General features: G+C 49.7%; 1 protein-coding gene across 1 annotated transcript; it reads right to left on the bottom strand.

Moving 5' to 3' along the window:
* Positions 1-35,185: 35,185 nt before the first annotated feature.
* On the bottom strand, positions 35,186-51,535 carry LOC149912374 (uncharacterized). Its single transcript, XM_090131047.1, has 7 exons — positions 51,471-51,535; positions 50,399-50,533; positions 44,916-45,231; positions 44,259-44,325; positions 43,182-43,346; positions 42,033-42,220; positions 35,186-40,130 (listed from the first exon to the last, which is right to left on the bottom strand). The coding sequence occupies exons 1-6, from the start codon at positions 51,533-51,535 to the stop codon at positions 42,207-42,209; spliced, it is 762 nt and encodes a 253-aa protein (XP_089987173.1). The 3' UTR covers positions 35,186-40,130; positions 42,033-42,206.
* Positions 51,536-70,823: the final 19,288 nt, after the last annotated feature.

Raw genomic sequence — 70,823 nt, 5'->3', positions numbered from 1 at the left:
ATGCTGTGCTTTAAGTACCCCTTATCATATCTTTTTTTTCACTGTTGTGCAGGGGTTGGACTCAGTGATCTCTGGAGGCTGGAGATGCTGTTTACTAATGGAAGATGGAGAGAGGAAAAGCAAGTTCAAGGCATGCTGTGCATAGCGACCACATGGCATCTGCACCATTTCCCCCTGCACCAAGGAGGAGCAGCTCACAAGCTTGGCCTGGGCCAGGGAAGGGAGCAGACAAACATCTGGACCGACCCCAAACGAGCTGGTTCTGCAGGTTGGGTGTCTTCTGCTGCTTGTCTCACATCCTGCTGCTCAGCGGTAGATTTGTTCCTGCTCAGTGCTAACAGGAAACTCACACAGCATTTCTGTTTCAGCTGTGCCAACGCTTTGATCCCTTGCTGCTTGGATGGGGCGTTTGAAGAACGATGCCTGTGCTGATGTCCAGCCAGGCTTTGGGGATGAGTCTCCACACCAGGGTCCGTCTGGCAGGACTGAGGGTTGGGGATCCGGCCAGGTCGAGTCCAGTGTGCTTTGCTCTTGTTCTTAGTGCTTGTTTTTGCTCAGGAGGGCAGGAGGTGAACCTCGTGAACCAATGCCTGCAGACGGGGTTTGCAGAGAAAGAGGTCCTGCAGGCCTTGTGTGACAGCCACGGAGCTGCAGCGAGGCTGCATCCGTGTAAAACACCAGAGATCCACGGAGGTGTGAAGGGGAGCTGTGGGCTGCAGTCACGCAGGAAGGGATGTGCATGCTCGGGGTTTGGTTGTTGTGTGTGTGTTAAGTGACTGTGATACCACTGCTGGGTCAGTGTGAGTGTACGGAACAAGTGTGACAGCCTTTTTGATGGAGCCCTGTGAAAGGAGTCCTATGGACTTGAGATCCAACTATCAGCCCGTGGGCATCATCCAGGAGTTGGGGTAGGGGATGAGGCAAGGGAAGTTGGGCTAAGAAAGGGATAAAGCAGTCTGGCAGTAGTTCTGTGTTTCTCCCATCTCCTGCTTTATTTCCTTCCAGGTGAAATAGATGGGTGCTGCAACATGCCCTTGAATGTAACAAAACCCACTCTAGTGTGGATTTGACATGGGCCCAGCACTGCAAGGTACGCTGCTGGGAGGAAGCGTCCATCTGGCTGAGGGCAGGAAGGCCCTCCAGAGGGATGCACTGAGGCCAGTTGTGCGAGGCTCAACAAGAGCAAGCGCCAGGTCCTGCGCTTTGGTCATGACGACCCCGTGCCAGCTTCTCCAGGATTTGGCTGGGCTAGAATTCCAAGCAGCCCCTGATTCCAGAACGTTGGGCTGGGCTGTTGGAATCTTCTGCCCTTGTGCCTGGTCTTGCCTCCCCACCCTGTCCGTCGTGGTGGAGCAGCCTGGTGGCCCTCAGTGATGTCATAAGGGCTAGAATGAGGGGAGGAGCAGTGCGTGCTGCGTCCCTTCATTGGAGCGCTGGAGCTCTGACTGAGCAGCTCGCTTGTTGCACTTGTGCACCGACTGCGTCCCTTTGTCTTCACACCGTCCTGTGCAGCACCTTGTAGGTAAGCTGAGACAGTGTGGGAGAGACGGGGGGACAGTGAGTGCTGAGAACTGCTGGCTGGCGGAGCTCATAGGATCACATTATCTCCATCAGCAGAGGGGTGGCCATGAGGGACAGGGAGGTGATCGTCCCCCCCTGCTCTGCTCTTGTGAGGCCCCAGCTGCAGTACAGTGTCCAGAAAGACAGGGAGCTGTTGGAGAGGGTCCAGAGGCGAGCCACAGAGATGATCAGGGGACTGGAGCACCTCCCCTGCAAAGACAGGCTGAGGGAGCTGGGCTTGTTCAGCCTGGAGAAAAGAAGGCAGTGGGGTGACCTCATTGCAGCCTTCAGTACCTAAAGGGAGCCTAAAAAGAGGAGGGGAATCACCTCTTTGAAAGGGTAGATAACAGCAGAACAAGGGGAAATGGTTTTAAGTTGAAAACTTAAGTTTTTAAGTTGAGGGACGGCAGATTTTGGTTTTTCCCTTGTAGTCTTTGCTAAACCGTGGAAGCAAACTGACCTGCTCTTTCTCTCTCCTCTCTCCACCCTCTGCCTGCTTCCCTGCTGCAGCTTTTGCTCGTGGAAGATCAGAGCAAAGTGACAAGGAACGGCTGCGGATTCGTGAGATTTCTCTCCCTCGTTCTGATCTCTTGCCAGGTACCTGCCATGCTTTGTCCCCCCACATGCTTTAGCAGCCCGTGACGCCCCGTGTTTAGTAACACAGCCTCATCCAGCTTTGATGGGACGCTGGTCACGTGTGGGTTTTCTCCACGTGCTCTGCAGCTCAGCCCTCAGAAGGATGCTGTCTGTGGTGCTGTGACCAGCTGGTTTTATGGAAAGCAATCCCTTAGGCAAAGAGTCCCAGCCCCAGCTTGTGCAGAGCTGCACAGCATCACCAGGGACACCAGCAGGCGTGCTTGGGCTGTGTGAGTGTGCCCGACAGCTGTAGGGAGCACAGCAGAGATGTGAACAGAGAAAATAAAAGTGTGTTTCTTTTCAGTTCCAGCTTGTCACACCTACGCTGATGGCTGTGGCGTGCAGCGAGATCAGCTGTGGGCCTGACCTGGCATGGACAGAGGTAGAGTATGAAGCTCTGATTGGTCTTTGTTCCCTGACTGCAGCCAGCAGAGTGAGCCGCAGATGTGCTCTCCTGCTTTCCAAGAGAGCTCCACTGTGGCAAGACAGTAGTGCAAGAGTTGAAGGTTGTGGTGTATATCTTCTACTGACTTTTCCCTTGAAATGGCTGCAGAAACAACAATCATTCTCTGCTCTGTTTGGCCTCGCTGTTGGTTGGACTGCTCAAGAGAGCTGCTTGGTGCTTGCAATGGCACTGTTTGCACCTTGTAACTGCAGCCGTAGCTTTGGTTTCCCTCTTCACGGTCTCCTAGCATCTGAAACAGTCAGCCTTCCTGCACAAAGAGCGCAGGAAAGGAGGGGGCAAAATGGACAAGGCCACCTGTCTGCGTCAGTGCCATTGCTGATTAGTCTGGATGGGGAGAGATGCATCTTTGCTGGCGTGTGCCTGCTGCACACCAGGGAGAGAAACAGCCGTTATTAGACTTGCAGTTCCTTCTCAAGTGCCCATGATAAGGACCGAGTGCATTTCCTGCAGCTTTCTCTGCAGATGTGCTCCTCACCTTGAAATCCTCCTTGTTGGTTCCCAGCTCCTCACCGTGGCCTGTGCTCTCTGTTTCAGGCTGAGAACAAGGGGAAGCCCCTGCTAGACCATGAGGTGGCACCTGTGAATGTTCCAGCTATTGCTGCTGCCCATGCTATTAAGAGATACGTTGCCCAGGCAGCGGATGAACTCTCCTTTGAGGTAAGCAGTTCAAGGCGTTCCTTGTTGCTCAATTTTACAATGGCAAATGCCTTCAGAGCTGCACTGGTGCAAGTGCTTTAATGCTCGGCGATGTTTGGCAGTGCAGAAGAATGCAGACATTTGAGCTGTGCTTTCCTCCCAGCTGTGCTGAAGCTGGGATTGACGTTGCAATCTCTTGCAGGTCGGAGACATCGTGTGTGTCATCGACATGCCACCAAAGGAGCTGACCCCCTGGTGGAGAGGCAAGCTCGGCTTCCAGGTAGGCACAAGCTTCAGACTGGAGAGTGCAACTGCAGTAAAGGCAGGAATCTTAGCTTAGAGCTGCTCTGCCTGCTCAGGATGCCTAATGGACGTAAACAGTTTCCCTGTGTCGGTGTCAGGGGACCTTGCCGTTGGCTGCAAATGTTGAAAAATTATTACCTTTATGCTTTGAACTATGGCCATTTTCTGCTGGATAGTCTTATGGAACGTCAGGCAAGCACGTTCCGAGGGAAATGTTATGTGGCTTTTGGTTTAACAGTTCAGACCTGAGAAGTGCTGCATGCAATAGTTGGCTTCTCTTCTTGTTACAGGTTGGATTTTTCCCAGGGGAGTGTGTGGAACTGATTAATAAGAACATTCCTGAGGCACTCATCAACTCAGTGCCAAAGCCAGGTAGGGATGTTACATTTGATGGTGTGGGGAAGCAAAATGAAGTCTTTTTGGGGGTGCGTTCCATGTTTAGTACCTCCTTTATCCATCCCACATTGTCCTCTGGGTTGATGATTCTTCATGCACACCATGGGGCAGAGATTTGGCCCAATCCTCCTGATTTTATGACTGGACTTGGGGAAACTATAGAATACTCATGGAATGGCTTGGGATGGAAAGGAACCTCAGGGATCATCATGCTCCAACCCTCCTGCCTCAGGATGGTCTCCCAGCCCCCGCATTTAATGTGAGACTAGATCAGGCTGCCCAGGGCCCCATCCCACCTGGCCTTGGGCTCCTCCAGAGATGGGGAAAATCCCTTTTTGTATGTACTGGTTGGTAATGTTCTTCCCGTTCTGACGTGCCCTGTAGAATGTGCTGTGCTCGGCCTCGTCCAACGGAGCCAGACCTGAAATGACCTGGTTTCTTCCTTTTGTTGTGCAGTGCCCAAGAAACGCAGCAAGATCCTCACCTTCCTTCGTTCCTTGGTGAAGGCCCGCCCAAAGAAACCGACCGAGCGGGAGGTGGAGAAGGAAAGGGTGTTTGGCGGTGACCTGGGAGAGCATCTTCTCCACTCCGGTCGTGATGGTAAGGAGCAGCCCATTCCTGAGATCTTCCTCTGCGGGGCATCTAAAGAGGATGAAAGGGAGCTCATATCTAGCAGGGGGCAGGCTGATAGCAGTGGAGACACGTGTAATGGGAGTTGATGGCTGAAGGATAAAGTGAGGCGGATGCTCCTAAGAGACAAGCACATCTGTATTTGCTTCAGCCAAGCCTGGCTGGGCTTAGTGGATGGGATGTGACTCCCGGGAGCACAGCCTGCAGCACGATTGAATCAGGAGCTCCACTGACGGCTGGCACGTGTTCTTCAGTCCCACAGGTCCTCCAGAGCTGCGCTGAGTTCATTGAGCAGCACGGCGTGGTGCAGGGGATATACCGCCTGTCCGGCGTCGCGTCCAACATCCAGAGACTGCGGTAAGAGTGCTGCGACTGACACAGCCTGAGTGCATCTGGTGTGGCTTTGGGCTTGCCTTCCTCTCGCTCAACCGGGTTTGCGTCCCTCTCTCCAGGCAGGAATTTGAGTCGGAGCAGATTCCTGAGCTCACCGTCCGTGACATTCACAGCGTGAGCTCCCTCTGCAAGATGTACTTCAGGGAGCTCCCGAACCCTCTGCTCACTCACCAGCTGTACGGCAAGTTCTCGGTAAGCACAAGGCCACGTCTTTCATTTCCCTCTTCCTGGGCCTCTTGGCAGATGGCTGCAGCAGTGCCCCAGCTCGGAGGCCCTTTTGCTGTCAGCCCCACGAGGTTTACTCGCAGTGGTGTACTAGCCTGATTGGTGTCTCGCTCCCTTTCTGCACTACTCCAGGATGCTGTTGGTGCCGCTACAGAGGAGGAGCGGCTGCTCAGAATGCAGGACGTCATCCAGCAGCTGCCCGCTCCTCACTACAGGTCAGTGCTGCCCTCAGCCTGCTGAGCTCAGCCCTGCTGCATTGCAGAGGGCAACGATGCGGTTCCAGGCTCTGTCTTTCTGAATTGCAGCACGGCATGCTCGTTGGTGCTGAACGTTTGCCTCTCTTGTTTTCCAGGACTCTGGAGTATCTGATGAGACACTTGGCGTGTCTGGCTGGGAGCTCCACGATAACAAACATGCATGCCAAGAACCTAGCCATCGTGTGGGCTCCAAACCTCTTAAGGTAAACTTCTGGTTCTGTTTCAACACAACGCTTACATCTGTTCTCCATTAAAAAAAAAAACAGTGCTCCCTTTTTCTCCATCAAATGGGCTCTTCTCCTGTAAAATCTGTGGCTGACAGAAGAGCAGAAGCCTGAGCTGTTCTCCATCCCCACAGGCACAATGTCTAGGTGACAATTTCTGCAGTCTTGTTGAGATGGGACTGACGTGTCCTTGATCATCCAGGGGAATTTCTGCAGTGGCATCACTGATTGCCCACTGCAGATGTCTCCAGAGCCTCAGCTGACAGCTTTTGGCTGCAACAATTCAGACTCGGGGAAACGGTCTTGGAGAAATGACTTCTAAAATCTGCCTTTTCTACAGATCACAGCAGAACGAGTCTGCCTGCGCCAGCGGAAGAGCTGCCTGCATGGAGCTGCAGACGCAGTCGGATGTGGTGGAATTCATCATCAACCACACCGACGTCCTCTTCGGCTCCAAATCCGGAACAGACATTGCAGATGCAGCAGGTGAGTGTCTTCCTACATTAGCTTGATCTTGACCTCACACCTTGACCAAATGCAGGCCTTCTCCAGGATGTTTGAGATACTCTTTTACCATCAAGGGGACAGCAGACCTCTGGACTTCCATTAGGGTATGGCATCCTGTTGCTGGATGCTGAGAATGTCCAAGCCCAAACTTCACAAGGAGGAAACCATCATTATTATGGTTTGCACGCAGGAAAAGCTTGATGCAAGTGTGGCAGCGAAGCTTTCTCAGTTCCCTGCCCCTTTTATCTAGGGGTGAGCTCTCTTAATGATGACCGTGTCCTTTGCCATAAACAGACCTCTGCCCACATGGTTATTTTGAGCTCCTCTTCTTCCAGTGGCTCGGATAAGCAAGCCTGAGAAAAATACAGCACCTCCCCCAGAACTGTGGTGGCTGTGCTGCTGCTTTCTGATCCTCGCTCTTACCTGTGGTTTTCCCTGACAGGGCACAATTCTCTCCCAGGGCCCAAGTCTGTGGGAGTCTCTTCTGCTTCCACAAAGCTGCTCAGCCTGGAGGAGGCACAGGCACAGAGGCGAGGCCACAGCAGCTCTCCCCCTGTGACAGAGAGCAGCAGGGACATTGAAGTGGAAGAAAGCCCTGCAGCTGGGCAGGGCAAATTCCACACCGTCGTTGACTTTCCATCTGACAGGTAAAGAGGACTTTCTTTTCCAGCACCTAGCATCATTGTTTGGGTGGGTTTTTGTGTTTTCCTGCAGAAACCAGGCAGTGCTAGGAACAAGCAACTGCTGCCAAGAGCTCAGTGCTGCTCTTCCCTCACCCTGCACCACGCACGACTCACAGCATTGGCTGTTTTCTCTCTCCAGACAAAATCCACCCAGCAAGACTGAGGAATCACCAGCTAGCAGTTGGTGTTGCTGCTTCAGCCTCAGGAAGCCATCCTCTGGCAGCAAACGCCAACTGCAGCGCAATGCCAGGCAGCCCTCAGAAACAGCAGTGGTAGTCCTGGCAGGTAAGGGTGCAAATGCAGCTTCCAAATCCCTGCTTTTCAGGAACATAGAATTCAAGCTTGCTCTGCACTTGTATCTCTTTCTAGCATTCAATCCCATGCCTAAATCTTCACCCCTGATCAAGTACCACTGTCGTAATTCAGCTTGTGAAAGTTTGACACTAACCCCTGTGTATCCTTTCTAGGTGAATCGAGCCCTTGCCAAGCCATAAGATCCAGGGCAAGTAGCAATGATGCTCTGTGTGCTTCCATCAGCGGAGAGCTCATAGGAAGCACAAATTGCTGCAGTTCTAATAGCAGCCTTCCATCTAACAACATTAATGGAGAGAAGGAGCTCATCGAAGTCCATGCTCTCATTACACCTGGCTCTGCTGAAGTTGCTGACCTGAGCCTCCCAGACACCACAGTCACAAGTGTGGATTTTAACCCAGAGTCTCTGCAGTGCAGCCCATCTGAAGCACAGTGTGAGTGCCCCGACAGCAGCACCTCCATGCAGGAGCAGGTCAGCATCAGTGAAGAGGAGCAGAGCCTCTTGCAGGGGGACTTTCAATCAGGCCTCCAGTCCCAGGCACCGGACAGCAGCACTGAGAGCTCTGAGCCACTCTCTCCATGACAAGACAGGATGAGTCCCTAAGTCACCGTGGACCTCTCACACCCTCCTGTCTTTTATACAATAATAAAAGCACACTCGTGCTCAATCAACGCCTTGACTGCCTCCAGAGTCTTCATTCACACGGACTGGGATGAATGCAGCACACAGCAAGGCACCCCAGCTTGCAATGCTGTGGCTGTGGGGTGCGTGCAGCACAGCTCCGGGTTTGTTCCTGTTTTGTCTGGCTTTGGGATGTCTGCAGGGGGAGCTCTGCTACCATTTGGCATGGTAGCAAATAATCTCTCGCATCCTGGATGCTGCTCATGATACTCCCAAGCTTCCTGGCTGTGGCTTTGTGATGCTTTTCAGGGCCTTCTGATGCATTTTGATGCCTTGGATGTTGCTTAACACCTCCCTCCTCCCATCATGTCCTTTCCTGGCTCCCATCTACGAACTGGCCCTGCAGATCATCTCCAGACCTGTCATCAGCACACTGCGGCAGGAGAAGCTCCCCCTGGCCAACGTCAGGCAGTACTGCTTGGTCTGCAGCTCAGTGGCCATTTCCCTTTTAGGCGGCTCCTGCAGAAGAATCAAGCAGCAGAACCTTTTGCTCACCCTGCACCACACAAATGCTGCAAAAGCAGAAACAACCTGGGAATCTCTGGTTTGCAAGACTTCACAGACACTTATTGACTGTGTCTGATGGTTCCCTCCCATCCTTGATTTCCTTCTCCCCTTCTCCTCGTCTGATCCCACTGCTGAGCCATGATCAAGCTGCTCAGTGTGGCAGAGCATCGTGCAGAGCCGTGCTGGCACCTCCTCCCCTTCCTCTCCTTCAGCTCAGCCTGCAACCTGAGCAAATCTTTTTCTGAGAAAGTGACCAGCTCTTTTCCATCCCTTTGCCCCTACAAACAGTTGTCCAGAGGATCTCGTCCAAGAATTCCTGGAACAGCCTGCAGCTGGCTCTCCTGAAGTTCAGGCTCCTGCCTTTGCTTCCTGCCAGGCCCGCATTCCTTGAGATCACCAACTCAAGGAGGGCATGGTCACTGCAGCCCTGACCGCCTCCTGTCGTAACCCCTGGTGTGCACCATGTCCAGCAATGCTTCCCTTCTGCTTGCTGTGCCCAATGCCTGCACCACAGAGTGATTCTCACTGCACTCCAGGAGTCTGTCAGATTGCTTGCAGCCAGCCATGCTGATTTCCCAGACTGACTGGAATCCCCCATCAGGATGAGAGTCAGTGAGTGCGATGCTTCTGCTGGCTGCAGTAAGCAGCTCCCACCAACAGGCTCTCTTTCCAGGCGGCTGTAGCAGACCCTCACCTCCAGAAGCCCTGCACTGCTGCACTTCCTAATTTTACCCACAAGTTCACAACCTGCTCATGGCTCTTCTTAGTTCTTTGCACTCAACTTCTCATCATAGAGGGCAAATCCCTTGCCTTCCAGAATTCCGTAGTATCAATTGTGTCTGCTAATGTCAGGATTTTTTTTCTTTCCTTTCTTTTCCCATTTTCTAGGTAGGAAAATGAATTTCTGAGCCAGGAGAAGCAGAAGTGAAACAGTCTTCCTGGCACTGCTCAGGTTGCATGAGTTGCCAAGTGCTCCTCAGGTAATGTGTGCTGAAGAGCTGACCTTGGTGGCAGGGGCTGTGGCTGCATTTTGTGCCTGTCATGCGGGAATCCAAGAAAGCCTATTCAGAGCAGGAGCTGCAGAGCGAGATAAACATCACGAGAAGGTAAGGCTGAGAAGCAAGGACACCTCCAGAAAGAAGAGAAAAACTGAGTCAAGTGAGCTGCGTGACGGCCGTGTGATGCTGACCATGATTGGAGGAAGAGCGCATGGCTGGGAATGACTGATGGCTCTGGTTGGATGGGTGCCTGTGTGCACAGAGTTAAGGAGTGTTTGTGGGATGTTTTGCTGGCATCTAACGGCTGTAAGGGGAAGTCAAGAGAGAAAACTTGTGAATGCATAGAAGGGATGTTAAAATCTGGAACAGACTGTTTGGATCAGTCACAGCTGAGTCCAGATTGCCACACTGTCAGAACCTGGGGCCTAGGATTTTCCTTTAAGAGTGCCAACTGCTCATTTTTAATGATAAAAAGTAACATTGATAGAAGCTTCCCTCCTTGCATTAGAATAAGGCATTGATATTTGATGTTTCTGTCTTTCCATTCCTTTAGCAGCCTGGGTGTTGATGCAGCTGCATGCATCTGCTGCCCTCCCCTTCTGTTTTGTGTAAAAGAACAGTAAAATATGCAATCAGTGTGAGATCTTTTCAAAGTATTTTACTTTATTTGCCCCTAGGCTGCAATGGCTGGGAAATGGCAGTGTCACCCAGGAGCCCACACGGCGACCTGATGTCTCATTGTTGGGGTCTATTGGAAACCACCACGATGACAAAAGAATGCCTGGGATTCCTCCGGCCCAAATGCCAAACCTTGCACTTGGCTGTGCTGAACCTCATGAGGTTCACCCAGGCCCACCTCTCAAGTCTGCTGAGCTCAAACAGATGTCATTTTTCTCGTGTCCTTCCATTCCGAGTCCATCTGTTCCCCAAAGCAAAAGAATTTGGAGGGAACCACCGACAGTTATGTGAGCGATTTCAGCGTCTATTTCTGATCATGGCAACAACTTCAGAGGTCACACTTAATTTACGGTGCCCGTTGTAATTCTGACCAAGGCTGCAGTTGCAGCTGACTTCCCAAGGCTGCAAGACGTGGTGGTGACACAGCCTTGTGCTTCTGCATTGGTGCTCATCCCACGTTTCCTTTCTCTGTCTCGCAGGTCAGCTCCTGCTGGAAGCAGATGGTATCCCAGTGTGAATGAAGGTCAGTGCAGGAGCAGCTGCTGATGGGAGGAAGGAAGTCCATGCTGAAGAGCTCTGAAGCATCTGCAGGTATGGTTCTGGAGGAGGCAGCAGTGATGTCGGAGGGCTCCCAGCAGGAAGCTGTCTCATCCAAATGCTTGCTGAGTGGTTGGAAGGGAGCTTTCTGCATGACAGCAGCACCAGCTGCTTGCTTCACATGTTGCAAAGACAAGGATTAGCACGAGTTCCAGTATCTACAGTATCATCACGAATCACGATAGGATTACAATGTGTCCTCATACAAACGCAGCCATTTCTCTCTGAGTCCAGAGGCTGTCCGGAAAGCATCTTTGAGGTCTCTCACACCAAACCACTGCTGTCCGTGTGGGATCTGACTCATTAGGGTATAGGGGTTAGGAACCACAGGCTGTCTTTTGAGAACGGGTTCAGTCATTTCCTTACATCTTGCACCAGCCGATACGTGCCGTCTGCCTTCCGTGCCGACAGGATTGGGGTGTTATAAGGCCACAGACAAGGTTCCAGAAGACATCCTTAACCACTGTCTGTGTTACAGCTTTTAGACCCACTCTCCCTTCTAAGGCTATGGGATATTGTTGCTGTTTCACAGCTCCACTCCCTCCTTGGGCAGTTCTTTGTAAGGGAAAATTGTGAGTCCACCCCGATTTCCTTCCCCTGCCACAGCTTTGGATTCATTTCTTCTTCATCACAGCTGATAACACATTCATTGACACCTGATATCTGATATCCTCATTTAACTGTTAAATCTCTCCCCCATAAATCGGTCCCTGCTTCAGGCACAGAGAACAATTGCCCTGCAACTATTTTATCTTTCCATTTTAGTTCTGTGGTCTCCAAGAGTGGAGCTGTCATTTCTGATCCCTCAGCCCCAGTTATGCACAACAGCCACATCCAGATACACGTCTGGTACCTCTGAACTAGCTAATGCTGCAGGATGGAATGTTGTTTCTGCACTGGCTATCAAATGTGGGATTGCTCTGAAGCAGTACAGCACAATGTGTTTTGTAATTTGCCCTTAGAAACAGTTTGAAAAAGTAGAAAGACTTTATTAATATTAGTAAAAAGAAGTTATTTCATAACATATTTTAGAAATACAGTTGTTCAATCATGTGATCAATTCTCACTTACAGAACTGTAATAGTTACAAATTGCATGGGTTTAGTATTAAGGACCAGAAAGCATGTTGTAAGGCCATTCTGTTTGGATAGGAGAAGCTCAGCAAAAGAAAAACAGACTCCAAAGAAGCCAGGGCCTCCACACAAGGCCGAACTGACTCACTCTGTGGGCAGGTTGGGATGCAACAGGCAGGCATCAAGAGACTCCCCTCTGTCCTCCTTCCAAACTTCTCTCTCTTCAGGGATGAGCAGGTGTCCAGAAATAGTGGCCAAGTGTTGATAAGCAGCTGTCAGACGTTCAATAATTAGCAGTATACCTGCTGAGCTAGCAACAATTGGTGTTTAGCCAGTCACACACACACACATAGAATGGCCCGGGTTGGAAGGGACCTCAAGGATCAGGAATCTCCAACCCCCTGCCACAGGCAGGGCCACCAAAATCTGTAGCACTGCACATATGTACATTGCTGGATAGAAACAGCAGTGTGGGAAAAAACTGTATGCTGTGGATGCAAAGGGTGAATCAGAATGGCATAACAGCTGTCCCACAAGGAAAAGCAATCTTTTACCTGCTGTGCCATGCTCATGGCAGCAGCAATGCAGATGCCAGCAGCTGATGCCCACAAGGACAGCCAGCCTGGACTTATTTTCAATACGTATCTTTTCCTGATGTCGTTCTAGAAGCTTGGACATTTCACCCTCTGAACAGCAGAGGGCAGGACAGTTCCAAGGTGAGGGCACACTCTCCCCTGTTTATCTGGCACACAAAGACAAAGAGAGCATCAAAACCAGATGTGTTTCCCTGCCCATGCCAAAAACCAGCCTTTCCATCCTTACAGTCCCTCCTGACATCAGCACTAATTGAAACAACATCCCACTCACCTTTTCCATGTCTGGCAGAGGTTGCAGCTCTTTCTATTGCATCCCTCTAGCTTTCAAGTCAAGAGCTCCTGTGTCACACAAGGAAAAGCAATCTTTTACCTGCTTTGCCATGCTCATGGCAGCAGCAATGCAGATGCCAGCAGCTGATGCCCACAAGGACAGCCAGCCTGGACTTATTTTCATTACATATCTTTCTCCTGATGTCCTTCTAGAAGCTGGAACATTTCTCCATCTCAGCAGAACAGGGCAGGAGAGTTCCAAGTTCAGGGCACACTCTCCCCTGTTTATCTGGCACAAAAAGAGAAAGAGAAGATGAAAACCAGATGTGTTTCCCTGCCCATGGCAAACACCAGCCTTTCCATCCTTACAGTCCTTCCTGACAGCAGCAGCAACTGAAACAACATCCCACTCACCTTTGCCATGTCTGGCAGAGGTTGCAGCTCTTTCTATTGCATCCCTCTAGCTTTCAAGTCAACAGAACCTGTGTCACTCAAGGAAAAGCAATCTTTTACCTGCTTTGCCATGCTCATGGTAGCAGCAATGCAGATGCCAGCAGCTGATGCCCACAAGGACAGCCAGCCTGGACTTATTTTCATTACATATCTTTGTCCTGATGTCCTTCTAGAAGCTGGAACATTTCTCCATTTCAGCAGAAAAGGGCAGGAGGAGTCCAAGGTGAGGGCACACTGTCCTCTTTTTCTGGCACACAAAGAGAAGATGAAAACCAGATGTGTTTCCCTGCCCATGGCAAACACCAGACTTTCCATTCTTACAGTCCTTCCTGACATCAGCAACAACAGAAACAAAATCCCACTCAACCTTGCCATGTCTGGCAGAGGTTGCAGCTCTTTCTATAGCATCCTTCTTGCTTACAAGTCAACAGAGTCTGTGTCACTCAAGGAAAAGCAATCTTTTACCTGCTGTGCCATGCTCATGGCAACACCAATGCAGATGCCAGCAGCTGATGCCCACAAGGACAGCCAGCCTGCACTTATTTTCATTACATATCTTTGTCGTGATGTCCTTCTAGAAGCTGGAACATTTCTCCATCTCAGCAGAAGAGGGCAGGAGGAGTCCAAGGTGAGGGCACACTCTCCTCTATTTATCTAGCACTGAAAGATTGAGACAAAATGAAAACCAGATGCGTTTCACTGCCCATGGCAAACACCAGCCTTTCCATCCTTACAGTCCTTGCTGACATCAGCACTAATTGAAACAACATCCCACTCACCTTTGCCATGTCTGGCAGAGGTTGCAGCTCTTTCTATTGCATCCTTCTTGCTTACAAATCAACAGAGTCTGTGTCACACAAGGAAAAGCCATCTTTTACCTGCTTTGCCATGCTCATGGCAGCAGCAATGCAGATGCCAGCAGCTGATGCCCACAAGGACAGCCAGCCTGGACTTATTTTCATTACATATCTTTGTCCTGATGACCTTCTAGAAGCTGGAACATTTCTCCATCTCAGCAGAACAGGGCAGGAGGAGTCCAAGTTGCAGGCACACTCTCCTCTTTTTCTGGCACACAAAGAGAAGATCAAAACCAGATGTGTTTCCCTGCCCATGGCAAACACCAGACTTTCCATCCTTACAGTCCTTCCACACATCAGCAGCAGCTGAAACAACATCCCACTCACCTTTGCCATGTCTGGCAGAGGTTGCAGCTCTTTCTATTGCATCCCTCTTGCTTTCAACTCAAGAGCTCCTGTGTCACTCAAGGAAAAGCAATCTTTTACCTGCTTTGCCATGCTCATGGTAGCAGCAATGCAGATGCCAGCAGCTAATGCCCACAAGGACAGCCAGCCTGGACTTATTTTCATTACATATCTTTGTCCTGATGTCCTTCTAGAAGCTGGAACATTTCTCCATCTCAGCAGAACAGGGCAGGAGGAGTCCAAGGTGAGGGCACACTGTCCTCTTTTACTGGAACACAAAGAGAACAGGAAAACCAGATGTGTTTCCCTGCCCATGGCAAACCAGACTTTCCATCCTTACAGTCCTTCCTGACATCAGCACTAATTGAAACAACATCCCACTCACCTTTGCCATGTCTGGCAGAGGTTGCAGCTCTTTCTATTGCATCCTTCTTGCTTACAAGTCAACAGAGTCTGTGTCACTCAAGGAAAAGCCATCTTTTACCTGCTGTGCCAAGCTCATGGCAGCAGCAATGCAGATGCCAGCAGCTGATGCCCACAAGGACAGCCAGCCTGGACTTATTTTCATTACATATCTTTGTCCTGATGTCCTTCCAGAAGCTGGGACATTTCTCCATCTCAGCAGAAGAGGGCAGGGGAGTTACAAGGTGAGGGCACACTCTCCCCTGTTTATCTGGCACTCAAAGAGAAAGAGAGAATGAAAACCAGATGTGTTTCCCTGCCCATGGCAAACACCAGCCTTTCCATCCTTACAGTCCTTCCTGACATCAGCACTAATTGAAACAACATCCCACTCACCTTTGCCATGTCTGGCAGAGGTTGCAACTCTGTCTATTGCATCCCTCTAGCTTTCAAGTCAAGAGCTCCTGTGTCACACAAGGAAAAGCAACCTTTTACCTGCTTTGCCATGCTCATGGCAGCAGCAATGCAGATGCCAGCAGCAGATGCCCACAAGTACTGCCAGCCTGGACTTATTTTCATTACTTATATTTGTCCTGATGTCCTTCCAGAAGCTGGGACATTTCTCCCTCTCAGCAGCAGAGGGCAGGAGAGTTGCAAGGTGAGGGCACACTCTCCCCTGTTTATCTGGCACTCAAAGAGAAAGAGAAAATGAAAACCAGATGTGTTTCCCTGCACATGGCAAACACCAGCCTTTCCATCCTTACAGTCCTTCCTGACATCAGCAGCAACTGAAACAACATCCCACTCACCTTTGCCATGTCTGGCAGAGGTTGCAGCTCTGTCTATTGCATCCCTCTAGCTGTCAACTCAAGAGCTCCTGTGTCACACAAGGAAAAGCAACCTTTTACCTGCTTTGCCATGCTCATGGCAGCAGCAATGCAGATGCCAGCAGCTGATGCCCACAAGGACTGCCAGCCTGGACTTACTTTCATTACATATCTTTGTCCTGATGTCCTTCTAGAAGCTGGGACATTTCTCCATCTCAGCAGAAGAGGGCAGGAGAGTTGCAAGGTGAGGGCACACTCTCCCCTGTTTATCTGGCACTCAAAGAGAAAGAGCAAATGAAAACCAGATGTGTTTCCCTGCCCATGGCAAACACCAGCCTTTCCATCCTTACAGTCCTTCCTGACATCAGCACTAATTGAAACAACATCCCACTCACCTTTGCCATGTCTGGCAGAGGTTGCAGCTCTGTCTATTGCATCCCTCTAGCTTCAAACTCAAGAGCTCCTGTGTCACACAAGGAAAAGCAATCTTTTACCTGCTTTGCCATGCTCATGGCAACACCAATGCAGATGCCAGCAGCTGATGCCCACAAGGACTGCCAGCCTGGACTTATTTTCATTACATATCTTTGTCCTGATGTCCTTCCAGAAGCTGGGACATTTCTCCATCTCAGCAGAAGAGGGCAGGAGAGTTACAAGGTGAGGGCACACTCTCCCCTGTTTATCTGGCACTCAAAGAGAAAGAGAAAATGAAAACCAGATGTGTTTCCCTGCCCATGGCAAACACCAGCCTTTCCATCCTTACAGTCCTTCCTGACATCAGCACTAATTGAAACAACATCCCACTCACCTTTGCCATGTCTGGCAGAGGTTGCAGCTCTGTCTATTGCATCCCTCTAGCTTTCAACTCAAGAGCTCCTGTGTCACACAAGGAAAAGCAATCTGATAACTTCTGTGCCATGCTCATGTCAGCAGTAATGCAGATGCCAGCAGCTGATGCCCACAACGACTGCCAGCCTGCACTTATTTTCATTACATGTCTTTGTCCTGATGTCCTTCCAGAAGCTGGGACATTTCTCCCTCTCAGCAGCAGAGGGCAGGAGAGTTGCAAGGTGAGGGCACACTCTCCCCTGTTTATCTGGCACTCAAAGAGAAAGAGAAAATGAAAACCAGATGTGTTTCCCTGCCCATGGCAAACACCAGCCTTTCCATCCTGACAGTCCTTCCTGACATCAGCACTAATTGAAACAACATCCCACTCACCTTTGCCATGTCTGGCAGAGGTTGCAGCTCTGTCTATTGCATCCCTCTAGCTTTCAAGTCAAGAGCTCCTGTGTCACACAAAGAAAAGCAATTTGTTACCTGCTGTGCCATGCTCATGTCAGCAGCAATGCAGATGCCAGCAGGTGATGCCCACAAGGACTGCCAGCCTGGACTGATTTTCATTACATATCTTTGTCCTGAAGTCCGTCTAGAAGGTTGAACACTTCTCCATCTCTGCTGCAATGTTCAAAAAAGGTCCAAGTTTAGGGCACACTCTCCTCATGGCCTCTTGCACTCAAAGGCAAAGAGAAGATGAAAACCAGAAGTGTTTCTTTGCCCATGGCAGACACTAGCCTTTCCATCCTGACAGTCCTTCCTACAATCAGCTGGAATTGAAACAACATCCCCCACATCTCTTTTTTGAACTTATTCAGGCATGAATAATAATAATGAGAATTTTTCTGTAAATCTTTTTTCTGCATCGAAATGATCTGATAACCGGAGCTTTTTTCTCTAAAACAATCCTGCAAATTTGCATTGCTTATCTATGTACGCAAAATGTTTTTGCCATTCATCTCAAATATCAATACATATGGCAAAATAAGATAGAAAAATTATTTACAGACATTTTTGGACATAGATTACTTCTGGTCAAGTTGGAAAGAATCCCTAAGCTGCAATCATGAAATTCTTTTATCAGTTTCTCTGATTTAGCCAGTGTTACTAAAAGGGAAATAAGACACAGGCTTTTGATAGCAGCTGCCAATTTAAGAATGATAATAAGTTTTATTATTCTTGGCTACGATCAAAGTCCTGCATTTCAGGATTATCTCCAGCTCATCAAGTATAATTAACAGTTTTGGATAGCCACATTATTATACAGCAATATTGTCTTCCTGCAAGGAATTTCATTGTTTTGACACGTGCCACAGGTTGTTAATAGATTGCCTGATTACCATTTATTTTTTATATTGGCTTATGATGACTACAGAAAATTATACAGCAGCACCATAAAAACTTTAAATCCTATCCCACGTATCTGCATTCATACGAAAATAATATTGGAAAGCATTGGTGAAACTAAGATTACAAAATAAAGCAGAGGACAATTTCAGTGAAAGCGTGCAGGTTTTACTGCTCTGCCCATTTCAAACCCCTGAAGACATCCACGGGTTTCCTGCTGTGGGACACAGGCACTCACCTGCAGCTCAGCACTGCCTGCTCATGCCTGCGCACACCTTCAGGCTGGAACCAAGGAAATCCTCAGCAAGGACATCAGTACACTTTTGTTATGATGACTTTCCTAAAGAAGCATCAAATATTTCTTCACGAGAAATACTGCAAGTCCCGTTGACACTAGCCCTTATTTTAAATGTTTAGATTTGTGCTTCATTCAGGCGTGCTGTCACTCACAAAAAGATTTTTATTCTTTTGTTTTTCATTCTGAGGAACACAGTGATTTCTGCCTTGTTTACTGACTGTAGGCACAGCAATACTCCTGCACCTTCAGGGAAACAGCAAATCCATCTCTTTCACACCCTACTTCTATCAAGCTCATTCACCTTACAAGGTATTTATTGCAAGCAGCTCTTCCAAAAATGGAGATTAACAGAACCTGCAACCCAGGACACCTCAGTAAGCCAGTACTTTTCATCTCCTGAAGGTGTAGGTAGACACAGAGCTGGAACATCTTTTCCAGAGCTGTGTGATGCTATCTCATCTGTGTTCCCTTACTGTTGACTCAGTGTCACTTCTTATCTAACCTGGTTGCATCCCAGGATTTCTGGTGCCAAAAATAAACTGACAGCTTTCATCACTAGTTAAAAGGAAACTGCAATAGGAAAAGCAATTTTTCTGATTTCTCAGTTGATCAGAGATGCTTCATGCAAGCCTGATGCGGCAGAAACAATATCAGCTTTAGAATGACAGTCATTAGAGCAGAATCCTTTCACTGATGAAATCCCACAGTCCTGATTCATACAACACTGACACTGGAGGACACAGTAGTTTAGATGAGAGCGCATTAAAAATGACTAAGTTAAGGTCTCAGCAAAGAGTGACAAGTATGAAAAAAAGAAGTTGCAGAAACTGCTTCAGTTTGGCACTCTGGCATAAAGTATGACAACACACAACCTGCCTGTGCAGTTCCAGAAGCAGAAGAAAGCCGTCAACCAAGACTTGTTCTCATCTGCTCTGAAAGTCCACTGGGACAAGGCCACTTTTCTCTGACATGCTTCCAGAAGTATCACTTCTGAGCACTGTGCCAGGGAGTTACAAGATACTGTTTGTGTGTACAGAGGAGAAAAAGACGTCTGTCTGGAAACAGACTTGGTGAAGGAGAAGCAGCATTTTCCAGAGTACTTCAGAAAGAACTGAGCACTGCCCCAAGAGCTTCAGAGCGGCAGGCTGTCACAGTGTGCCAACCAGCTCAGCTGTGAGTTGGCACTGAAGCTGCACCACAGGGAGAACAAAGCCCCCTGTGCACCCTTGGAGAGCCAAGGGTTGGAGATTCATGAACCTTGAGCTCCTTTCCAACCCGGGCCATGCTGTGATTCTGGGATTCTCACCTTTGCCTCATCTGGCAGAGGGAGGCAGCTCTTTCTGTTGTCTCCCTATGGCTGTCAGGTCACCAGGGCCAGTGTCACACAGGGAACTGCAAACACTGTGTGTGCTGTGCCCTGCCCATGGCAGCACAGAGGCAGCTGCCAGCAGCTGATGCCCACAAGGACAGCCAGCCTGGACTTCCTTTGATTCCTTCCCTTTGGATCAGCGTCCTTCAGGAAGGCGGAACATCTCTCCAGCTGAGCAGCAGAGGACAGCAGGGCTTCGTTGTCTGGGCATGTTCTCTTCTGGCCCTCTGGCCCTCACAGACACAGGAGGAGGACACAGAGGCTGCTGTAACACAGCCAGCCCTGCCTCTCAGGTCAGCTCTCAGGCCATCCTCTCTCCCCTCAGCAGCAGCTCACTGTTCTGCACTCCTCTGGCCTGGGCTGGCAGAGGTGTGCAGCAGTTCTGCTGATCTCCCAGTGCTGGCCATGTCTGCAGTGCCTGTGTGAAAGACACAGGAAGCTGCCAGCATTGCACTGCTCTGCTGTGCCCCTGCCATCACCGAGTTTGCTGTCAGCAGCTGCTGCTACACGTCCATTCAGGCACAGGCCTTTCCTTCCTGGCCCTCTTTCCCCCCCTCTCTCCTCTGCTCTCTCTCGTGCTCCCCTTTGGCCTGGGCTGGCTGAGCAGTGCAGGCCTTGTTGTTGCTCCCTGGGCCAACTACGTCACGGTTCCCCGTGACTCTGCCAGCTGCTCTGACACAGCGACTGCGTCCTCAGTGTGGATTCCAGAATGCGACAGACGTCCAGAGAAGACTTCCAGGGCTGATTGGAACATGCTGCCATCAAGAACTGCCATGGCTCAGGCCCCCTGGGAATCTGCTCACAGCGAAAGCTGCTGTCACTCTGTGTGGGCACAGCCTTGTCTGTGTAGGCCTGCTCACACTGCAGCCCCTGTCTGCACCAGAACCGTGCCGATCCACCTTCTCTTGGCCTCCTTGCCTGCATGGAAAAGGGCAGCTTGGGCTGAAGTCCCTCAACTTGCAGATGGCCGAGTGAAGTCTCTGAGCCCTGGTGACCCACTCAGCTCTTCAGCCTGCTGACCTGCTCTGCTGGGGCTGTCTTAAAAGGCAGAGGGCACGTTATCCTAATGTCCCCACATCCATCCCTCTTAGCATACTGTAGGCCAGTTCCTAAAAGGACACCTGCACAATCTCTCTGAATGTTAATCAACACGTAGTTGGTCTGTGCACTGCAGAAATTGCACCTAGGTTTTCAGTGGTGATTAGCTATGTGTTTAGCCAGAGGTGCAATGCTTCTAATGGTGAGAGAAAGACATTCCCAGTTGTCATCAGGTGGAACACACTTCAGACTGGAATCCTCAAGCAGACTGCAGTCAAGCTTTCTTAATTATTCGTTGTTGTTATCAATTCAGACGCATCTCTCAATTCCTGCTTGAATGAACATTCTGTAATAATCTGCTGAGACAGTGCAAGGCTTGACAATGAGACTATAGTTTATGAAAGCTGCACTTTTTACTTCCTTTACAAGTTCTTATCTGAATGCTAAATACAACATCAATTCACTTCTCACTGGGTTGAACGTTTTAAATATTTGGTAAATTTAAGGTTCTAATTCTGACATTTAATATGAAAATATTAAAATTCCTTGTAAGTACTTTTTTGTTAGAATGCCAGATGCTAAAGGGATGAAGTGGCACAAGAAAGCAAAATATCTCTGCTGATGTCAGGAAGGACGGTAAGGATGGAAAGGCTGGTGTTTGCCATGGGCAGGGAAACACATCTGGTTTTCTTGTTCCCTTTGTCTTCGAGTGCCAGAAAAATAGGGGAGAGCGTGCCCTCACCATGGACCCCTCCTGCCCTCTCCTGCTGAGATGGAGAAATGTCCCACCTCCTACAAGGACATCAGGACAAAGATAAGTATTGGAAATAAGTCCAGGCTGGCTGTACTTGTGGGCATCTGTTGCTGGAAAATTTAATGGCAGTAAACTGCCTAGATAATGACAGAATGAGGGTGACAATAGAATGGTACGTAATCACAGTACAATGAAAAAAGTATGCAGGGTGCAGGAAGGGAGGTGTGGACGTTCTGAGTTGCAACTCTATTTGCTCCAGAAAGCTCTGTCAGAATAGAAGACCGAAGGAAATACTTTGAGTGTTTTTTTTAATGTGACTGGATGAAAGATGCATGTGGCAAATTGAATAACTGAGTGGTAAAGGGACATAGATACCTCACTGTTTCATGGAACCTTTCAATTAAGCACCTGAGCACTGTGTACAGGACTTGGGAATATAAGTATTAGAGGATGATGGAATATCTGTATTTGGAAGGGACCTCGAGGATCATGTATTCCACCTCCTGGTTCCACACCGGACCTCCTATGGGTCAAGCCCTGTGTCTGAGAGCATTGTGCAAATGCTCTTTGGCCTTTGTCAGCTCAGTGCCAAACCACTGCCCTGGGGAGCCAGTGCCAAATTCCATGTATCTAGTTCATCCTACAGAATGATGCCAAGAACAGTTATAGAGATCGACTTACAAACAAAATTCTTGTCTTGAATTAATGGTACACTCAGCATTAAAAAAAAAAAAAAAAAAAAAAAAGAAGAAAAAGAAAAATCAAAGCCACATTCTTAGGCTGGCATTTTACAGTATTGTCAGATTTTTGTAATTCTGTTGTGTCAGATCAAGGTTCTCTCATCATGAAATAATGACCAAATTCTCTTTTCAGATCTAAACATACAAATGTTAAAGGCAACAGTGCTGTTCAAGAGTACATTACCAGCTCAAACACTGCTTTGGCTATAAAACTGAAGGCAGTCAGGAATTTTATCAAGGAGTTAGCATGTAAGTGTAGATTTAAAAGCAACCTGTATTGTTACTTAGAGTTTGATATAGTGTAATCCAATGCACAGTACTTGTAACGTGTGTTTTACAAAATGCTTTGCAATGTAGGCATCTATTAAGATAAATGCTGCAAGTTCTAATATGTCCATGACCTTTTCAAACTGTTCCTTACTCCTACACATCACTACGAGTAGTTCTTCTGTCAGGAAGGATCACATGCGTAATTAACCTGTGACCTTAAGTTTGGAATTAAATGCATACAGTGGAAGTAAGAGCTGTGGGTTATTTTGCTCTTTCAGTGTTGAACAGCCGAGGTGTTTTGTTTTGGAGGGTGGACAGTGATGGGACAAGTGGGGAATGGCTTTAAACTGAGACGAGGGGTGTTGAGGTTTAGGTTGGATGTGAGGAGGAAGTTTTTCAGCCAGAGGGTGGTGAGGCACTGGAACAGGTTGCCCAGGGAGGCTGTGGATGCCCCATCCCTGCAGGCATCCAAGGCCAGGCTGGATGTGGCTCTGGGCAGCCTGGGCTGCTGGTGGGCAGGTTAGAAAGCCCACAGGACTTTATTGCAGCCCTGGGTGCAGGGGGATCACTGCTCCTAGCATGCACACAGAAGAGCTGGAGCACACAGGTGATGTACATTCCACTTGTGAACATTCCTGCAATTGCAGAGAGCGTGCGCCTGTTCCAATCACTGCTGCACAGATTAAAAACTGATTGCAGATGAGCTGTTTTGGTATGGGGTTCTTGCAAACGGTCTGCAGTGGCTGTGTGATTCCTCGGGGAGTTGCTCTCCAGCCCAAAGGTCATGTCCTAAGTCGACCAGATCCCGTTTGTGTCCAGAAATGGCTGACAACAGATCAGCTGCTGGTCAAGTTTCTAACATCACGCTGGCCTAGCTCCAGTGTCTGTGTCATCAGCCCCAGCACATACGGTGCACCTCTTCAAGGCTTTGCAACACTGAGACTCTGCACTTGGGCTCCAGACATCCTGCTGCACCAAGAGGTTATTCTAGCTTTGGTATCTTGCAACTTTGTCTATAACTACATCACTGTAATCATAAATGTCTAGGAGCATGGAGATGGAGAAATTCATCTTCCTGTAATTCTCTGTACTGCAGCCCCGTGGTTGTCAACACCTAATGCAATATTGAAATTTCAGTTGAGAAATTGAAAGCTGTCCCTAACAAAAAAACATCTGCATTTGTTATTGAAATCACACTAAGGATCAAGAAATCCAAATGCTTCTAGCATAACCACGATTATAGGCAGTGTTTAGACAAGCTCTTACAGGAAAACCATGAACACAAGGCTAAAGAGAGACTAAGTGATGCACTCTGCAGGAATACTCATGGAAGTATTCACAGTGCAGGAGTCTGATCTGATTACAGATGCTGTGCTTTAAGTACCCCTTATCATATCTTTTTTTTCACTGTTGTGCAGGGGTTGGACTCAGTGATCTCTGGAGGCTGGAGATGCTGTTTGCTAATGGCAGATGGAGAGAGGAAAAGCAAGTCCAAGGCATGCTGTGCATAGCCACCACATGGCATCTGCACCATTTCCCCCTGCACAAAGGAGAGCAGCTCACAAGCTTGGCCTGGGCCAGGGAAGGGAGCAGACAAACATCTGGACCGACCCCAAACGAGCTGGTTCTGCAGGTTGGGTGTCTTCTGCTGCTTGTCTCACATCCTGCTGCTCAGCGGTAGATTTGTTCCTGCTCAGCGCTAACAGGAAACTCACACAGCATTTCTGTTTCAGCTGTGCCAACGCTTTGATCCCTTGCTGCTTGGATGGGGCGTTTGAAGAAGGATGCCTGTGCTGATGTCCAGCCAGGCTTTGGGGATGAGTCTCCACACCAGGGTACGACTGACAGGACTGAGGGTTGGGGATCCAGCCAGGTCGAGTCCAGTGTGCTTTGCTCTTGTTCTTAGTGCTTGTGTTTGCTCAGGAGGGCAGGAGGTGAACCTCGTGAACCAATGCCTGCAGACGGGGTTTGCAGAGAAAGAGGTCCTGCAGGCCTTGTGTGACAGCCACGGAGCTGCAGCGAGGCTGCATCAGTGTAAAACACCAGAGATCCACGGAGGTGTGAAGGGGAGCTGTGGGCTGCAGTCACGCAGGAAGGGATGTGCATGCTCGGGGTTTGGTTGTTGTGTGTGTGTTAAGTGACTGTGATACCACTGCTGGGTCAGTGTGAGTGTACGGAACAAGTGTGACAGCCTTTTTGATGGAGCCCTGTGAAAGGAGTCCTATGGATTTGAGATCCAACTATCAGCCCATGGGCATCATCCAGGAGTTGGGGTAGGGGATGAGGCAAGGGAAGTTGGGCTGAGAAAGGGATAAAGCAGTCTGGCAGTAGTTCTGTGTTTCTCCCATCTCCTGCTTTATTTCCTTCCAGGTGAAATAGATGGGTGCTGCAACATGCCCTTGAATGTAACAAAACCCACTCTAGTGTGGATTTGACATGGGCCCAGCACTGCAAGGTACGCTGCTGGGAGGAAGCGTCCATCTGGCTGAGGGCAGGAAGGCCCTCCAGAGGGATGCACTGAGGCCAGTTGTGCGAGGCTCAACAAGAGCAAGCGCCAGGTCCTGCGCTTTGGTCATGACGACCCCGTGCCAGCTTCTCCAGGATTTGGCTGGGGTAGAATTCCAAGCAGCCCCTGATTCCAGAACGTTGGGCTGGGCTGTTGGAATCTTCTGCCCTTGTGACTGGTCTTGCCTCCCCACCCTGTGCGTCGTGGTGGAGCAGCCTGGTGGCCCTCAGTGATGTCATAAGGGCTAGAATGAGGGGAGGAGCAGTGCGTGCTGCGTCCCTTCATTGGAGCGCTGGAGCTCTGACTGAGCAGCTCGCTTGTTGCACTTGTGCACCGACTGCGTCCCTTTGTCTTCACACCATCCTGTGCAGCACCTTGTAGGTAAGCTGAGACAGTGTGGGAGAGACGGGGGGACAGTGAGTGCTGAGAACTGCTGGCTGGCGGAGCTCATAGGATCACATTATCTCCATCAGCAGAGGGGTGGCCATGAGGGACAGGGAGGTGATCGTCCCCCCCTGCTCTGCTCTTGTGAGGCCCCATCTGCAGTACAGTGTCCAGAAAGACAGGGAGCTGTGTGAGAGGGTCCAGAGGCGAGCCAGAGAGATGATCAGGGGACAGGAGCACCTCCCCTGCAAAGACAGGCTGAGGGAGCTGGGCTTGTTCAGCCTGGAGAAATGAAGGCTGTGGGGTGACCTCATGGCAGCCTTCAGTACCTAAAGGGAGCCTAAAAAGAGGAGGGGAATCACCTCTTTGAAAGGGTAGATAACAGCAGGACAAGGGGAAATGGTTTTAAGTTGAAAACTTAAGTTTTTAAGTTGAGGGAGGGCAGATTTTGGTTTTTCCCTTGTAGTCTTTGCTAAACCGTGGAAGCAAACTGACCTGCTCTTTCTCTCTCCTCTCTCCACCCTCTGCCTGCTTCCCTGCTGCAGCTTTTGCTCGTGGAAGATCAGAGCAAAGTGACAAGGAACGGCTGCGGATTCGTGAGATTTCTCTCCCTCGTTCTGATCTCTTGCCAGGTACCTGCCATGCTTTGTCCCCCCACATGCTTTAGCAGCCCGTGACGCCCCGTGTTTAGTAACACAGCCTCATCCAGCTTTGATGGGACGCTGGTCACGTGTGGGTTTTCTCCACGTGCTCTGCAGCTCAGCCCTCAGAAGGATGCTGTCTGTGGTGCTGTGACCAGCTGGTTTTATGGAAACCAATCCCTTAGGCAAAGAGTCCCAGCCCCAGCTTGTGCAGAGCTGCACAGCATCACCAGGGACACCAGCAGGCGTGCTTGGGCTGTGTGAGTGTGCCCGACAGCTGTAGGGAGCACAGCAGAGATGTGAACAGAGAACATAAAAGTGTGTTTCTTTTCAGTTCCAGCTTGTCACACCTACGCTGATGGCTGTGGCGTGCAGCGAGATCAGCTGTGGGCCTGACCTGGCATGGACAGAGGTAGAGTATGAAGCTCTGATTGGTCTTTGTTCCCTGACTGCAGCCAGCAGAGTGAGCCGCAGATGTGCTCTCCTGCATTCCAAGAGAGCTCCTCTGTGGCAAGACAGTAGTGCAAGCGTGGCAAGTTTATAAAAGTACCAGAGCCATCTCGGCTGTTGTGTTTGTCCTCTACTGACTTTTCCCTTGAAATGGCTGCAGAAACAACAATCATTCTCTGCTCTGTTTGGCCTCGCTGTTGGTTGGACTGCTCAAGAGAGCTGCTTGGTGCTTGCAATGGCACTGTTTGCACCTTGTAACTGCAGCCGTAGCTTTGGTTTCCCTCTTCACGGTCTCCTAGCATCTGAAACAGTCAGCCTTCCTGCACAAAGAGCGCAGGAAAGGAGGGGGCAAAATGGACAAGGCCACCTGTCTGCGTCAGTGCCATTGCTGATTAGTCTGGGTGGGGAGAGATGCAGCATTGCCTGGTGTGTGGCTGCTGCACACCAGGGAGAGAAACAGCCGTTATTAGACTTGCAGTTCCTTCTCAAGTGCCCATGATAAGGACCGAGTGCATTTCCTGCAGCTTTCTCTGCAGATGTGCTCCTCACCTTGAAGTCCTCCTCGATTGTTCTCTGCTCCTCACTGTGGCCTGTGCTCTCTGTTTCAGACTGAGAACAAGGGGAAGCCCCTGCTGGACCATGAGGTGGCACCTGTGAATGTTCCAGCTATTGCTGCTGCCCATGCTATTAAGAGATACGTTGCCCAGGCAGCGGATGAACTCTCCTTTGAGGTAAGCAGTTCAAGGCGTTCCTTGTTGTTCAGTTTTACAATGGCAAATGCCTTCAGAGCTGCACTGGTGCAAGTGCTTTAATGCTCGGCGATGTTTGGCAGTGCAGAAGAATGCAGACATTTGAGGTGTGCTTTCCTCCCAGCCGTGCTGAAGCTGGGATTGACGTTGCAATCTCTTGCAGGTGGGAGACATCGTGTGTGTCATCGACATGCCACCAAAGGAGCTGACCCCCTGGTGGAGAGGCAAGCTCGGCTTCCAGGTAGGCACAAGCTTCAGACTGGAGAGTGCAACTGCAGTAAAGGCAGGAATCTTAGCTTAGAGCTGCTCTGCATGCACAGGATGCCTAATGGACATAAACAGTTTCCCTGTGTCGGTGTCAGAGGACCTTGTCTTTGGCTGCAAATGTTGAAAAATTATTACCTTTATGCTGTGAACTATGGCCATTTTCTGCTGGATAGTCTTATGGAACGTCAGGCAAGCACGTTCCGAGGGAAATGTTATGTGGCTTTAGGTTTAACAGTTCAGATCTGAGAAGTGCTGCATGCAATAGTTGGCCTCTCTTTTCTTCTTGTTACAGGTGGGATTTTTCCCAGGGGAGTGTGTGGAACTCATTAATAAGAACATTCCTGAGGCACTCATCAACTCAGTGCCAAAGCCAGGTAGGGATGTTACATTTCATGGTGTGGGGAAGCAAAATGAAGTCTTTTTTGGGGTGTGTTCCATGTTTAGTACCTCCTTTATCCATGCCACATTGTCCTCTGGGTTGATGATTCTTCATGCACACCATGGGGCAGGGATTTGGCCCAATCCTCCTGATTTTATGATTGGACTTGGGGAAACTATAGAATCTTCATAGAATGGCTTGGGATGGAAGGGATTTCGGAGATCATCATGCTCCAACCCTCCCGCCTCAGGATGGTCTCCCAGCCCCCACATTTAATGTGAGACTAGATCAGGCTGCCCAGGGCCCCATCCCACCTGGCCTTGGGCTCCTCCAGAGATGGGGAAAATCCCTTTTTGTATGTACTGGTTGGTAATGTTCTTCCCGTTCTGACGTGCTCTGTAGAATGTGCTGTGCTCGGCCTCGTCCAACGGAGCCAGACCTGAAATGACCTGGTTTCTTCCTTTTGTTGTGCAGTGCCCAAGAAACGCAGCAAGATCCTCACCTTCCTTCGTTCCTTGGTGAAGGCTCGCCCAAAGAAACCGACCGAGCGGGAGGTGGAGAAGGAAAGGGTGTTTGGCGGTGACCTGGGAGAGCATCTTCTCCACTCCGGTCGTGATGGTAAGGAGCTGCCCATTCCTGAGATCTTCCTCTGCTGGGCATCTAAAGAAGATGAAAGGGAGCTCATATCTAGCAGGGGGCAGGCTGATAGCAGTGGAGGCACGTGTAATGGGAGTTGATGGCTGAAGGATAAACTGAGGCGGATGCTCCTAAGAGACAAGCACATCTGTATTTGCTTCAGCCAAGCCTGGCTGGGCTTAGTGGATGGGATGTGAAGCACAGCCTGCAGCACGATTGAATCAGGAGCTCCACTGACGGCTGGCACGTGTTCTTCAGTCCCCCAGGTCCTCCAGAGCTGCGCTGAGTTCATTGAGCAGCACGGCGTGGTGCAGGGGATATACCGCCTGTCCGGCGTCGCGTCCAACATCCAGAGACTGCGGTAAGAGTGCTGCGACTGACACAGCCTGAGTGCATCTGGTGTGGCTTTGGGCTTGCCTTCCTCTCGCTCAACCGGGTTTGCGTCCCTCTCTCCAGGCAGGAATTTGAGTCTGAGCAGATTCCTGAGCTCACCGTCCGGGACATTCACAGCGTGAGCTCCCTCTGCAAGATGTACTTCAGGGAGCTCCCGAACCCTCTGCTCACCCACCAGCTGTACGGCAAGTTCTCGGTAAGCACAAGGCCACGTCTTTCATTTCCCTCTTCCTGGGCCTCTTGGCAGATGGCTGCAGCAGTGCCCCAGCTCGGAGGCCCTTTTGCTGTCAGCCCCACGAGGTTTACTCGCAGTGGTGTACTAGCCTGATTGGTGTCTCGCTCCCTTTCTGCACTACTCCAGGATGCTGTTGGTGCCGCTACAGAGGAGGAGCGGCTGCTCAGAATGCAGGACGTCATCCAGCAGCTGCCCGCTCCTCACTACAGGTCAGTGCTGCCCTCAGCCTGCTGAGCTCAGCCCTGCTGCATTGCAGAGGGCAACGATGCGGTTCCAGGCTCTGTCTCACGCCGGCAACACGATGCCTGTGTATGCTGAAGGGTTGAAGGCTCCATGGGCTTACTTTATGGGGTCAGTTCCTGGGCACGGGGGCATGCTTGGTGCAGCTGATGGCTGCGGCTGTGCTGTGCTGGGGCTTGGTGCTGCAGCGTGGCACTCAGTCAAGTTGCATCTACTTCATCTTCGGTGACAGTAGCAATCACAAGAAGTAGCATGAATGGAGGTTTGCTTTCTGAATTGCAGCACGGCATGCTCGTTGGTGCTGAACGTTTGCCTCTCTTGTTTTCCAGGACACTGGAGTTCCTGATGAGACACTTGGCGTGTCTGGCTGGGAGCTCTAGTATAACCAACATGCATGCCAAGAACCTAGCCATTGTGTGGGCTCCAAACCTCTTAAGGTAAACTTCTGGTTCTGTTTCAACACTTCCTCTGTTCTCCAGTTAAGAAAAGCAGTCCTCCCTTTTTCTCCATCAAATGTGCTCTTCTCCTGTAAAATCTGTGGCTGACAGAAGAGCAGGAGCCTGGGCTGTTCTCCAACCCCACGGGCACAATGTCTAGGTGACAATTTCTGCAGTCTTGTTGAGATGGGACTGACGTGTCCTTGATCATCCAGGGGAATTTCTGCAGTGGCATCACTGATTGCCCACTGCGGAAGTCTCCAGAGCCTCAGCTGACAGCTTTTGGCTGCAACAATTCAGACTCGGGGAAACGGTCTTGGAGAAATGACTTCTAAAATCTGCCTTTTCTACAGATCACAGCAGAACGAGTCTGCCTGCGCCAGCGGAAGAGCTGCCTGCATGGAGCTGCAGACGCAGTCGGATGTGGTGGAATTCATCATCAACCACACCGACGTCCTCTTCTGCTCCAAATCCAGAGCAGACATTGCAGATGCAGCAGGTGAGTGTCTTCCTCCATTAGCTTGATCTTGACCTGACACCTTGACCAAATGCAGGCCTTCTGCAGGATGTTTGAGATACTCTTTTACCATCAAGGGGACAGCAGACCTCTGGACTTCCATTAGGGTATGGCATCCTGTTGCTGGATGCTGAGAATGTCCAAGCCCAAACTTCACAAGGAGGAAACCATCATTATTATGGCTTGCACGCAGGAAAAGCTTGATGCAAGTGTGGCAGCGAAGCTTTCTCAGTTCCCTGCCCCTTTTATCTAGGGGTGAGATCTCTTAATGATGACCGTGTCCTTTGCCATAAACACACGTCTGCCCACATGGTTATTTTGAGCTCCTCTTCTTCCAGTGGCTCGGATAAGCAAGCCTGAGAAAAATACAGCACCTCCCCCAGAACTGTGGTGGCTGTGCTGCTGCTTTCTGATCCTCGCTCTTACCTGTGGTTTTCCCTGACAGGGCACAATTCTCTCCCAGGGCCCAAGTCTGTGGGGGTCTCTTCTGCTGCCACAAAGCTGCTCAGCCTGGAGGAGGCACAGGCACAGAGGCGAGGCCACAGCAGCTCTCCCCCTGTGACAGAGAGCAGCCGGGACATTGAAGTGGAAGAAAGCCCTGCAGCTGGGCAGGGCAAATTCCACACCGTCATCGACTTTCCATCTGACAGGTAAAGAGGACTTTCTTTTCCAGCACCCAGCATCATTGTTTGGGTGGGTTTTTGTGTTTTCCTGCAGAAACCAGGCAGTGCTAGGAACAAGCAACTGCTGCCAAGAGCTCAGTGCTGCTCTTCCCTCACCCTGCACCACGCACGACTCACAGCATTGGCTGTTTTCTCTCTCCAGACAAAATCCACCCAGCAAGACTGAGGAATCACCAGCTAGCAGTTGGTGTTGCTGCTTCAGCCTCAGGAAGCCATCCTCTGGCAGCAAACGCCAACTGCAGCGCAATGCCAGGCAGCCCTCAGAAACAGCAGTGGTAGTCCTGGCAGGTAAGGGTGCAAATGCAGCTTCCAAATCCCTGCTTTTCAGGAACATACAATTCAAGCTTGCTCTGCACATGTATCTCTTTCTAGCGTTCAATCCCGTGCCTAAATCTTCACCCCTGATCAAGTACCACTGTCGTAATTCAGCTTGTGAAAGTTTGACACTAACCCCTGTGTATCCTTTCTAGGTGAATCGAGCCCTTGCCAAGCCATAAGATCCAGGGCAAGTAGCAATGATGCTCTGTGTGCTTCCATCAGCGGAGAGCTCATAGGAAGCACAAATTGCTGCAGTTCTAATAGCAGCCTTCCATCTAACAACATTAATGGAGAGAAGGAGCTCATCGAAGTCCATGCTCTCATTACACCTGGCTCTGCTGAAGTTGCTGACCTGAGCCTCCCAGACACCACAGTCACAAGTGTGGATTTTAACCAAGAGTCTCTGCAGTGCAGCCCATCTGAAGCACAGTGTGAGTGCCCTGACAGCAGCACCTCCATGCAGGAGCAGGTCAGCATCAGTGAGGAGGAGCAGAGCCTCTTGCAAGGGGACTTTCAATCAGGCCTCCAGTCCCAGGCACCGGATAGCAGCACTGAGAGCTCTGAGCCACTCTCTCCATGACAAGACAGGATGAGTCCCATCTTCACCGTGGACCTCTCACACCCTCCTGTCCTTTATATAATAATAAAAGCACACTCGTGCTCAACCAACGCCTTGACTGCCTCCAGAGTCTTCATTCACACGGACTGGGATGAATGCAGCACACAGCAAGGCACCCCAGCTTGCAATGCTGTGGCTGTGGGGTGCGTGCAGCACAGCTCCGGGTTTGTTCCTGTTTTGTCTGGCTTTGGGATGTCTGCAGGGGGAGCTCTGCTACCATTTGGCATGGTAGCAAATAATCTCTCGCATCCTGGATGCTGCTCATGATACTCCCAAGCTTCCTGGCTGTGGCTTTGTGATGATTTTCAGGGCTTTCTGATGCATTTTCATGCCTTGGATGTTGCTTAACACCTCCCTCCTCCCATCATGTCCTTTCCTGGCTCCCATCTACGAACTGGCCCTGCAGATCATCTCCAGACCTGTCATCAGCACACTGCGGCAGGAGAAGTTCCCCTGGCCAACGTCAGGCAGTACTGCTTGGTCTGCAGCTCAGTGGCCATTTCCCTTTTAGGCGGCTCCTGCAGAAGAATCAAGCAGCAGAACCTTTTGCTCACCCTGCAGCACAAAGATGCTACGAAAGCAGAAACAACCTGGGAATCTCTGGTTTGCAAGACTTCACAGACACTTATTGACTGTGTCTGATGGTTCCCTCCCATCCTTGATTTCCTTCTCCCCTTCTCCTCGTCTGATCCCACTGCTGAGCCATGATCAAGCTGCCCAGTGTGGCAGAGCATCGTGCAGAGCCGTGCTGGCACCTCCTCCCCTTCCTCTCCTGCAGCTCAGCCTGCAACCTGAGCAAGTTTTTTTCTGAGAAAGTGACCAGCTCTTTTCCATCCCTTTGCCCCTACAAACAGTTGTCCAGAGGATCTCGTCCAAGAATTCCTGGAACAGCCTGCAGCTGGCTCTCCTGAAGTTCAGGCTCCTGCCTTTGCTTCCTGCCAGGCCCGCATTCCTTGAGATCACCAACTCAAGGAGGGCATGGTCACTGCAGCCCTGACCGCCTCCTGTCGTAACCCCTGGTGTGCACCATGTCCAGCAATGCTTCCCTTCTGCTTGCTGTGCCCAATGCCTGCACCACAGAGTGATTCTCACTGCACTCCAGGAGTCTGTCAGATTGCTTGCAGCCAGCCATGCTGATTTCCCAGACTGACTGGAATCCCCCATCAGGATGAGAGTCAGTGAGTGCGATGCTTCTGCTGGCTGCAGTAAGCAGCTCCCACCAACAGGCTCTCTTTCCAGGCGGCTGTAGCAGACCCTCACCTCCAGAAGCCCTGCACTGCTGCATTTCCTATTTTTACCCACAAGTTCACAACCTGCTCATGACTCTTCTTAGTTCTTTGCAGTCAACTTCTCATCATAGGGGGCAAATCCCTTGCCTTCCAGAATTCCATAGTATCAACTGTGTCTGCTTTATGTCAGGATTTTTTTTTCTTTCTTTTCTTTTTCCATTTTCTAGGTAGGAAAATGAATTTCTGAGCCAGGAGAAGCAGAAGTGAAACAGTCTTCCTGGCACTGCTCAGGTTGCATGAGTTGCCAAGTGCTCCTCAGGTAATGTGTGCTGAAGAGCTGACCTTGGTGGCAGGGGCTGTGGCTGCATTTTGTGCCTATTCAGAGCAGGAGCTGCAGAGCGAGATAAACATCACGAGAAGGTAAGGCTGAGAAGCAAGGACACCTCCAGAAAGAAGAGAAAAACTGAGTCAAGTGAGCTGCGTGACGGCCGTGTGATTCTGACCATGATTGGAGGAAGAGCGCATGGCTGGGAATGACTGATGGCTCTGGTTGGATGGGTGCCTGTGTGCACAGAGGTAAGGAGTGTTTGTGGGATGTTTTGCTGGCATCTAACGGCTGTAAGGGGAAGTCAAGAGAGAAAGCTTGTGAATGCATAGAAGGGATGTTAAAATCTGGAACAGACTGTTTGGATCATTCACAGCTGAGTCCGTGCCAGATTGCCACACTGCCAGAACCTGGGGCCTAGGATTTTCCTTTAAGAGTGCCAACTGCTTATTTTAAATGATAAAAAGTAACATTGATAGAAGCTTCCCTCCTTGCATTAGAATAACGCATTGATATTTGATGTTTCTGTCTTTCCATTCCTTTAGCAGCCTGGGGGTTGATGCACCTGCATGCATCTGCTGCCCTCCCCTTCTGTTTTGTGTAAAAGAACAGTAAAATATGCAATCAGTGTGAGATCTTTCTGAAGTATTTTACTTTATTTGCCCCTAGGCTGCAATGGCTGGGAAATGGCAGTGTCACCCAGGAGCCCACACGGCGACCTGATGTCTCATTGTTGGGGTCTATTGGAAGCCACCACGATGACAAAAGAATGCCTGGGATTCCTCCGGCCCAAATGCCAAACCTTGCACTTGGCTGTGCTGAACCTCATGAGGTTCAAGCAGGTCAGCTCCTGCTGGAAGCAGATGGTATCCCAGTGTGAATGAAGGTCAGTGCAGGAGCAGCTGCTGATGGGAGGAAGGAAGTCCATGCTGAAGAGCTCTGAAGCATCTGCAGGTATGGTTCTGGAGGAGGCAGCAGTGATGTCGGAGGGCTCCCCAGCAGGAAGCTGTCTCATCCAAATGCTTGCTGAGTGGTTGGAAGGGAGCTTTCTGCATGACAGCAGCACCAGTTGCTTGCTTCAAATGCTGCAAAGACAAGGATTAGCACGAGTTCCAGTATCTACAGTATCATCTCGAATCACAATAGGATTACAATGTGTCCTCATACAAACGCAGCCATTTCTCTCTGAGTCCAAAGGCTGTCCGGAAAGCATCTTTGAGGTCTCTCACACCAAACCACTGCTGTCTGTGTGGGATCTGACTCATTAGGGTATAGGGGTTAGGAACCACAGGCTGTCTTTTGAGAACGGGTTCAGTCATTTCCTTACATCTTGCACCAGCCGATACGTGCCGTCTGCCTTCCGTGCCGACAGGATTGGGGTGTTATAAGGCCACAGACAAGGTTCCAGAAGACATCCTTAACCACTGTCTGTGTTACAGCTTTTAGACCCACTCTCCCTTCTAAGGCTATGGGATATTGTTGCTGTTTCACAGCTCCACTCCCTCCTTGGGCAGTTCTTTGTAAGGGAAAATTGTGAGTCCACCCCGATTTCCTTCCCCTGCCCACACCTTTGGATTCATTTCTTCTCATCATCAGCTGTTAACACATTCATTGACACCTGATATCTGTTTCACAGACTTGCAGCTGTAATCCTCATTTAACTGTTAAATCTCTCCCCCATAAATCGGTCCCTGCTTCAGGCACAGAGAACAATTGCCCTGCAACTATTTTATCTTTCCATTTTAGTTCTGTGGTCTCCAAGAGTGGAGCTGTCATTTCTGATCCCTCAGCCCCAGTTATGCACAACAGCCACATCCAGATACACGTCTGGTACCTCTGAACTAGCTAATGCTGTAGGATGGAATGTTGTTTCTGCACTGGCTATCAAATGTGGGATTGCTCTGAAGCAGTACAGCACCATGTGTTTAGTAATTTGCCCTTAGAAACAGTTTGAAAAAGTAGAAAGACTTTATTAGTATTAGTAAAAAGAAGTTATTTCATAACATTTTAGAAATACAGTTGTTCAATCATGTGATCAATTCTCACTTACAGAACTGTAATAGTTACAAATTGCATGGGTATAGCATTAAGGACCAGAAAGCATGTTGTAAGGCCATTCTGTTTGGATAGGAGAAGCTCAGCAAAAGAAAAACAGACTCCAAAGAAGCCAGGGCCTCCACACAAGGCCAAACTGACTCACTCTGTGGGCAGGTTGGGATGCAACAGGCAGGCATCAAGAGACTCCCCTCTGTCCTCCTTCCAAACTTCTCTCTCTTCAGGGATGAGCAGGTGTCCAGAAATAGTGGCCAAGTGTTGATAAGCAGCTGTCAGGCGTTCAATAATTAGCAGTATACCTGCTGAGCTAGCAACAATTGGTGTTTAGCCAGTCACACACACACACACAGAATGGCCCGGGTTGGAAGGGACCTCAAGGATCAGGAATCTCCAACCCCCTGCCACAGGCAGGGCCACCAACCTCTGTACCACTGCACATATGCACATTTCTGGATAGAAACAGCAGTGTGGGAAAAAACTGTATGCTGTGGATGCAAAGGGTGAATCAGAATGGCTTAACAGCTCAACTTATGAATGTATTTTCACCTTCACATTACCCATACAATGTCTGAGAAGGAGCTGTGTGTCAGATTTTTTTTTATGCTCCCTTTCTTTCACCAGCCCTCATGTGAAGTGCCTAGCTGATGGCAGCCCTGCTCAGCCTCAGAGAAAGGTGACCCCAGCCAGCATTTCTGTGCTTTGTGTCCTGTGTCAGCAATAACTCTGAGTAACTAATGCATTCAGGAAAACCAGGGTCTGTTCGTGGACCATTTGCAAACATAAAGAGATGCAAAAACCCAATGGATAACTGAGCTGTTATGAATGATTATCCCCACCTCTTCTGTTTGCAGCTCAGTGACTGTGGGCAGCCAGTCGAGCCAATGCACACCCCAGAAACATCAGACAAGGCACTTCTGACCTCGTTCTTCCTGTGACCTTACAGCACTGCCCTGCAGAATGAATGTGTGCCTGCAGAGATCTCTCTTGGCATGACTTCAAGAGCAGCTCAGTCAGTAGTTCACAACTTCACACCCATCTGGCTGTTAGATCTACGAGGGAACTGCTGATGTCAGAGCTAGAACATTGCCAAGCTGCAACAAAAGCTGCATGGCACAAGTGCCCATGGGACCTTTTTCATGGCCTGATGGAAATCACTGCAGTTGTTTTCTCTTCCATTTGCTCAAGTAATGTTACAGTACTTGTGGTGCCACCACAGCCAGAAGCACTGCTGAGGAAGAAGGTCCACTGCTCAACTATACTGTTAGACACAGCTTACGAACTAAGGTTCTATCTCCACAGCATATTGCAAAAAAGACCCTCTTGGTCCTTCCTTTTCAAAAGCAGTGGGAAAGACAGAGCATCAGTTAGCACAAAGTTAACCCGGGGTTAAAGGCAAGGTAATATAAAGGGGTTTCTGCCCTGTAGTATGACTGTATTGCTCCCTCTCAGTTTAAAGCCTGGTAGCCATCCAGAAGTACACTGCATTGACAGAGTATTTGATAGGAAAAACAAAAAGGAAAAAAAAGAAAAAGAAAAAGAAAAAGAAAGAAGGGGAAGATATAAGAATGAATGTGGTTTATGGGTCAATTTATGCGGTATCATGAGGGCTGATGCACAAAATCTGTGTTTGGACATCTCTCCACATTCCTGTTCCATTGGTGCCACAGAAGAAATGCTCCAGAGGGATTTGGCATAACAACGTATGATCTTCCATGTCAGTGTAGGAAGGTCTTTTCATTCTGTGGGAGCAAAGAGAAAGAAAAGCTATGAGAAGAATAGCATCTCTACTGTGCTGGAATCCTTGTTCCCAGTTTGACCAAACACTGAGTCATTATGAAAAGAATAAAACGTGACAAGAAATTCTACATTTGTCCCTGCATTCAGACCTTGAAAGTCATATTGATGCTCGTGCTTTCCTTGGTAGAGTAATTAAGGATGTGCACTGACTCTCAGCCCCAAGATGAAGAGGTGTTTTCTAAACATTTCCTTATTTTTCCCACTGGGCCCATTGCTCTAACTTAAAATACATCCTCAAAGCACTTTCCCTCTCATGGATGTTTCCAGCCAGCTTCCCAGTCTATGACATTTAGGGATGTGATCCGATCTGAACCTTTACGTAAACCTTTTGAGACTTGCCCATCACTGCTTCCATTGCTGTTTCTGAAAAATAACCTCAAGGCTATGTAATTAATCGTTCCTTGTTTTAATCTCCAAACCCAGGTAGATTAATGCCTACGCTGACCACAGATCAGTGATTTCTGGAGTCTTCTGCAGAGCAGCACATCTGTAGTTACAAGTTCTGAGTTTCCTTAGAAGGAAAGAAAGAATGAACAAAAGAAGGAAGGAACAAACATATTCTCAGGAGGAACTTTTCAGGGACCAATTCACAAGCAAAGGAAAACATGCTGTTCTCAGCAACCAAACAATGTACTTTACGCTGCCACAGGGATTGATAACACGCTACAGCTAGAGCATAATTAAAGGGCTCCATCACTGCTAGGCCAAAAGCTGACCCGCTTTAAATCCTTACAGTATGGCGAGAAATGCTCTGACAACTTTCTCAAACTTGAAAAAACTGCTCCTGCTGGGCAGCCCAGTCAGCACCAGTATCCTTCCAGGTAACAAGCAAGAGCTACAGACTGGAGCTGAGCTGCTGGCAAGAAAAAGCATAGCTTGTCATATCAAGACTGCTAAGAGAGGTAAAGGGTGTGACTGCCTCCTCCAGCTGCCACGGCCTGAGACCACTCCTGAGCAGCCACTGGCTGGCAGCCCAAAGGCTGGGGACCCAGGATCTGTGCTCAGGCTGGAGGACACTGCTGCCACTCTCCTGTTTGCAGATTCAACCAGAGATGAAACTCAGCACGTATCCCAGAGACACACACACAGGATGCTGACACAGTCAGTCACACAGACTGCCACAGACAAGAGGCTGCCTTCACCAGCACCTACACACAGCAATCCTGCACAACAAACACACTCCAGTCCTTTTCCTCCCCTTTGGCTTGCAGAGACAGCAGCTCACCAGTGCAGCACACACACAGCACTCAAGCTGCAGAAGCACACCTGCAAGCACTGATACAGCCTCTCTGTCCAACAGCACCCCTGCGTGGATCCTTTAAGGAGCAGCACAGCAGTGCCTCTATCCAACACCCCTAGGCAGATCTCAGGCCCTTACACAGGATGGCTAAAATCGGAAGGGTCCCCTGGAGATCATCACCTCTGTGGCTGCAAGTAAAATGCCCCCGACTCCAGAGCTGGCACCAACTTTTTGCTCACATACACAGGTCTCACCAGTCCTTGCAGCAATACGTACACATGGGGCAGAGTGTGTGAAGGTACAGAGTGAGTCCAGATTTAATAAGAAGTGATAAGCAGACAGACTGTGGTCAACAAACACAGATGCCAGACACGCCCTGACCAGCTCTATTTTACACAACTTTCATAACCTTGATTTTCCAGCACCTTCACTCTGTTCATCCCTGGTTCCCCTTTTCTTTGTGCATCTCACCATGGTTTGCAGCCTCTACTGAGTCCCAGATTATCAGGGATTTGTTTCTTGTCATTGTCTTTATGTTTGTTTGGTCAGGTCTATGGCATCGTTTATTTTGGTTTCTGCCTTCCCCTTTTTCCTTTAGTTTCCCACTCAACAAAGTCCCTAGCAGATAACCTTGCTGGAACAAACACTCTCACACACTTACATCCCCCCACCAGTAACTGTGACTGACCAGGCAGCTTCCCATTACAGCCCTGCTTATCATTTGCTGGTCAGGTCTGTATCTCTCTATGCTCCTGCTTATGTCCTCCTCCCTTTCCTATTTCCCTTGTTACACTGTAAAACAGTCTTTGACCAAATATCCTTCAGGGAGCAGACACTCTCCTTCCATACCCCGTCACAAAGGCCTTTAGAAACATTCAAGAATGACCAATGACTCATCCTGCTTCACATTCAGTTATGCTTGGCTGCATCTTTCCAATGGCTTCTTGACTCAGTGACTCCACTTGACCTACAAGTCAGCCCTGTGCAAACTTACATCACTTCTGAACACAGCACTGTTCCTTGCTTCACCTCTAAGGCTGGATGTGGCTCTGGGCAGCCTGGTCTCCCTTACACACATCTCCCTTACCCCTGCCATCAGCATCCCACTTGAAACACTTCCCCACCTGTATCAGCATTTCCTCTTTCACACAGCTGCTGTGCCAGGACCTGCAGACTCCACAAGAACAGGAGAACTCCGCAGACGACAGTGATTCCGTTCTCCGCCCCAGAGCCTCCAGTGCTCAGCATCACACTGGGTGTTGTAAGAGCGGAGTGCTGACCGTCACGTCTCAAGCCAAGAGCTTCAGACTGAGCTGCAGTGCCAACGCACTGACACTGCCAGCCAACCTGATGGGGCCACGAGGAGGAGGAACTGCAAGCCAACCAGGACCACAACCACCTGAATTTCAAGCAAACAAGAACCAACACTTGCACTTCTTAGCTCCAAAAACGAAACTAACAATTGCAAAGGAACCTGATGCAGCCATCTGACAATCTGACATGCCCTGGAAATCAGTCTGCAGCACTTTCAACTGCCCTACACCAACTTCCAGCTTCTGCTTGCCGCTCCCTAAAGGAAGCAAGCAGCCAAAAGCAGGAATTTGTCGGGCTGGCTTCACCTGGCAATGAGCAGTCCTTAGTGAATGAGAATGGAAAAAGCCAACTGGATGTTACCATCTCATCTGTTCCTCCCAGGGTTTTACTGTCTCCTCACATCTATCAGAGGAGCCTGTGTGAGATAAAAGAACACTACAAAAACCAGTCAGCATGTACCTGTCACGGTGGATCAGAAGGGAGTTCAGGAGGGCTCCATCCCCTCTGATGCAGTCAAGGCAAAGTAAGGAGAACACCTCAGATGCCATTCCTGTATCAAGACAAAAAGAAGAAACAAAAACAAGCACGAGCTCTCAAAATCTCAGACCAAAAGCTACTAACAAATGGCCAGAGCAAGCAAGGCACAAATGAAACTGGCTCCACAGTATTTCCAGCAATGGCCAAAATCAGAAGCCTAAAACTGCATCTGAGAAAGAACAAGGTTGTACAATCTCTTCTAACACTCAAAAGCATACAGCCCAGGGATTCCCTGTACTGTAAGTTGCATGATGAATGCTCTTCTTCGGAAGCAGCTTCCCTTTTTGCTGCCAGCTTTGCAGCCATACAAAGGGCTGAAGGCTGTATACCAGAGGGATGAAGATTCCCCAGAGGTCACGAAATATGACTGACCCTACAGAAATCAGAAGTGTTCAAAGATACAGCCCGGCCTCTGCTGTCTGACCATACCTAACCATGATTTCCATCTCACTGTGCAATCTCTCAGAGGCAAACAGCACAAGCAGAGCCCTGCACAAGGCGCCAGCAGCAATACTAGAGGTCACCTGGCTTTGGTGGACGTTGAGGAACTGAGTGTGTTCACTACCAGGGGACTGAATGGATTCACCCCGCTGTGTGACAAGGCGGCCTGAACAAGAAATTTAAAGTGCAAAGGAATAACAGCATCAACAGCACGAGCCCAAATTTCATCTTAGGTGAAGATGAATCTTTTGCAAAATGGCATAAAATGTAAATACTGGAAATTTAAGAGTTTGCTTTCCCACTTTCAGAGACATTTCCTTCCTCTACAATACTTGCTGTGAACACTGCTACACCACTGTGCTCATCTCCAGAATTTCAGCTAACGATTTTGTTCACGATGCCTGGTGGCAAAGCAAACACAACCACATTCAACTGTTCTCATACTGCAGGCTGTTACACTTCTAGAATTAGAAACAGAGAACCACAAGGCAGAACGAGAAACATCCAGTGATTATCTCACACAACACTTACCTCAAAGTTACTCATTGTCCCTGCTTTATCTTCAATCCTACACTTCTGACACTTGCAAATTTGCCAGCAGTTAACATGAAAAATGGCACAGAATACAGTCACAGCTAAAACTCAGTCATTATTAGAGGAATGGCTACAAAACACTAACAGCCCAGGGAAATGCAAGAGCAGCATGCACTCCCTCCAGAAATGCTCCCACACATCTGCAGGTCAGGAACCTCACACCAGGCATACTTTCCAGGTATTCAAGGAATCCTCAATGCATTCCTGCACTGAAAGAATTGCAACTGGAGCACTTGCAAATTGTCAGGGTCAGCAATAGCCTTTACAACAGCAGCTACTCTGCAGTGCTGAGATTGCCTCCCTAAGATATCTCTCACTGAGCAAGGAACACCAATCTTCTCTTACACAGAAGAGTCTTCTTTCAGTGCTGACAAGGATTACCTCATATTCATCAAAAGGCTCCAGAGCCTGCACTCTGTGTTGCTCATCTTCTGGAACACAGCAGGTGAAACACTCGCTCACATCTAAAACAGAAATCCCTCCAGATGATTCCTTCTGGAAGAAAAGACTCACTTCCCACAACACAACAAAGACCCTCCATGAAGCATCTGCATGGGGGGGTCTTTAAAACTGCCCAGCTGGAAAGAAGCAGCAGCTCAAAGTCTGATGAGATGTCTTGCCTAAACATTTCTACAGAATACCTAAGATGAAAAGCCTTAGAGGAACCCATACGTTGCCTTATCCCACACCAGCAAACAGGCTGCTTCTTGGCGAGGGACCTTCAGATGACTAGCCACATCAGCAGAGCAGGCAGCAGCTCTGCCTCGGCCCTTTTTGCTTCAACCCAGCTGGCCCAGCTGGCGACTTCTACAATTACCTGCAGTTACCCCTTCTGCAGGTGTCTCAGTTTCCCATGGCTCTGAGGGCTGCAGGTACTCACTTTTCCAAAAAGCTCTGCTGCTGTGCTTCACAATCAGGCTTGGAGACAAAGAACAAAGTGCAGAGTCCAGCTGGCTGAAATGCTGTTGCATGACACGTCCAAAGGGGTCCTCTGGGTGCATCTGCTCATAGAGCAGAAAGCATGCATGAGAGAAATGCTCTGCTGCCCACTGAATCAAGGCTCCTGACCTGTCGGGAGACGGACGTACGGATAATTAAATACCCGTGGGACCACCTCTTATAGGACAGGTGCAGCTTAAGGCATGCTATTAAGGCATCCTGACAGATAACATACAAAAGAGAAACCTGTACTGGGAATCTATGGAAGTCTCATCCATTCATAGAGAGAGTCTGGGATGAGAAGACCCCAAAATTTTAAAAACAAACAAACAAACCCACAGTACTTCAGGTTCTTCTTCTTTGTATTTTTCTAACCTCCCTTTTAGGTTCACAGTACAGATGAGATTGGAGAAACCTCTGGATGCCATCTGCTCCAACCTCCTACACCAGCAGAACCACCCAGAGCTGCCTACCCAGGACCATGGCCAAGTGGAGTCATAGCACGGCCTGGGTTGCAAAGGACCTCAAAGATCATCTGGTTCCAACCCCCTGCTGTGTGCAGGTCGCCAACCAGCAGCCCAGGCTGCCCAGAGCCACATCCAGCCTGGCCTTGGATGCCTGCAGGGATGGGGCATCCACAGCCTCCCTGGGCAACCTGTTCCAGTGCCTCACCACCCTCTGGCTGAAAAACTTCCTCCTCACATCCAACCTAAACCTCAACACCCCCTGTCTCAGTGCAAAGCCATTCCCCCTTGCCCTATCACTCTCCACCCCCACAAACAGCTCTGGAAGATCTGCAAGGAGGGAGACTCCACAGCCTGTCTGGGCAAGCTGTGACAGTGCCCATCACTCACACAGTCCAGAAGCGTTTGCAGATGTTCAGACAGAAGCTCCTGTGTTCCAGCTGTGCACACTGCCTCCTGTTATGATGCTGTGGGAATCAACTGCTCCCTCATACCTACAATGCAAGGAGCTGTTTGGAGCTTGCACAGAATCCACAAGGCTTTAGTTTTAAGACACAAGTCTCCCATGACTTGCAATGAAGCCTCTGCTTCTCATTTCACAGCCCAGCTAACCAAGGACAGCTCACCTGAGCTGCTGTTTGCCATGGAGGTGAGCACCACCTCTGCTATGGAAAGGGTGGGGACATCACTGTCCAGTCCTGCTTCATCTACAGCTACGCTCAGCTTTGGCAGCTCTGATAAATCCACTCCCAGCCACCTGTGATCCTTTCCACAACAGGCGGTGGTGACTCCTGTGGGACAAAAGCAATGCTAACTCACTGCAGTGGCTGTGCAGGACTGAGACCAAGACCAGGAAAATCAGTACCACCAGCAATCACTCACAAGACCCAACTCAGTTTTTCTGTGAAATGAACAAGAAAATGCCAAAACTGAATGAACCATAATAAGGTAGCATCCAGAAGCATCAGGAAAAGACCCAATAAACTCAGAAATGAAACTCCATTATTCCTAGCACAAATTTCAACTACTGACTTCCAAGAGTTGTATTTACTGTACGAACAAAACTTTGTCACCTTTACTTTAACAACATTCTTATATCACTGCTCTCATTTACAGACATTTCAATTCAAGGTAAGAAAATGCCACTGCTTTGACAAAATAGTTTCTCTCACATCTACCAAATCATTATCAGATTTGTTTGTGGGCTTGGTGGGGGGGTGGGTTTGTGTATTTTGTGTTTTGTAATCTCAAAAAAAAGATTTCATTTCTGTAAGATGGCTTTGGATTCTGAACCACGAGAACTCCCTGCAAACACGAGCACTAGTCCTGCAGAGCACTGTTCTCACAAACAGGTCCCAGCTTATGATCTGCAAGCATTATACAGGCATGCTTCTCATGACTATCGGCACTCATAAGCTGCTTCACTCTCTTCTGCCAAAATCAGACTGTAAATAACTAGGCAGTAAAGTAGGTCTGTATGGTAGCTGCTCTGTTGCCTCTACGCCAGAGAAATCCAGCACCTGTCCCTGTCCTGAGATTTGTTCATCTGCACGCTTCTCAAAGGCAGCCATCACCAAAAACTGAGCGGCCTCCAGCAGTCGCCCATCCCAGTGTTTCCTCTTATGTTCTTCTAACATCTCAGTCATCTCACCACTTCTTCTGGACGCAGAGAACAGGATATTCCCATCTCCTCTGACACCCACCTTTGGCTTCAAGTGCTTGGAATGGTATTGGTACGGACAGAATCCTTTTCCACAGGATGCTGTACATCTATAAAATGTGGACAGATTCAACAGGAAACCAAACCAGCTCTCCTACCCCCCCCCCCTTCCTTCCCCCTTCCTTCCTACCGCCTTCCTTCCTATCCCCTCCTTATTTCCCCTTTCCTTCCTTCCCCCTTCCTTCCTTCCCCCTTCCTTCCTTCCCCCCTTATTTCCCCTTCCTTTCTTCCCCCCTTCCTTCCCCACCTTCTTTCCCCTCCCTCCTTCCGCCCCCCCTTCCTCCCCCTTCCTTCCTTTCCCCTTCCTTCCCCCCCGCTTCCTTCCTTCCCCCTTCCTTCCCCCCCTTCCTAAGCCCCCATCCTTCTCCCTTCTTTCCTTGCCCCCCATCCTTCCCCCTTCTTTCCTTGCACTCCCTTCCTTTTTGCCCCCCCTTCCTTCCTTCTGCCTTCCTTCCTTCCCCTTTCCTTCCGCTTTCCTTCCCCTTTCCTTCCCCCCCTTCCTTCCCCTTTCTTTCCCCCCCCCCTCCCCCTCCCTTCGCCCCCCTTCCTTCCTCCCTTCTTCCAGCCCCCCCGTTCTTCCCCCTTCTTCTCCCCCCCCCCCGGTCCTTCCCCCTTCCTTCCCTCCCTCCCCCCTCCGTACCCTTCCTCTCCTCTCCTCCGTGTCCGTGACGGGGGCACAGCCCCGGGAAAAGGACAAACAACCGCAGGGCTCGCAACGCTTTGCCGCGAGCCGGCCGGCCCCGGGCCGCGTGCGCTCCGGGAGAGGGGGAAGGGCAGAGAGCGAGCAGATCGTTGGAAGCGAGAGAAAACGCGACGGCAGCGAGCCGAGGAGGAACGGCGACTCGCCGCACGAACCCGATCCGGCAAAGCGAGAGACGCGAGAGCGTCCGGAATGCCGGTCACAGCGCGACAGTGCGAGGGAAAGCGCCGCTCTGCTCCGCGGCGAGCTGAGACGGCTGAGCCGGGCCGGAGGGAGAGGGGCAGCCGCTCGGGTCCTGTGCGGAGCTGCACCCCGCTGCCTCTGCCCGCCAGCTCCTCGGGGGGGCCGCCCCTTCCCCAGCCCCCGCCGTCCCCCCCGCACCGTTTCCCCCTCTTCCTCGCCTCCTCCCTCTCTCCCTCAATGTGTCAGTGGCCGTACGTTCAGGTGTTGTGATGACAGATAATGATGAATGCCCGTGATATCAGAGGTGACTGTTGGTGGTACGGCAGCAGAGGCTGAACCTTCCTACAAATACTCCATTACGTTTTGTTGTCGTGCCAGCAGAGGGCAGCAGAGCTGCAGTTTCCATCGAAATCAGTAGCAGGCATTACTTTTGGAGCAACGTGTGCGTGACATTCAGCATTTTGGTCTCTTATCTACTTATCTGTCGGTAAAACGTGTGAGTGTTTCAAAAACATGTCTAAAGACAGAATTAGTTATGCCAAGGATGAATACACAGCTAGAAAGCCTATTTCTTCCTCCATTAGTTTTGGGCTTGTTATGATACATCCTTCATGAGACAAGTGCTCACAGCAGAGTTCTGGCAGTGTCTGTTTCTCCATTTACTCTCCGTTTCCTAGTACCCAGAGCAGCTGTTTTCTCAAATCAGTACATTTGGACTACATGTTGTCTTCCATCTGACCACTATGCACTGAACAATCAAGACTTAACCAAGAGGAAATCAGCTTCTCCATGCTCGTGCATGACCTGAGATTTGAGCTGTCCTTTTCAAGACATTCACAGCTGTCACTTACAGTCAGGATTCTGGTGCAGACCTGCTTAAACAGCAAAGCAAGGTGTGCTTAAATGCCTGCTTATCAATGCCTCTAATAGAATGCATTCCTAAATTTAAATATGCACAAAAATGTTTATGGATTTGTAATTGTTTGTATATATTCATGTCTATTTCATAGATTTATAATATATAATTACATATAATTTATGTAATTAAGTGTAATTTATACAATTATATAATTAATGTATTTGTAATATATGCATATATGCATTAATTCTCTCCTCCTTCTACTGACCAGGGATAACTACATACTGGAAAATACTCACAAGTCTGCCAGCAGACTGCTGCTCACAAGGTCACATCCAACCCCGCAGTTCAGGTGGACAATGCAGTCGTGACAGCAGCAGTAGAGGAGCTGCTAAGGTGGAAACTCGACCAGCAGTCACATTTCAGCTTGGATCCATCTCTAGAAGAGAGACACCAGTGATACTATCAACACAGAATTAATGCATGGGCAGTCACTGCAATGGTCTGTGATGGCAGCTGAGCTCCAGGTGTGAAAGGTTTATCTATTGCATTTCTTAATTAATTATTATGTGAATATTACTTACAGGTTTTGAATTGCAGATTTTGGTTTCAGCTGTTCAGAAGGTCAGTGCTCCCAAACACTGAACCTACAAGCACAAACTGTGAGATGGTTTTGATACCTCCTATGGGCTCTCTGTACATGGAAACAAAGCAACAAATGGGCCCTGCAGGTAAACACAAACCTGCTTTTAGCACCATCCATCCCTGTGCCGAACATCAGAGGGGATCTGCTCTGTGTCCCACATGCAGAAAGGCAGTCTCTTGTAGGCATCTGGAGAACTAGATGCTCCAGGAAATCCATCCATTCCTTCTTTCTGCAGTTCTTTTGGCTTAAAAATGGTCTTTCCAACATAGCAGCTGGGTAACTTGTATTGCTATTTCATTCATTTTGCCCTTCCTTTTGCTCTCCTTTTCGTGCTGAGTCAAAATTCCCAGCAGAATTAACTTTCTGTTTCTAATGATCAGTGAGAAATTAGCTGGTAACACACATGAGGAGCTGCCAATCTGGGTTTGTCCAGCTAGCTCAGCACAGGTGATACCAGCAAGCAAGCAATGACATAAAAATACTCAGCATGAAGTGCCTTTTGCAAAGAGTTGCCAGAGCATTTCAGATCAGCACAGACTGTTGGGAAGTTTCTATCAGTGCTGTACTATTTCATCAAGGATTAATGTAAGTGTAGTGCCATCATTGCCCTCCGTTTACTGAAGGTGCCTCCACACATTCTGGTTGTTGGCAGACACTCAGAGATGTGGAAGGTTTGATAGGTAAAAGAGCAGCTCCCTCCTTTTCCGTGACAGCTCTTTGTTCCTTAAACATCTGTATGTGATGTGTTATACTTTTAAGATGTTTATTTTTTATTTTTCAGATTGTAGAGATTGATGGTTGTGTTTGTTTGTTTGTTTGTTTTTCCCATAACTGACTGTCTTAAAGAAACACAAATAGTTTGAAAACCATTCTTCCCAGAATGCATCTTCTAGGTGACAGGAATAACAGTTCTTATTTAACCTGGAGCTAGAAAGGATGGATAAGGGAACTGGCAGCTCTACACTTTCTTATTTAAAGAAAAAATATATATATAGCTGAAAGGAATCATGTAGTACATAATGTAGCTATCAATATATCTGGGTGCTTTTTTTTTTTTTTTTTGGTCATTTATTGATCTTTCTTGTATTTCAGATTGATCAAGCAATCCACCAGCTTTGCAGAATTATGCCTACCCCACAAGCCAGAAATGCTTCAAACCCATCAGAAGACATCTGTAAATACCTTGGCACAGCCCTTCTCCAGATCAGCCCAGTGAGGGCTGAAATAACTCATGATTCCAGCTGACAACGTGCTGCTTTCTAACAGACATTTTGCAGGAAGGGTTCTTTCCTTTGTCATTTGGCACAAACCTTTTCCTGCAGAAATTTTAAAGTAAATTTCACTGCCAGAAAGATGTGGAGATCATCAACACTGCGTTGCCTCTTGCTCCCAAAACATGCTGACATGACTAAAAGGTCACAGCACTTCTATGGTACATTGCTTCATCAACACACTCACATTCACACTCTTAACATAAAATGAAAGAAGTTGGTGTCATGGTTCTCCAGAGTGCAGAATTCTGTACTTAGCTGCTAAAAATGAGTGTCTCACAGCTGAATCTTGGCAGAAATCCATCAGGGGAAGAAGGGCCTTGAGGCTGTGCAGCAATGAGGAAGGCTGAGTTCCTCTCCAGTGCTGTTTTCCAAGCCAGAGTCCAAACCAAGAGAGCTTGCAGCACTGGAGAATGAGCTACAAACGGCCATTTGAAGCATCTCTTCAAGCACTTCTCATCTGCCCAGAACAGAAGGCCACAATCAGTGTTAATTCTTTTTCTATCTGCCTTGGTATGCAGCAAAGACACTGGACTTTGGTTTTTAATGTCTCACAGTGATTTTCCAATAAGAAAACAAAGGAAGAAGAAGTATAAAGGCTCCTTGTGCTGCTGGTATGTAAATCACCCAAGCAATCACAAGTGAAGATGAGAATGGTGAAAGCTCACTGCTGATGTACCGAAATCTTCATGTGCTATATCAAACCTGCAAGGAATGCAATGGACAAATGACAAGCTCACGTCTCTCTTCTGACAAGGTTTTGGCTGCAGTGACAGCCTTCTTTCTGAGTCAAATCTTACCATCCTCCCAGCAACAAGCTCTACCTGCTGAATGGCATATTGCTGGGAGCATCCTTCCACAATCCAGTAATGGTCGGAACAGAACTGTGAGCTTGATTTCTTGGAAAATCAGGCTGTGTCTGAATGTATTCCAGCACAGAGCAGGAGAAGAGACGGCACTGAGCAGCATGGCAGCAGGTAAACAAGGCATCGTGTGCACTTTAGAAAGTAGAGCTTTCCTGTGACGGACAAGGGAGCAAGATGGGGGAAGATGGAGAGAATCAAAGACTGCGGCCCTTGGTGGGAAGGGAAAAGCTAACTTCAGTGTGGGACACAAGAAATAAGGACAATCGACATCACTCTGTGGACATTTGAAAGCCCTTCCTCCAGAGCCGCTTGCCTCCGGAAGAGAGTGCTCAGGAGTGTTTACTGGAGGAGATCTGCCTGTGACTAAATAGCTCCAGCTCGGTCTGGGAAAGCTGGGAATGATACCTTCGTGTCCTGTGAAAACAGGATGCAGGTGGGCATCCCTGCTCCCTCTTATCTGCTGGCAGGGCCCAGAAGATGGGAACCAAGGAGGTGCTGCTGAGATCCCAGAGCCAGAAGCTGCCACTGCAAGGAGAGCTGACTCGACCACTGTGGATTTGAGCTGTCACTCCAAAGACAGCTGACTCGACCACTTGGAAAGCACTGAAAAGGAGCCATCATCGCCATGGTCACTGTTGCAGTCATTGTCAACAGAACAGCAACACCCGATGACCCACTGCTACTGAAGATCAGTGGCTGAACTACGAACCGAGCTGGGGAGGTAAGGAGTTGCCTGGGCTTTTGAATACGTGCACCCCCTCCTCCCTTGGTGTAGGTCTTTTGTTGTATTGAAAAATGAGTGACAGCATCGCCAGCATGAAAAGTGGAGATGTCTTATTTGTGTGATGTGTGATAGAAAGCTGCAGCCACAGCATGAATCACCTCTGATGATGCCCGCTGACACTGAGAGAATGACTGCTGTAGTTAGGGGGCTTCCAGAGTCGTTAAAACCTATAGGTGTACAAAACTCCTCGCTGCTGGAAAGTGCCTAAGTTTTGGTGAGAGATGTGTGTGTCTCTGGGATTACCTCTGCTGGTTTGTGCTGAGGGCTGTCCTGCACACGCTGTCCTGTGACAAGTTCTGTGGTCTTGTCAAATTGGTATTTACATCTGCCAGCATTTGAGTTGCTTTGGCAATGCTCAAGTGGAGAGTTCTCAGGACACTCAGCCATCTTAGCAAACATTACGTGGCCAGTCCACATCTTGTCCAATTGGACTGGATGGGCTTTTGGTGAACTGGCTGAAGTGTGATGCTGTGTGGCTGTTCATCAACACCACAACCTCCACTGAAGAATTCCCATCCGGATCCTGGCTCACACTGGGACTTCCTGGGTGGGGAAAGCAGCTGACACAAATACCTCTTTTGTGTGCTGCTGCAACTCTGATGTTTGTTCCTCGTATGATTTACTCAATTTCTGCAAGGCCTCGTATCCTCCGTGTGCTTTGTAAGCACTTGTACTGATGGACGAGTCCAACAGATCAGGGCAACATTTGTAGCCAAGCCCAAGAAACCTTTTACAATATATCTGACTCGGCCGACAGATGGAAAGATTCCGTAGCTCTGCAGCACAGCACATGCTGAATGGAGGAAGAGGAAACCTGTGTTCTGCAATTCGTACTTCATGCCCAGTGCCTGTAAGATCAACACTGCAGAAGGGTGAGATACGAACAAAGGTGGCTGTCAAATATTCAGAGCTGTTCGGTTTGCCTTCCAGCGTTTCAGGCTCTTCTGTCCTGTAAGGGCAAGAGGATGCACACGTCGGAGAGCGTTCCCAGCCCTGGCACAGCCCAGAGATCACTTTACTGCGTTCATTCCATGGTATCCAGGGAACAGTCTGTCTGTGTGGAGTAGGTAGATTTAATTTCCCAAAATAAAACCTCACGGGTTCAGGTGTGGGAAGAAATAAAGTGGCATTTCTGATTGATGTCTCTCTGAAAATATTTATGAAGAGCCGTAACTGTGGCTGGTATATGAAGTACAGAACTTAGAGAGCTATTTATCTTTCCCCTCTTCTGGAGCATTAACAAGATGTCCTTTCATGGGCTGTGAGTTGGCTGTCGCAGCTCCACACCAACATCAATCGCATTCCTGCAGAGAAAGCTTTGGGGCTGGGTTCAGCTGGACATTTACATCACCTTGTACCATGATGTGTTGTTCTGATGAGCCTCTGGGAATTACACGTTTCAACTGGACCAGGTCAAGGCTTCCCAAAGATACAGCTCCCCTTTACCAAACAGACAGAATGATAAGACCAAGTAATAAAAGGCAGTGCAGTGGAGTTTCCAATTCTGTTAAGCAGTCTCCTTTATTTCACTGTATCCACTTGCCTATACAGCAGTGCAGCTATGGAGCCTGTGAGATGTTTAGCTATCCAGAGATAGGATGAGCTGAACTCCTCTTCAGGCTGCAGTTGTTTTAGTTACGTCTATGCAGACCATAATGGGGGCTTAACTCACAGAGAGAAAGTACACATTGCAAGCCAAAGCCCACCCAAAATGTTCAGTGTTGTCTTTCAGAACTGGGTTGGGAGCTCACACAGAGGTGTCAGGTCTGACGTGCAGTTTGAAAGAACCCATATCACATAGGAACAGCAGCCATTCCAGAAAGGTGAGATGCTTTTAGAGATGCTGTTCTGCATCATTCAGCCATTGGTTTTATGGCTTTGCATACCTGTCTTCAGAGACATGCATTCTGCTTTCAAACTCTGTGCTGACTGTGCAGCTCTGGCAGCACATCTCCGTGAAGTAAATGCGGCTCTTCAGTTACTCAGCACAGAATAAATACGTGCCTTATATTTGGCAGCATTTTCTTCACAAATACCTTCCTGCTGAAGCATGCCTCATTTTTCATAGTTTTTCTTCTTGCTCATTTGACAACGCATTCACTTTGAGCCTGTTCCTGCCTTATTTGTTTGGTGTTTTCCTTCACGTTATGTATGTTGCAGCCATTTGTTTTGTAACGAGTAACAGGAGCACGTTTCTAAAAGCACTCGTAAGATGTGTTCATTTCATTTTATTTGTTATAAACATTTCTCCTTGGAATGTGTTTGGGTTTTGTGCCAATCTGACTGTAGCTGTTTACTTAGCACGGCGCATTTCATTCCAGTAAGAACCACCCTCTAACAAGATGAACTCATTTTGCACGAGTGAGTGTGCAATTATGGATTCTTTTCAAAAATAGTGAAAATCCCTTCACTCTTAGAAAAGTTATTAAACTATGTTGATTGCTGACATTCTATGCATCAAATGTAATTGAGCTATGCACATTTATTGTTTCAGAGCATCAGAATGGACAGAAAATTATTGTAATCAGCCAGGAGTATGTTTTAGTTTCTACAGTGAGACAGGGAATTTCTACAGTAACCGTGGTATCCATTAGGATAGTGCTCATGTGCTGGTGCACCAGTATTGCTAAACTGCTGGGGTTTGGTAACCGAGGGCTCCTTCTGAGACCTAAATCTTAAAATTAAGCCCTCGTGAAGTACTTTACCAGTTCAGGTCCTATTTATTAAGCCAGTAAAATGTCTTTATTACAACTTCATGGAAGGAATTCCGCATGGAACCGGAACCCCAGAGCCGAGTGCATCACAGAACATGCTGCGTTTGGGGGCCTGCAGGGCTGCCCTGCGTGCTGCCTGGTCCCCAGCCATTCCCTGTGAGGTGACACTGCGCTGTGATGTCACAGTGGTACCTCGTGCGCCCTCGTGGCAGCGGTGGGAGCGGTGGCTCAGTCCGCTTGTGGGACCCGCAGGAAGCGGAACCAGAGAGAGCGTTGCGTCTACCTGGAGATTTCCTGCTGTCATGGAGCGGCTGAGAGCCCTTCGAGGTGAGTCCCTCCACCTCTCCGCACGCCGTGACGCCGCCCGAGCGCACGTGTGCCTCCAGAGTCAGTTCAGGCCGCGCCGGCAGCACCGTCCTCGCTCTGCTGAGCGCAGCTGCCCGCCGTGGTTTCCCCGGCACCCCAGCAAGGGGAAAGCTCCCTCCCCCGTCCCCGCCAACCGTGGGGCTGGAGGAGCGTTCCTCCCAGAGCCGGCCGGATGCTCGGCCCTGGCTCCGAGCGACACCGGCGGCAGCTGCTCCGCTCTTTGCTTCCAGGTCTCTTTGCCTGTGTGGGCTGCGTGCCCAGACGTACGCGTCGCAGGGAGAGAAGCAGGGTGCCGAGCCCTGTCCCTGTCTCCGCTGTGACTGTGCTGCAACAGCGCCTGCAAGACCGGGAGGTGAGCTGGGGACGTCCGGCCGTGAATCCTTGCCGTGGCACAGTGCCGTGGTCCTGTGGGTGCCGGGCCGCGGCACCACACCGGCACGGTGATGGGTGGCAGTGGGCGGCTCCCCGAGAGCAAGGGCAAAGCAAAGCATGACTGGTCCCTGTCCCCAGGGTGATCGAGCACAGGTGTACCGCGAGCTGGAGGGCGCCCTGTGGGAAGACGACAGCCGCCCGCCGTGCGGAGTGGTGAACCGGCTGCTGGCAGAGGTGTCCCGGGACCTGACGGCAGCCCAGGTGAGGGGTTACAGCCAAAGGCAAAGGGAGCCGCTGCCCGTGCTGGTGTTGTGCTGGTGGACGGCGGTGGCTCAGCCCTTCCCGGGGTCTCAGGCAGTCTCCTGGACGGTGTGTCACCAGTGACTCCTTTTCAGGGTGTCAGGGACAACGTGAGGATGGCTGCCAGCAACGTCCTGGTGGCTCTGGCCCGGATGCATTTCAGCTTGGTGATGGCTGAGCTCCAGGGCCAGCTGAAGGCCATCGGGGAGAGACCCAAGGATTTCGTGCTCATCACCCTCAGCAAACTGTTCGGCATCTACGGTAGAGTGCTCTCAGCCACCCTACACCTATGACAACTGGGGAAAGGGGTCTTTCCTCTCTGGGGGATGCAGGGCTTCGCCCCCTCCTCTGTTGCTGCCAGGGCTCTGACTGTGGACCTCTCCTTCCTCTCTGCAGCTCCACAGTGCATCCCCTTCACGTGGCTGATGCTGGCTGGCCTGCGCAGTGTGGTGGGCCAGGTGAGGAGCGGCCGGACCCTGCGCCTCGCTTGTGCTGGTGAGTGCTGGCTCCAGAGCAGGGGGCCTCGGGACAGCCCTTGCACCTCGCCCTGCTGCAGGCTCTCACAGGCTGCCTTTTCTCTCACTCTCTTTAAAAAAAAATATATATATATATATATTATTCATTATTTTTGTTTGTTTGTTTGTTTTCAGTTTTGAAACAGTGGCTGGATGGAGTGAAGTCTAACTTGTCCTCTGGATCCCAATGCCCCTGGCCTGCCATGGAGAAAGAGCGGATCTATGAGAACCTTCAGGAGCTGCTCTTCTCTGTGCTGAGGAACTGGCAGGACTGCCAGGAGGAGGAGGTGAGCCTTGCTGCGCCCCCAGCCAAGGGTGGCAGCGGGGGCACCCATGTGGCAGCTCTGTCTGTGCCCAGTGGGCTGGCAGCTGAGCAGTGATGGGAGGGAGTGGGCTGGCTCTGCAAAGGGCCCCGAAGTGGCTCTGTGGCAGGGAGCAGCTGCATGTCACAGCACTGTGGCAGGAAGAGCTGGGGATGAGGGTCTGGGGAAAACCTGCCTGCCCTCCAGAGCGAGCTCATCTCCTGCTGGGCGTGGGGGTTGGGGAAGGGGAAGGGAAAGAGAAAGCCTTCTCTGTAGGAAGGGCAGACCTTCGGTCTTTGATGCCGGGCCTCTGCCATCCCTCTCCAGGACAAACAGGCCGTCCTCGGGGCCGTGGCTGCCATGCTGGATGTTCTCCTGCAAGAGGAGCTGCACCAAGAGCACGTCTGGGAGCAGCTCCTCTGGCTCGTGCACCCGTGTCAGGAGATCCAAGACACCTGCAGGGTGGCCAAGGTGAGACGCTGTGCAGGGCTCAGGGTGGACGTGGGGCCAGTGCAAGTGCTACGAGGGGTCGGGGGGTGCAGGGAGGAGGTGGGGAGCCCTTGGAGAAAGGAGGAATGGGTGCCTGAGAGCCTGAGGAGCTTTGTGCTAGCAACTGGGGGGACCACATCCAGTTGCATCTGACTGGAGGAGAAGAGGGCTGCTGGGTGGGAAATGCCTGCAAATGATGCCCAAACATGGCTCAATTGAGAGCAGAGAGACTCTCAGTGCTGCTGGGAGGTGGGGAATAAACAAGAATGCCTGTGCAGGAGCTTCTCCCTGCGGAGGAACAGTTGGAAAACAATTTCTCCACTCCCAAGTGGCTAGATGTGGCTTCATCCCTTTCCTCCTCTCCTGGTCTCTTGCAGAGTCTCACTGTCTTCCTGGAGGCCTTACAGGGCATTAAGTCTGTCATCCAGAAGGACAGGTTTCTGGACATCACGAGTGCTGTGTTCTACCAGGTAAGGGGAGCCTATCCTTGTGCCCACAGCAGTTTCCCTCTTGGTTAAGTCTCAGGAGGACTGCAAAGGTCTGAGCCCCTGACTAATGCAGCTCAGCCTTGGCTCCTGCATGCTCAAGGCTGTTCCAGAGCCGTGCCTGTCCCCCCGGGGATGCTGTGGGGCAGGCTGGGTTTTGTCTGCCTGTCCTCTTCCTGAGAGTGCTCAGGGAGATGAGAGCAGCAGCACAGCGTCTTTTCCATCCTCAGTGCTGATGTGATTTTCTCATATGGACTTTGTTCCCACAGCTCTATGACAACACCAAGCAGCACAGCGAGGCTGATCGTGCGGAGCTGACCCACTGCATCATGCTGCAGGGTAAGGAGAGGAGCTTTGGCAATGCTTGGCGGTGCCCTGGCCAAAACCCCTCTCACAAACCTCAGGAATGGGCGTGAGTTTCTTGCTAACATTGCCTGGGATTTCCTCCCTGCAGCCCGGATCTGCCCAGAGGAAATGGTCCTGTTTCTGCAGTCACAGCTGGGCGAGGACTGGGAGGCTGGACGCGTGGCAGCACTGGGTCTGCTCGGTGCTCTGGCTCGCTCTGATGGTCAGTACCACAGGGTGGGACTTCCAGGGATCCCCTCTGCCATCAGGATTGTGGCTCCGCTCATGCTTCTGTGCATCTCTTGCAGAGCCCGTGATGATGGAGAAGCTGCCCCAGGTGGTTGAGGCTGTGCAGTGTCTGTGCAGCGACTTCAGGATCCGGGTGAGCTGCTTTGGGAAAGGAAAGCTCTGTCAGGGTGGTGATGCTGCTGCCAACACGGGCAGGGCTGGGGTGACTAGAGAGGTGCTGGGGCATTGACCACACGGTCGCGATGGCTCCTGTGGGAGAGCAGGCAGAGTGGAGCGGGCAGGTCCCTGTGCTGTGCTTGGAAAGTGCACAGCCTGGTGCTACGGCCTGGCCCTCACCTCAGGAGCCAAGGCTTCTCCTCTGCTCCTGTTGTCTCTGCTCGTGCCCAAAGGGCTGCCCCGATGAGCAGGTGGCTTCCCTTTGCCTTCTGACCTGAAAAATCACACCCACAATTGACCCCTGGCAGGTGAGGACGGCAGTTCTGCATTTCATCAAGGACCTGCTCAGTTCGAACACCCGGAGCTGCTCAGCCTGGGATGTGGTGGGGCACATCTTCACTGAGTTCAGCCGCACCGCTGGAAGAAGGGTAAGGACAGTGGGCAGCATCTTCTTTGGGAAGACCTGTGCTGCTCAGAGGGTGGCACAGAAGCACTGCTGGGGCCGCACCTGAGCCTCCTGAGAGGCTCCTGAGAACTGAGGTAACCGGGTTTCAACACCGTTGTTGTGCAGGCAGCTGGAGACCTTTCTGCCCGGGAAGCCCAGGAAGAAGGAGCTCTGCAGGAGCTGTGCATGGACATCCTGGGGTCTCTGGACGTCTCTGCGACAGGGATGTCCAAAGTAAGTCACATCTGCCCTGCTGCTGCTCCTTGCCTTCGCACCACCTGTTCCTCATCCCACCGCCCCAGGTCTCTCCTCCAGCGTGCTCTGAAGCACGCAAGGCTCAGGGAAATTCGCAGAGTCCTCTTCGTCTCTGAGCGGAGGCAGGAATGCTGACACGCTCAACTGCCTCGTTCCCGACAGCTCCTGTGGCCACGGCTGCTGCTGTTCGTGGTGCCAGCCCAGCACACCGGCATGCTGATCCCGGTCTCGCGCTGTGTCCGAGCCCTGGCCGAGAGAGAGGATCTGACAGGACGGCGAGTAGAGGAGCTGGATCCCCATTTCCTCAGCTCCATGTTTCAAGGTAGGAGCAGAAGCTCCGCCAGTGAGCTCTGCTGACCTGTGCTACCACCCAGAAGGGACAGCGGAGCTGCGCGTGGCTGGGCACGGAGCGTCTTGGAGTCTGACTCAGCACTTTTTTCTCCTCACAGGCCCACGACTGACTCCCCAGACACTGCTGGCGCGCCTGCTGGTGAGTAGATGCTCCAGAGCCCAGTGCCACCAGCCCCCGGGAGGAAGCAGCACGGCCACGGGCAGAGCTGTCGGCTGCTCCTTGCCCGCCAGGGCAGAGCTGTTGGCTGCTTCCATCCTGGGGGGAAGCCGCTGCTCTTGCTGCAGAAGTGACCCTGCTTCTCCTTGCTCTCGCTCAGGTGGTGGCAGGGAGCCCTGTTGCAGGCAGCGAACTCCAGGCCGCTGCCTTGCAGCTGATGCAAAACCTCCACAGCAGGTTCCACAGAGCTGTGGGGGCGATGTGGGCCGCTGAGATCCCCCTGCTGCTGCAGTGTCTCCAAGGTAAAGTGCTGGTGGGGAGGGAGAGGCGGAGGCAGGGAAGGGCGGGAGTGAAAATGCAGCTCTCTCTGCAGGGTGGCAGAGGGGAAGCATTGCCTGCAGCCCAGTGCTTGCTCTGCTGCTGTTCCCATTCCAGGGAGACAGCGCTGAGGCCCGGGGATCTTTCCCCCTGGGGATCTGCCCCTTCCAGGACACGGATGGGCCCTTCATGTCCCCTCAGTTAGTTCTGTGTTCCTGCAGGGACAGTGTTTGTGGGGAGGGACAAGTCAGTTTGTGGAGGGGGTGCGGGTCCCAGCTTGGCAGTGTCAAGTGCCCAGGCCAAGCCAGGTTTGCAGCAGCTCTTCTTCTGTGCCTTGATCCCAAGTAAGGGTCTTTTTCTTCCTGTTGCTGTGCAGGGAAAGATGAGAGCTTCCTGGACACTGCAGGGTGGGAGCGCCGTCTGCTGAAGGTACAGCACTGCTGGGTGCAGAGAAGTGCTTGCCTGCCCCAAGTAGCCCCGCTCCCATATGAGCCACCACGGGACAGGAACAGCCTCTCCAGTGCTGCTGAGGAGCCTTTGAGGCGCTGCCTCTTCCACTCTGTCCCAAGCCCAAGGGGGGTCTTAGGAGAAGAGCAGCAGGCACTTTAATGGGGGGAATGCTGGGGAAGCTGGGAGAGGAACTGTTCTTCCAGACACCTCTCCCCAGAGGGCTGCAGCAATTGGGAGTGAGGGAGGAGGCAAAGGGCAAGGGAACATCGTCTTCTCCTGTTCTCCAACAGTTCCTCGGGGCGTCAATGGACACCATACGGGATGAGGCCTGGATCGAGGCCCTGAGCTGTGAGCTGAGCCGGTGGCTGAGCAGCTCTGCCAGCAGCTCTGCAGAAAAGGTGAGTTCCCCCCGGCTCCACCCAGCGGTGCAGCTGCAGGTGTCCAACTGGGGCTGGGGCTGCGGCTGGTGCTCTGCCCACGCGGGATGCTGGTGCTGCTTCCCCAGTCTGTGCCCCCAGAGGGCCTTTCCCTGCAAGCTTCCCAGGGATGGATAAAGCTCGGCCCTGCAGCTGCTCTCAGCGACTCCCAGGGAGCGTGGGTCCTTCCCACCTGGCCCTTCCCCAACAGGTTAAGCTGCTGCCACATCTCAACTTCTTCCTTCCCTTCCCCTGCAGTCTTTCCTGTACAAGGCTCTGGGCACAGTGCTGGGAGCCTGTAAGGGAGTCCTCCACATCCAGGAGAAGCTGCTGCAGCACCTGGAGGAAGCAAACGCGGAGGACCCATGTGAGGCCCAGGTGAGCCCTGCTCTCCTCCAGCTCCTGCGAGCATCCCCGCTCCGTCCCTGGGGCAGAGGGCTTCTCCTGGCCCTGCTCCGCGCCTTTCCATCTCCTCCCTGCTGCCCTTTTCCTCAGGAGTGGATCTGTAGATTCAGGCCTGTGCCAACTGCCCCTTGTTCTTTTGTGCAGGGAATGGTCTCTCTTCTGAGCCACGCGGCTGAGAGTAACTTCCAAGCAGTCCTGGCCACGCTCACCACGTTTGCGTCCAGGCTGTGCAAAGGCCGCAACGCGAGGATTTCCAGGCGCAAGAAGGTAAAGCGTTACGGGTTTCCATCTTGGCATTCTTCTGCCTTATTTTCTGCCCTGGAGCCCAGGTGCATCGCGGGGCACTGGGGGCCGTTGAGCGAGTGTCTCAAGGCATTTCTTCCCACACAGATGGAGCTGGACAGCACGAGAGCTCAGGCCACACGCAGCGCTCTCGTGCTCGCCCACGGCAGCTTGGCACTGCGTGCCTCCAAGGAACAGCTGCTCGCCCACCTGGAGGGAGACATCGTGGGCAACATCCTGATGCTCTACAGCTGCAGCTGCCGGGTGAGAGCTCAAAGCGTGCCAGGGTGTCTGAGCGCCCAGCTGCAGCCCCTCCACAAGGGGGGATGCTGAGAGGGGCCTTCCCTTTCCAACGGTCCCTTGGGGAATGGTTTGTGCCCAGATGAAGACCCAAGCCCTTCCCTTAGCGTTGTCCCCAAGTGTCCCCCTTGCAGCCCTTGTCCCATCCCGCAATTCAAAGAATGTTCTTCTCTCTTGGGCCTCAGGACCTGCAGAACAACCTCGCACTGGTGCAGAGCATCACCGACTTCAGCTCTGCCTTCCAAGCAGTCGTGGGTGATTCTGCATGCTTTAATCCCTCCTTGAAGGGAAAGCTTCTGGAGATCCTGATGGTGAGTGCCTAGAGGCAGGGCTGCCTGCAGAGTTCTGGGCTGTGCCACGCGGCCCACTTCCCTGGGGGCATACAGGTCTCCATCAGCCACACGTCTCCAGCTGGTGGGGACTTTGGGTGCTGGAGGCAGCTGCTGGGCAGTGGGCTAGGTGCACCAGCTGTCGAGCTGCTGCATCCTGCAGTGCTTCCATGGGAAACACGGGAGTGATGGGGCTGATGTGTGGCAGTTGTGCCTGTCTCGGGACTGGCTGGAACAGCTCTCATGTGCCCCCTGCCCACCTTGACAGTGTCTCTCTGGGACTTGCAGGACCTGCTGAAGAAATATTATTCGGGCATCCCTGTCTCCCCAGTGCCCCTCAAGGTGGTCCTGGCCCTGGAGCAGCTGAGGTAAGGTCCCCATTTTGGGTAGCTCCTGAAGGCCTGGAGGGGGTAGGGGAAGAGGAGCCGCATCTATAGGAGTGAATACTGGGCTGTTGTGCCCGGCAAAGCTGAGGTTCTGGGCAGGGAGAAAGGCCCTGGTGCTCCTGTCCCCCGGCAGGGAAGAGAAGGGAGAGTTGGGGTCTCCTTCCCTTCAGAGAAGGAGCTGGTTCACTGCTGCCGGGGAGGAGGTGGGCGCTGCTGGAACTGAAGACAGTGCTCAGCAGCAGGAGCTGGGGGTCTTTGCTTGGTAGCTGTCGATTAGGAGAAAGTCAGATGTTGTCTGAACCAGACTGGAGAGCACTGCTAAAGGCCCTTTCTGATTTCTCTTCCTTTCTTCCTCCTGTCAGCAAGCTGAAGCCCTCTTTCGAAAGCAAGGACATGCGGGAGATGTTGGTCCTGTGCTGCAAGAACATCGTGACGCACCCTTCAGCAGAGATGATGCTGAAGATCAGGAAGTCACAGCACGCAGCGCAGTACCTGCAGGTAACCTGCCGTAACTTTCCCGGCCACCTCTCGGTCAAACCCGACCTCAGCACACACAGCCTATGCTCTGGCAGCAGCCGTGATGCTAAACCTCACTGCCCTCTTCTGCTTTCAGCTTCAGCAAACGTCCCTGAAAGCTCTGGGCCGGCTCATGGCGGTTCTGCTCCAGACAGAGCCCAGCGGCGGCTTCTTTCAGAACATAGTGCATGTGAGTATGTGTGGGGCAAGGGAGAAAGCATGGTGCCTGTCGGTAGTGGGGGCAGATCTGGGGACTGAGAGGGTGATCAGAGGGGAGCAATCTCCTGCTGACGTGCCAGCTCACTGCGAGCTCAGAAATGGGCAGAGCGATGGGCCCTGCAGGGGAAAGGCAGGAGCCAGCCCCTGGCAGGCCACAGCCGAGGAAAAGCTCCCGGGTTAGCAGGCAGGATGACTGCAGAGAGCGGGGGCAGCAGTGCCGGTGCTCAGTGAGGCTGGAGGCCACGTGGAGCCACAGGGCAGCCTTGGGGGAAAGTGCTGGGGAAGGAGGGACAGGGAGAGGGGTGGCAGGAAGGGAAAGCAAAGACTCCTCAGTGAGACAGATGCTCTACCCCAGGTCCTGCAGAAATCCATGGTCTCAGAGAACGTGTGGGAGCGCAAGAGGGCCCTGCAGACCTGCTCCCAGCTGCTGGCTGCTTCTGAAGAGCTTCGAGTGAGTAAAGAGCCCCACCGCATGCCCCCTGCTCCCTCCCCAGAGCCCCTGAGCTGGAAGGCGAGCTCCGCCCAGCTGTGCATGCTGTGCCACGGCGTGAGGAAGGCACAGGCGGAGAAGCCAGGGAGAGCCGGGGCTGCCTACAGCTTTCTTCCTGCCTCTCACCCCTGCAGAGAGCAGATGCCTGCGAGCACTTTGGCTCCCTGGTGGGATTGCTGGCGCCTCTGACGTGCGACCCCATGCCCGCATCCCGCCAGTTGGCTGTCTCCTGTCTGAGCTCCCTTCTCCGAATCCAAGGTGAGCAGAGCAGGTTGCACCAGCCCTCTGCCCTCCTCCGTAGCACTGCCAGAGCCCCACGGGCTGGGCCCTGTTTACAGGAGGGAGAGGCACTGTGCACAGCTCTCTTCTCGTCCCCACCCCGTCCTCTGTCTCTCCCCCGTGGAGAGCGGTTCCATTTCCAGAAGCATGACTTCCCTTTTCTCCCTGGGCTCTTTCCAGCCAAAGCAGCCAACAGGGAGCCAGGAGACATCGGGAGCCTGTCTGAGGGACTGCATGCCTGCAGCACTGTCTCTCAGCTCCAGACCACGTCCAAAATGGCCATGGTAAGTGGACCCAGAAAGGGGTGGTGGGATCTCTGTGCGGAGGCTTCTGCACGACTCTGTGCTGCTCCCAGCCTTTCACACCATTTCCAAAATGAGCTGTCACCCTGAGACCGCTGTTCTCAGCAAGCAGCAGGAGGCTCTGAGCTATGGCTGGCCTTCAGGCACGCAGTGCAAGGGGCTGACTCCATGATGTGTGTGTGTGTGTGTGTGTGTGCACTTGCGTGCATGTGTGACTGTGGCTGCTGGGAGGTAGGCTTTGCATGTCAGCAGACACCATGGGTGCAGAAGCTGAGCGAAGGCTCAGCCGCCTTCCGTGTAAATAGCAGGGTACGGACAGCAGGAGCGTTGTGAATGGCCGGCAAGCCACTGAGCTAAGAATGCCCTCCAGCCTGCTTTGTGCTCTGAAGAGCTGCGCAGAGCAGTGATGGGATCTCTCCTGCTTCTCATCTCTCTGCAGATCGTGTGCAGAAACTTCCCCGTCGAACGCACCGTCGACTTCATGATGGCCACCAAGGAGACCATCCGGAAAGCCACAGGAGTGCGCGTGCGTGCTGCTGGGAAGTGGGTGACCACCTTTCTGCAGATGCACGGGAAGGACATCTGTTGGAACGTAAGAGACTTTCTTTCTTCCACGTGTCTTGGTTTGTTTCTGGCTGTTGCACCATGCCCTGTGCCGTCTGCCTCTGGTACTAAAGCAGCACAGCCTGAGCGCAGAGCCAGGGCTTGGACAGGGGGGCTGGTTTGAAATTTAGGCTTAGGCGCTGGCAGCATGTCAAGGGAGCAGGCACTGCTCACGCGCTGAATGTCCATGGTTAGGCCCTGCAGAGTCCAGGATGCAGCAAGTCATTCCTTCTCCCCTTCTTCTTCCAGGTGCCACCCATCCTCTACATCCTGCGCAGCTGCGCGTCATCTACGCAGCAGAGCACGTTCGTGCCCTTCCTGTGCCAGGCGGTGGTCATCCTCACCCGCTGTCACACTGAGGCCGTGATGAACAACTTCTCCCGGCCGCCTGGACCCACAGACAGGTACTGGCACTCCTGCCTTTGCTGTTGTTGTAGCTTGCCTCTGCCAGAGGGATCCAGGGAGGAGGCAGCTTCTCTTTTTTCCTCTCAAAGTCTGTGTGAGGTGGAAATTACTCAGTCACAACTTGAGACTCTCCATTTTCTAGTGAGACGTGGAAGAGAATAAGAGAGTTCTGCCTTCAACGGTGGAGCCAGTAGAAGAAAAAGGAAGAAAAAGAAAAGGAAAGGAAAGGAAAAAGAGAAAATGAAAGAAGAGAAAAAAGAAAAAAAGAGAAGAAGGAGAGAAGGGGAGTAGAAGGGAGAGGAGGGAAAAGGGAAAGAAGAGGGAATGAGGAGGAATGAGAGGAAATGGGAGGGAAGAAAAAGGGAATGAAAAAGAGAAATTTAAAATGGAGAGGATCATTTGTATCATTTATTAAAAAAAAATAAATAAATGCGAGAATCCTGGCTGAGATGTGAAAAGGGTACTTTTTTAGCAGTCTTCCTATTTATAGCTGAAGGAACCTGGGAAGCTCATCTAGTGCAATCCCCTGCCTTAGCAGAACTCCTAGATTAGGTCACTCAGGAACGCATCCAGGCAGGCTTTGAGTAATGTCTCCAGAGAAGGAGACCCCACAGCCTCTCTGGGCAACCTGCTCCAGTGCTCCATCACCCTTACTGAAGGGTCTGAAAGTCTGAATGGCCTTCAGAATTGAAAAACTAGTTGAGTTATGAACTGTAAAAGTTTACCTCAGCAGTCTAAGTGCATGTGTCTCTCATGAAACTAGGACACATCTACACGTCTCTTTTTCCCCCTTAAATTCCTCACATCCCTAGCATCTATGACAAAGTGTGTCATAATATGTTGGCAGACAGTGCTTGGTGGCAGGCTTTAATTTTAACAGTCTTTCAGACCAGAAGCTGTGTAGCTCAGCTCTAGATTCAACACTTACATTTAGACACTCAAATGTAGTTGCTGCAGACGCCTTAAATTTGGAGGCTCCTCAGTTGTGCAGTCAGACATGAGTACCACTGAGAGAATCTGGTCCATGTTGGAGCTGTGGGTGGTTCCTCACTGAGTGGCTGACGCTCGTTCAAAACTCAGCAATGTCTCTTGGCAACTCAGATGCCAAAGAGGTATTTATCTGCTAGCTCTGCTTCTCTTGGCAGCAAATCTGGAAATATTCACACAATAATTTGCATTATTTTGGCAACAGCATGAAAGGTGAACCAACAGTAATAGAAGCCACTCTCAGCAGTGGCAGATGGGCTGCACAGCTAAGGGTGGAATTAGGCTGCAAGTTCACACATCTCTCACAACTACGCTGTGCTCCTAGTTAGATTCAGTGGGTTTACAGACTTCCAGAAGCAAAAGCAGCTGTCAGCCACGCTCAATTAGACAGGTTGGCAGATGTTTGGCCTCACTAGAACATCGTGAGGACACAGAACAAACTCAAAGGTAGCCCAGCAATAGCATTTCTCACACTGGAGAAGAGTAAGGAGGCTGTGGATGCCCATCCCTGGAGGTATTCGAGGCCAGGCTGGATGTGGCTCTGGGCAGCCTGGTTGAGTGCTTGGTGCCCTGCACACAGCAGGGGTGTTGAAACTGTGTGATCATTGTTCCTTTCAACCCAGGCTATCCTGTGATTCTGTGATTCTATGATACATTTTATTCACAGACAAAGGTCACATGCCTTGCTGTACGTTGCAGAAAAGCATCATGAAGAAAAAGCACAGGTCCGACTGCTGGCCCAGGAGCAGCACTTAGTTATTACATGAGATGCACCTGGATGTTCTGGCACGTTTCTGATTGCTTCTTAAGCACAGACCAAGAGCCTACAGGAGAGCCTCTTACACGCATGCAAAATTGAGGAGAGGGGGTGGTAGGAGGCTATTTTTTCTCTAGGGCCCAGTCCAAAACTGACACACAGGTTGTTTAAAGGCACTTCTGTCTACAAATTCTGAAGACTCAGGGCCTATGTCCATGAGAAGGACAGGCATAACAAAATCCACAGAGGTGTCATGGCTGTAATGTCTGTCTGTTCCTCTGGACGCTGGGTGATTTTCTCAGCACAGAAATACTAAGCTTTCAACCTCCATTCACTGCAACTTTATGATCTGCTGATTCATAAACCTGCCACTACAGCTTACTTCCATAAACTCAGCCTGAAACTGCTTTAGTGCAATCGTGTCTGGTCTATTAGCTCACACGTTATCTTGATCTTTTGAAGATGGCAGCAGCTGCATGTCCTCGACACAGAATAGCAAAATACAAAAACAATCCTCTCTATTCGTGCACACAATATCTGTTAACTTGCTGCATGGGATCAGATACGAACTCTGCAGCAGAAAGAAATGAATGTGTGTTCAGCCTGTTTGGTAAATAAACCCAGAGCTCAGAGCAGGGCTGTGTCACAGGGGCAGGTCTATGAGTCAGCAGATCACAATGTGATTATCTGATGAGAAAATTACTTATGGAGAGAGAATTTAGGTCTGCTTTAAGGGAATGCTTAAGCAAGGAAGTTTTAATTTCATTTTCCATAAATGTCCATGACAGAAAAATAAATACGTAAATAAATAAAATTAAGTGTACCTAAAGAAAGGGAAAACGAAAAAGATTAGAAGATTTTTTTTCCCTGGAATTACAAATTAAGAACCAGAAGATCTCTCGGTACATACTTTTATTAGTTTATTTCCTTCAGCAACTACCCATGGCCTACTTGAAGACAAACAGTAGGAAAACATTTAAAAAATAAAGGACTTTACATACACCTACACAATCTATTCAGAGACTCTAACAGAAGAAATGATTTTCTTTCTGTAATTCCTAAATGCAAGTTTGGTATTCACAATAGGAAACAAAGAGCAAGAGAGAATAGTGACAGTCACAAGGTGGAAAATGAGATGCAAAGATTCACCACTGGTAATACAAGAAGACTGGGAAACGTTTTTAATGGTTTTCTCTGTTGCAATTCATGGAGGAAAAGCAAAAGTGGCCCAGTGTCTCTCCTGGAGACCACGCTGTTACTTACTCATGTAACTTGTTTCCTTTGTGTGTCATGTGCAAAGAGAAATAAAGCTCTCCTTGCGTGTGTTTAATTCAAACCTGGAGCGGCAGGAAGAATGCTGTTATCTGTCCCCAGTGCGCATCCTGCTGACTCAGACGTGTGAAGTCACAAGCAGAACTGAGGAAGCAAGAAATGCTTTCACTACAGCTGAGGTCTGCACATTCTGCACTGCGTCTGCTGGACACCATCAAAGGTCTCAGTAGGGGATGAAGGAGGATACATCTTCAGCAGCTCCACATCTGGCAAACTGTCTGGAAAGCTAAGTTCACACAGTTGAAGCTGCCTGAAGCACAGCAGCAGATGGCGTTACAGACAGATGCCAGGAAAAAAAAGTGTTATTTTCTGCAAACATATACAAGCACTGAAATGCTGCTAAGATGAAAAGGTTACTACATCATGCACTAGTTGCTCGTTGCTTTTTCAAGAACAAGAGCACAAGTTTAAACTTTTCCTTATTTCCTTGACAAATGGCTAAGATAAAATAAAACTATGTTTTAATTTATGCACTAAAAGAAACACTACAACAGCAAAAATGAACAACTTGGTTTTGATTCTGATTTTTTTTTTTTCTCTCCCTCTCCTTTTTAACCTTAGAATATTATATAGGGAAGAACCACTGGTGTCCCCACACAATATGACATAACCCCACTGACACAGCAGTACTAGTTAATGTCTTTTTTTTAAGGCTGCCAAATATGCAAACAGAAACAGGCTGGACTTCTAATGGTCCCGAATATTTCCCTTTCCAGGGAACAACTCCATTAATCACGTACCTTCATCTACCTGTCCAGCAGTTCATTGTTTTTCTGCTGAAAGAGACTTTGCAATTAAAATCGTACTGAAATGAGAGCCATAGTTTTCCAGCATGAAGACTCAGAATGCCCTCAGTGAAAAACAACCTATTTCTTTTAAAAAAGATTTCTCATTTGCACCATGGCTTATTATACATGTAGAAGTATGTTCATTTTGTGTGTGTCTCAAGTTTACCACCAACATGCAGCATAAAAAATGCACACATTTTTTATTCTAAATGAAGTTGAAACAAATTATTTTCAAAGATTTCTTAATACAATCCTGGTGAAATGTTCTGTATTTACGAATCTCTATTTTCTCACTGAAGGTGGTTCCATAGTGCTGCTCACTGGACAAGAGGAATAATTTATTGCATTATTTGGTGGCTGTTTTTCACAGCCTGATGTTAAAACAGCTGGTCTTGTCCTACTGCCTCTTCCTCCCTGGAAAGCAAACTAAACAAATCAACAAATAAATAAAAGGGAATGTACAGACAGAAACTTAATTCACACCATTACCTTATCCAGCTATCAAACTGCATTCAGACGAGGTGATTTTAAGAGTAGTTCCTCCCATGAACTACAACTCTGACTCTCAACAGAAATTATTTCTGTTTTCAACAAGGCTGTAAGTGCAGCCTTGCCTTACCTTATTGGAGAGTTGTAATGAAATCTTAGGAAAACTTGCCTCCCTCACTTTCAGGATCTCCAATCTTTAAGTCCATGTCAGCATTCACTTTTTGCTATTGCCTATTCAGTGACAGAAAGCCAGCATGCATGTTTCAGTTTGTTTTCCAAGCTTGCCCTTGACAACAGAATGATGAAAAGACACCACGTTTCTCCAGCCGGTTGCTGATTTGAACACAAGCTGAAGTGGTGTGAGCGGTTTCCCATGAAGTAACTTGGCAATTTAATTATCAAATGCATTAGTTGTGTTTTCTAGTTTCTATTAGTAGGGGAGAGAAAGCTGAAACTTCAAGTAAGCTTCATGTGCTGTTAGGAAAGACCCTGGATAACGGTGCTTCTCATTAGTACAAGGTGTCACCGCCTGGGAGTTAAGTTTTTGTGTAGCGAAAACCACCAGCAGAAAAGTCAGTCTGCCCTTCATATTCATTTCCTTTATTGCCACATTCCAGCATTTTTTCCTGTAAATACCACGGCCAAAAGAATATTTAGGGCAGTTTGGGCATATGTGGGGAGATTGAAGTCATCGTTCCATCAATCAGTGTCTCTTATTCTGCCAGCATCTGACAGGTGACAAACTGGTCTTCTGTTTTTCTAGGGTAGACATCACTGAGCAATGATAAAGAGGAAGCAATCCTATACAATTAAGGAGGAAATTAAGAAGAAATTAAGAAGAAAAGAATTGAGAAGAAAAATGTATGAGATCTGCTCATTCTGGGAGTGAAGCAAGTCTTGTGGTCAGTAGACGAAAAGATGATTCAGAAACATGGAAGATATATTTCTGTATATCAGAAGTATAGTTAATGGGAAGATACATGAGTTAAGTGACAGGTAACCATAATTTCAGTGTTAAAATGTCCGTTTGGATCGTTGTTAATTTGTTTAATGTACTTAGCAGTGTATTAGCAGAAGATATTTTCAGGTACATATTTTAGTGTCTCTGTGGCAGATGCTTGGTTTTCATAAACCACACATATATTTTACTTTTAAAATAAAAGCAGGGTGCCTCATCCAGGGACTAATTATACTGCAAAGCAAAACCAGCATGTTGCTCTACACAGGTTACCAAAGCCATCCTCCTTCAGCTAGATCTGGCTACTTAATAGCTTTCATTAGCTGGGAACAGTTTCCAAAGCACTCTGTTAAAGCCATTTCCAAACCATTCTGTCCTAGGGCAGGAAGAAAAATTAGCATGTGTCCAAACAAAAATTGCTACAACTTTTTTTGTTCCCAAAAGAGAAATGAAATGGACAAATTTGTATTTTCTCATTCCTGACATGAGAATACAGCACAGCTAAAGAGAACAGGTAGTCAGAGCTTCACTGACCATAAACCATTCTGTAATGAATAATTCCTTTATTTTTTTGTTCTACCAGATAGCAAACCCCTGAATAACAACTGTCCCACTGACTCTGTGTCAATGTGAGGATTAGAGGGAAGAGTGGAGAAAAGTGGCTTAATTGTATTTGTATGAATGAAGAAGATTAAATCATTTCATCAGTATCTGTAACACAGTTTACTTGCTTTCAGGTAACATAAGCAATCTCCATTTTAAGCAGTACCTCCTGACCTGGGGAAAGAACATCCAGCAGTTCTGGAGGCTAACATACACTATATAAGTGCTCTCACAAAAAGTACTGGTGCTGTGATGAGCTCAACCTTCCCCTCTTTCACGTCACCAGTGCTGTAGAGCAAGGGGCAAGTTCTCAGAGCAAACACGGTAAGAACAATCCATGCACTGAAAGGCACACTCATACAGTGCTATACAATGCAAAATAGTTTTCTTACTAACAGTGATGGTGAAGATAAGAGCCAACTTACCTACGATCTACAGAACATTTCTACCAATACATCCATGTGAACCTCCCTTCTCCACTCTTTGCCCTCTCCTTTCAGACACAGGACACTCACCTGAGACGCAGTGTAGACAGGAATCTTTCAAATAAGCACAGGACATCTAACACCAATTAAGCCTCCCCAGCTTTTCTCTTGGCCTGTAACTTTCTCTCCAAAAGGATACACATCTTCTGTAGGATCCATGGCATGTTTGCAGGCTTCTGAATGTTTCAGGTGTCCCAAGGCATCTAAAACAGTTCTAGCCATTCATGCATAAGCACCTGAATTCTACTCAGCGATCTGCAAGGTGAAAATCTCAAGAGTAACATGAGCGTACTTTGTTTGCAAGAACATCATCTGCAGGTTTCTGTTCCTTCCGTTACTGTTTCCTACTTTCACACTGCCAAGAAAAAGCACAGCAACAGAAAAAGGGCACAGGAATACACATCCTTCATTTCTAAGCCCTTTGTGAACTGAATTTCCCACACTGTCTGGAGATGCCTCGGCAAACTTCTTTCTAAATCACACCCAGCTGCACAGTGCCAAAGGGCTGCCGTCCTGTAACCAAGTGCTGTCAGAACATGGAAGCATGACTTTCTACATCTACTACATGTACTTTCTTTCCATTGAGCCAGAAATGTCGTACCTTCCAAATCATGATGCTGGTAGAGACCACAGACAGTGCCAACAGCTTCCAGGACAAGCCATGTAACAGCAACTTCAATCAAGGAGTAAAAATTACAAGAGATAGGAAGTGCAGCTGATGGTTCCCTCATACTGTAAATAATCTAGAAATGGGAACAAAACACAGCTTTTAGCAATATTAGATGTCGCACAAGGAAAACTGTATTGAAATGTTTTTCAGAGTTTGCAAGGAGCAAAATTTGCAGATAGGACAACTGTTGTGCTGCCATTTTTCTTCCTGCAGATGAAGCTGCTAAAGAGAGAATTGATATATGCAGGAATTGCAGTCAGAGGTACATAAAAGTGTGAATAAATGATAGCCCAGAATCCACAAAACAGCATAATATCTTTTCAATATTGAAAAAAAAAAAAAAAGGAAAATATTTTTTAAACTTAAATAGACATTTTATGTAAAATATGTGCTTCAGTGATAACTGTAACATGCAATCTTACCTGTATCCTTCAATAAGCCAAAATGTAACAAAAGAAATGGACTATGTTTCTAGAGAACTGATTTTCTAGGTCACACCTGCACTATGTTCATCCTAAAATACTGAATTATGAAAACATTTAGCTTTGTACTTTGAAACTCATTTGCTCAAACTATGTACTGCAATGAATGCACATAATATCAATCAAGTATCCATGAAGCAGCAGACTGTCAAGAAAGAGGTAATCACAGTGTTTTTTGCTAAACATACTCCTATGATTTCATCACAGTTTTCAAATTACGCTGGCTTTGAAATTCGGAGTATTTGCTGGCTTTGAGTCATCAGTGTCAGAGCTCTCTTTCTTTCTACTTCAAGCTGCTGAAGAGGTTGCAGCTCTTCCTATTGCATCCCTCTAGCTTTCAACTCAAGAGCTCCTGTGTCACACAAGGAAAAGCAATCATTTACCTGCTGTGCCATGCTCATGGCAACACCAATGCAGATGTCAGCAGCTGATGCCCACAAGGACAGCCAGCCTGGACTTATTTTCATTACATATCTTTGTCCTGATG

Source organism: Phasianus colchicus, chromosome Z (assembly GCF_987193195.1).
Source record: "Phasianus colchicus chromosome Z, bPhaCol1.hap1.1, whole genome shotgun sequence".
Classification (NCBI taxonomy): Eukaryota; Metazoa; Chordata; class Aves; order Galliformes; family Phasianidae; genus Phasianus; species Phasianus colchicus.
Note: the sequence above shows the minus strand (reverse complement) of the source record. Positions and strands in the feature narration are given on the sequence as shown.

What these genes read in the sequence shown, in the direction of transcription:
- LOC149912374 (XM_090131047.1), bottom strand. Translation starts at nt 51,535, where the DNA reads ATGTGCTGCCAGAGCTGCACAGTCAGCACAGAGTTTGAAAGCAGAATG. An exon ending in CGGAGGAGAGGAGAGGAAGG is followed by an intron (nt 44,326 to 44,915) that starts GTACGGAGGGGG and finishes CACATTTTATAG; the next exon opens with ATGTACAGCATCCTGTGGAA. An exon ending in CCAAGCACTTGAAGCCAAAG is followed by an intron (nt 43,347 to 44,258) that starts GTGGGTGTCAGA and finishes TTTGTCCCACAG; the next exon opens with GAGTCACCACCGCCTGTTGT.